This window comes from Typha angustifolia, chromosome 11 (genome assembly GCF_048772165.1).
Source record: "Typha angustifolia cultivar Huaian chromosome 11, ASM4877216v1, whole genome shotgun sequence".
Lineage (NCBI taxonomy): Eukaryota > Viridiplantae > Streptophyta > Magnoliopsida > Poales > Typhaceae > Typha > Typha angustifolia.
Genome location: NC_133249.1, coordinates 10,807,357 through 10,879,445, shown reverse-complemented (window position 1 = coordinate 10,879,445; position 72,089 = coordinate 10,807,357). Strand labels below are relative to the sequence as shown.

The window sequence follows — 72,089 nt, the reverse complement described above, 5'->3', positions numbered from 1 at the left end:
CATCCACCATGGACGGATCAACAACTTCGCAGCACCTTCATCTCCGGGCTGCGGGGTGACATACAAGCCGATGTGAGGGCTTTAAGGCCTAGAACCTTAAAGAAGGCCTTCGAAGATGCGATGCTTATGGAAGACAAACATAGGGTCATGAAGTTACATCTGAAACAGAGTTGGACGAGCCAAGGAAGCTGCAATCAATCTCAACCAACCATAGTGGCAGGAAACATCATCGGAGCACCAAGAGTTGCTACTGCAGTGGTTCCTCCTCGAGCACCCTTGAAGCCATCCCAAGATGTGAAGTACGCACCTAGAGGTCCAAGATGAGCACTCACACTTGCCCAAGTGGAGGAATGAAGGGCTAAGGGCCTATGCTTCCATTGTGATGAGAAGTTTGTACCCAGGCATCGCTGCGCTAAACCGATGGGATCAGTGATGCTAATCGATGGATTGGAGGAAGCTAAGAATGAGTTTGCAGCTGAAAATGAAGGTGTGGCTGGACATCAAGGAGAAGAAGATGAGGAGCAACCCATGGAGGACCTGATAGCCGAAATCTCCCTCCACGCCTACTCGGGGATAGCTGTGCCTAAGACTTTGCGGGTGAACAGTGTAGTCAAGAAAACCACAGTGAGAATCTTGATTGACACTGGGTCCACCCACAACTTCATTGACAAGAGGCTCCTTAGGAAGATTGGGCTTGAGTCGGAACCCACGGAAGGGTTTGATGTGACGATTGGAGATAGCATCACATTGCGAGCAGATTTTATTTGTGGAGGTGTGGAATTCAAGGTGCAAGTCCAAGCTTTCACATTGGACCTTTATCATTTGGTCTTGCGAGGTGCCGACATTGTTTTGGGGACTCAATGGCTTCAAAGCTTGGGGCCCGTAACCTTTGATTTCTCAAACCTCACACTGACATTTCGGAGGAATGGACGAAGGGTGCTGCTGGATGGAAATCAACCGCAACAAGGGCTGACATTGCAACCACTTGTGGGCTTTCCTTATGCAGGGGACCGAGCTCTACTATTGCAAATGGCTATCGCTAAACCAGAAAATCCACCACCAAGGAAAATAGCCGCTGATATGCAAGAACTGCTGTAGGAGTTCCAGGATCTCTTCAAGGAACCCCGAGGACTGCCGCCAACCCGTCGGCACGACCATCGCATACAGATTATTCCAGGGGCTGAACCAACAAATGTTCGGCCCTATCGGTACCCGCATGTCCAGAAGGAAGAGATCAGTAAATTGGTGGTGGAAATGCTCGAGCTAGTGATTATTCAACCAAGTAGAAGTGCCTACTCATCGCCGGTGCTACTGGTTCGAAAGAAGGATGGGAGTTGGCGGTTTTGCGTCGACTACCGAGCCTTGAATACAATTACTGTCAAGGACCGGTATCCAATACCAGTGATCGAGGAGTTGCTAGATGAGCTCACAGGGTCTGCCTACTTTAGCAAACTTGACTTAAGAGCGGGGTACCATCAAATCCGAGTCGACCTTGAAGATGTGCACAAAATGGCGTTCCGAACTCACGATGGCCACTATGAGTTTCGAGTCATGTCGTTTGGGCTCACCAATGCACCGACCACCTTCCAAGGGCTGATGAATGACCTCTTTCACCCACTTTTGCGTCGGTACGTGCTCGTCTTTTTTGACGATAGTCTAGTATATAGCAGGAATTGGAGTGAGCACTTGCGGTACGTGAGGGAGTTATTAAATATCTTGCGACAAAACTAGTTAAAAGTCAAGATGAGCAAGTGTCTTTGGGGAGAGCCATGAGTGGAGTACTTGGGGCATATAATCTCTGCAAAAGGAGTGGAAGCCGACCCAAGCAAGATTCGTTGGGTTGACGGGGTATTACCGGTGATTCGTTGCCAACTATGGTAAAATTGCTACCCCCTTGACCTCCTTACTCAGAAAAGGTGGGTTTCAATGGACGAGCAAAGCAACGGAGGCCTTCTAATCCTTAAAGACATCTATGTCTACCGCTCTGATTCTAGCACTACCGGATTTCGGCAAGCCCTTTGTGGTGGAATGCGACGCTTCGGGTGAGGGCATTGGAGCAATTTTGATACAAGAGGGAAGACCCATGGCATATATGAGCAAAGCATTGTCAAATCAGTTATGACAGCTATATCCACCTACGAGCGCGAAATGCTAGCGATTCTACACGCCGTCACCAAATGGCGACCCTACTTGATTGGCCAACGGTTTACTATCCGCACGGACCAGCGTAGCTTACCCTACTTCATGGAGCAACGTGTGCACACCCCAGCCCAACAACAGTGGGTCACGAAACTCTTTGGGTATTAGTATGAATTAGTCTACAAAAAGGGGATTGAGAATCAAGCCGCCGATGCTCTTTCGCGCCAACCAGACACAAGTGAGCTTGTCTCTTTTTCAGCACCAGCATTTCCTATATCTTCATATATGTGGGGAACCAATGTAGAAGATCATACCATGGAGGAACTTGAGTCAGAGTTCAAAGATCACTTCACAAGGTTGCAGAAGCATGGTGGATTGATACGATTCGGACTTCACCGATGTCGTCTTGAGCTTGGATTCACATTAGGAGTGTTTTTGTTTCATGTTTTAGTGTTTAATTTCCATTCAAATAAGTTTTCTGTAAGTCGCGTTCGAACGCAGGTGGAGTGAGTTCGAACGCGGTTTGTGAATGGGGTTGTGAACGTGGATGAAGAGAGTGCACTGTGCGTTCGAACGCATTGTGAACGCCTGCATCGCGTTCGCAAATCCAGAGGAGCGAACTTGGTGCGTTCGAACGCGATCGGGCGAGTTTGAACGCGGTCGGCAAAAATTGTATTGTTAGGGTTAATTTTGAGTTGTGGTTAGCCTCTAAAAGGATGTGGATAGCAACCAAAGTCATTATTGATTATTGAGAATTGAGTTTTGCCTTGCCTCCTTCGTCTTCTCCGCTCCAATTCTCTCAATCCCCAGCGACGCCGCTTCTAACCTCCCTCAACCGGCCAATCACCCTAGTCCCTTACGGGTGGCCCTCTCCTCCCCTTTCTTCCAATCTATCCAACACTTACCCTAACCCTTCCATCAACCATAACCCTTCCACCACCACTTTTCATCGGTGCCACCCCATTTACGCCGGTCCACCTTCAACCACCATTACCTAGGATCACATGCCTCCATCCACGAATCCAAAACAGATCAACCTGATCTTTTTCCATTAATCAGATGATATCTCCATATCCCCACATCCGATTCGCCTGAAACTAGATTTGTTGGAAGACTATTTTCTGGGGCTACAACATATCAACATTTCACATCGATCCGACGGCGGGATATTTTGGGATCTTATTTCAAAGTTTCGTGCCAAATCTAGTTCAGATCAGGAAATTGGAAGAGATCGAACCTTAGCCTAAGGGGAGATCATATCAGATATTTTCTAGGGATACAATCTATCAAAATTTCACATCGATCCAACTACCAGATCTATGAAAACTCTCTTTAAAGTTTCGTATAAATTTCTATCCAGAAACTTATTCAAATCGGGTCAAGCCGATTGTTATCATGGATGTCTTCCTCCATGCTCTCCTCCACGATATCCTTTTGGACATCCTCTATGTATTCTTTCTCTCCAACAATGTCCTCATACTCCTCGAGACCATTGATGAGCATTATACTCCTGATCGGTTTTGTGCATCGATGACTGGGGTGAAATATTGACCGCATTACAAATATTATTGTTTCACTCTCTGCTTCTCCACTTGGGTAGGTGTGAAAGTTCGAACGAGAGGTTGTGTGCCTCCTCTAACATCTAGAGATGGTCCGAAAGGGGTCTCGGTCTAAAGGTAGCAGCTACTGCCATCGAACCTACAGTAGATCCAACTGGCACCCTCAACCCAGCACGCGCAGCACACTACAGGACGAGCGGCACCCCATCTCGTAGACATATATATACACATGTGCTTACATAATTTATCTCCAGATAAATAATGCTATCATTCAAATAAATATGTTAGCACATCCATATTCAAATCTATAATAACCATCTTCGACTAATACATAATCTGGTAAGACCCACACAATGCCACGATAAACTTTCAAGATATAATAAATATAACTAATACAATACCGTCCAACATGTACAATGTTTTCTATTACACAAAGCATAGTCTAATATAGTGGAATAAATTTTTTTTATATAAGCTACATTCTATACTATCTCATGTCTAGCATACCTCATCTTTATTCTAAAATATCTCTTCTACAACACCAACCGAAGATGTGCCCATGCCCTGCTCACTAAAAGAATAAACTAGTAAGCCATCAATAAACACCACCAAGAAATGATCTAAGAAAGGGCAAAAAACCTATTCATCAGGTCTATGAAGATGGCCGACGCATTAGTCAAATCGATGGGCATCACCAAGAACTTGAAGTGACCATGCCACGATCGAAATGTCATCTTCTACACATCATCTTCTTACATCTGGAGCTGATGATAGCCCATCCTTAGATTAATTATGGAGAATACCTAGGCCCCATGGAGCTGGTCAAAGAGGTCATGATGTGAATGAGAGGATACTTATTCTTCACAGTCACTCGATTTAGCTCCCGGTGATCAATGCATAAGGGCATGGTCTCATCCTTCTTTTCAACAAACAACACTAGAGCACCCCAAGAGGACATACTAGGGCGAATGAATCCTTTGCTAAGAAAATCATAAATCTGTTTTCGAAGCTCCACCATCTCCAAAGGCATCATCCAATAGCGTGCCTTCTAGATAGAATTTGCAACGAGGACTAAGGTAATGGCAAACTCAACTCCTCGATCAGGGGTATCCCTTTGATGTCGATTGGGGTAGTCGGCATGCTTTAGGCTCTACTTTCATCCAAGAAACTCACGAACAACAACAAAATCGACAAGAGAATAGGGTCCAACTGATGGAACTGGCTCCTAGGCAAAAAGGCCAGAGCAATAGCCTTGCACCAACTATTAGGTCCAAAGTGTGGAAGATATGTGAGCTAAGAAACTTGGGCACGACTTGCAAATCTAACAAACAACTTACTCGCTCAACTACAATACCAGTTTGTTGCACTTGATTTAGGTGCATAGTGAAACCACTTCAATTTGTATCAATTTTTATTTATGTTTAGGGAAAATAAAATAGTTTCTAGCATGCGCATTTAAACGTAAATGGACTGCGTTCAAACACCTAATTCGTGTTCAAACATACAGAGGATGCATTTTGGCCATTCAAACGCTTGATCTTGCGTTCGCACATACAAAGAATATGTTTTGGCCATTTGAACATGATTGGGGTGTGTTAAAATGTGCGATGGGAAAGTTGAGTTGTGAGTTGTAATAGGACTTGTTTAGGGTTAATTTAAGTTGTAATAGGATTTGTTTAGGGTTTGTATGTTTGACTAACCTTTATATATGTGGAAGAGTAGCCTCTATTCATTATTGATAATTGGAATTGGGTTTTTATTCAGGCGTGAGCCAACTTCTCTCTCCTCCTTCCTCTCTCTTGGTATCCGACCCAAGTTCTCGTCTATGGTCGAGGTTAATCCTCCGTCGCTTCTCCCTCCTCCTTCTAGTGACAGCCATACTTGGAAACTCTCTTCTTCCCCCTCATCTAGTTCCAACCACTAATCCATCCATCATACCATAATTATCTTCCATAACCCTAACCTTGTATTCCACATCTATCCTACTATTTCTTGACCTTCCGTCATTATTTCATACATAACTTTCGATTTACTCATTCGATCATTGTGATTTTAGTTACTTTGGATTTGTAACTCATAGAGGAACAACATATACAAATATCATATCAATCTAATCATTAGATCAATCCTAGTTACCTTTGCAAGTTCCATGCTAATTTCTATTCAGATTATCAAATCGAATAAAAACTCATTTTCACCAAAAGTGATTATAACAAGTTGGTATCAAAGCAGCCTTCCTTGGTGCGCATGTGTAGTGACACCAACCACTAGATCTATGGTAGCTCAAAGAAGAAAAGACAAAGAGGAGACATTCATGTGCGCGGGAGAGAGGAACTCTACACCTCCATGCATGGGCACCTAGAGGCAAGAGGACCAAGAACACACAACGCTGTCTCCTCCATCCTCCTTCATGGATCCAAACATGGAGATACTATCAAGGTCCATTGAAGCATGACATACTTAGTTAGGGTCTTTTCTTATTGCATTAGTTATTTATTTATGTAGGTTGAGTTCGAACGTGGTTAGGGGCAGATTCGAATGCATTTGTGAACACCTGCATCGGGCATGTTCGAACGCGAAATGCGCGTTCAAAGTCCTACATCGTGTTCGCATCAACAGAGAATGCCTCAGGTGCATTCGAACATGATAGGGCGCGTTCGAACGCGATCAATGGGAATCTTCTAGAATTAGGGTTAATAATTGTTATTTTGGCTTGTTGGCTAGCCTCTATAAAGGTGTGGATGACAGCTAAAATTATTATGTTATTGGATTATTGGTTTCTTACCTCCTATCTTCTCTCTATCTTCTCTACCCTAATCTCCCTCCTCCCTCTTCACTAACCTACCACCTCTACTGTGGCAAGGTCCCTCCTAACTTGTAATCTCCCTCGTCTGTTGAGTCGTCCCTCTTCTTTAGAATCTCGACCACTTCTTCCCCTTCGTCTTTATCCCTTAAACAATATCCACCATCCACCCTCATCTCCATTACCATTCATAACCCTAACATCCACTCCACTCGTCACTACCACCATCACCTGCATTAAATCATAATTTCATCCTAATTTCAGTTCAAATCTACGAAGGGTGTAAATACCGTAGATCAGGGAGCTACGGATTGATTTTCTTAGTTCTGTAATCTTCTGACTATGGAAGAATATTTGGTGAATATTTTCCCTCAATTGTGCGGACTGCTTCCTACAATAAACCCAAATCTTGAAGGAATTGTTTCGTACCCTATCATTGGTATTAGAGCCTATCTTTTGGTAACGTAGACCCTATCATTGGTATTAGAGCCAGCTTAACCTCAAACCTCTATTAATGGCTGAATCAAAGAAGATGACATCGACAAGGAGATCAATGGAGAGCACATCGATAAGGGAAGACTCAATCCACGATAACCCTAACCGTGAGGCCGATTCCTTTGGAGCGACGATGGCAGGACCAGGTCAACCAATGTCCATAGGTGTGAACATTGGTTTGACGGATGAACTTAGGGGCATATTCCAAACATTACTGCATAGGGTTGACACAATGCAAAATGATCATAATGCTTTAAAGGAACATGTCATGAACCGATCAGCTTCATCATCTCCTCGACGACGATCGATGCCTCAAGAAGGACTAGTTATGCGACCACACCGAATCGATACCCCACAGGTCTAGGTGCGACATGTTAGTGTCAATGATCCCCTTTTACCTATGCCTACACACCATCCCCCACCTCCGTTACAAAACCCAAAACTAAAGGTTGTGAAACCTGAGAGGCGTGCGACACCGATGCGCTTTGTCGATGAGAAGGATTGGCACTTTGAGGATGAGGTTGATCCCTTTGGAGATGGTGCTGGACGTGCTTGAGGATTTAGAGAAGGTGATCAACATGCACAAAGGTTTAGACTTGAACCAAGGATCTTTCACAAACCCGACAATGCTATTCGGGGGAGAACCTAATACATTTAGTTAGGATCTTTCCTTATTGCATTAATTGTTTATTTTTATTAAAATAAAATTCTTGTAGGTCGCATTCAAACGCAAGAGGGGTCGCGTTCGAACGCCCTTGCGAACGCCTGCATCAGGTTTGCAAATACAGAAGACGCGAAAAGTACGTGATTGGCGGGATTGCACTAGGATTAGGGTTAATTATTATTATTATTATGGCTTTTAGCTAGCCTCTATAAAGGTGTGGATGATAGCCAAATTCATAATGCTATTGAATTATTGATTTCTTGCCTCCTATCTTCTATCTATGCTCTCTCCTTCCTCCATCTTCACCAACCTACCACCTCTACCATTAGTAAGGTCACTCATAACTTCTAATCTCCCTCGTCTGTCGAGTCCTCCCTCTTATTTGGGATCTTGATCATTTATTCCCCTTTTTCTATATCCCTTAACCACATCGGCCATCCACCTTCATCTCCATTATTATTCATAACCCTAACATCCACTCCACCCGTCACCACCACCATCACCCACGTTCTTTCATGTTTTCGTCTAAGTTCTAGTTCGAATATACGAAGGGCATAAATACAAAAATTTTAGATCAGGGAATTAGGAATCTAATTCATTTGGTTTTGTAATTTTAGGACTACTAGAGAATATTTTGTGAATATTTTCCCATAATTGTGCGGACTAATTTCTGTAATATATCCAGATCTTGAAAGAATCATTCTATAGCCTATCTTTTGGTACCGTAACCCATCAATTTGGTATCAGAGCCAGGCGAACCTCAGACCTCTATTAATGGTGGGAACAAGGAAGATGACATCAATAAGGAGACCGATGGAGAGCACATCGACAAGGGAAGCCTCATTCCTTTGCAGCGACCACAGTAGGACCGAGTCAACCAACGTCCATAGATGTGAATATAGGCGGATGAACTTAGGGCATCTTCCAAATATTGCTGCATAGTGTTGACGTAATGCAAAAGGATCACAATGAACTTTGAGTCACCCCTTTTCTTTGGGATCTCGACCACTTCGTTCCCTTCATCTACTTCCCTTAATCACATCCACCATCCACCTTTCATCTTCATATCCATCCATAACTCTAACATCCACTCCACCTGTCACCACCACCATCACCCACGTTATTTTATGTTTTCATCCCAGTTTCAGTTCAAATCTGCGAAGGGTGTAAATATGAAAGTTATAGATCAGAAAGTTACGAATCTAAGAAAGGCTATGGAATGTCCTCTTTGCATTAGTACATCTCCTATGCCAACACCCGACGCATCACATTCCACTATGAGCTCTTTGGGGAAGTTCGGTAGCACTAGAATAGGCGCCGTCGTCATTGCTGTTTTCAGTTTTTCAAAGGCTGTAGTGGCTTCATCCATCCATCTAAAAGAGTCATTCTATAACAAAGAAGTGAGATGAGCAACGATCTTGCCATACCCAGCGATGAAGCGACGATAATATCCGGTCAACCCCAAAAATCCTCACAATACAGTGGTGGTAGTAGGAATAGGCCAAGCAATCATGCATGCTACCTTCACAGTAGAGGCTTAAAGATATCATTTATGAGGCCTTGAAAAGTAGTTGGAGCATTGGTGAGACCAAAGAGCATCACTCGGAACTCGTAATGCCCGTCTGGAGTCCAAAATACAATCTTGTGCACATCTGCCGGATGAACTCTAAATTGATGATACCCGACCCTAAAGTCAAGCTTGCTGAATATTGTCGCCCCTGCAAGCTCGTCCAGTAGCTCCTCTATAAACAAAATAGGACATCGGTTCTTGACGATAATAGCATTTAGTGCCCGATAGTCGACACAAAAATATTATGTCCTAATCTTTTTTTGCACCAATAGCATAGGGGATGAGTATGAGCTATGACTTGGTTTTATGCAGCCTTGCTCCAACATTTCAACTACCATCTTTGAGATAACTTCCTTTTGCACATGTGACCCTCAGAGGTGGCCCTCTCCTCCCCCTTCTTCCAATCTATCCACACTTGCCCTAACCCTTCCATCGACCATAACCCTTCCTCCACCACTTTTCACCGGTGCCACCCCATTAACGCCGGTCCTCCACCAACCACCGTCACCTAGGATCACGTGCCTCCATCCACGGATCCTAAACAGACCACCCTGACCTTCGTCCATTAATTAGACAATATCTCGAGATCCCTACATCCGATTCGTCTGAAACTAGATTTTTTAGAAAGATATTTTCTTGGGCTACAACATATAACAATTTCACGTCGATCTGATAGCGGCATCTTTCGAGATCTTAATTCAAAGTTTCATGCCAGATCTAGTCCAGATTTGAGAATTGGAAGAGATCGAACCTTAGCCTAAGGGGAGATCGTATCAAGCTTGGTATCAGAGCCACCGTTCCTCGGACACGCACTTCCTATGATGACAAACAGATCCATGGCTGCATGGTGAGATGATGAAGAAGATATTCTCCCAATAGAAGAGGGAGAAATGGTTGCGGGGACTTCCACCTATGGAACCACCTGATCTAATCGGAATACGGAAGAACCTAGCGTATAAGCCATGTTGGGGTCTCTTTCCAAATAGATGGCCATCAATAATCAAATGATGATAGAGATGATGCGAGAAATACAAGTGTGGCCAAAACCTTCTTCAACAAGCAGGGCAATTGCAAGGTAGCATAGGGAACCCTCCTAAGTATACCCAACATCCTCCACGGCCTCCTCGTTCCTTACAAAAGTAGGGGAGAGTTTGGCTATCCAGCAAGATCGAGCTTCTACACCTCGACCCATGTGTTACGATCCTTCCTCGGCTATAGGCTCTGATACCAGATTGATACGAACCCTCTTTTGGTGCTATGGCTCTGATTCAAGATTAATATGATCTTGCACGGAACTTTGAGATCAGATCCCGAAATATCCCGCCGTTGGATCGCTGTGAAATTTTGATATATTGTAGGCCCGGAAAAGAGCTTTCCAACGGATCTAGTTTCAGGCGAATCGGAGATGGGGATCTCGAAATATCGTTCGTTTAGTGGACGAACGTCAGGATACTCTGTTTTTGGATTCCGTGGATGAAGGCACGAAATCCTAGGTAATGGTGGATTGTGGAGGGCCGGTGTTGATGGGGTGACACCGGTGTAAAAGTGATGGTGGAAGGGTTATGGATGATGGAAAGGTTAGGGATAGCGATGGATAAATTGGAAGAAGGGGGAGAAGAGGGCCACTCCTAAGGGACTAGGGTGATTGGCCTGTCGAGGGAGATTAGAAGCGGCGTTGCCGGGGAGATTGAGGGAACGAGAGCGAAGAAGATGAAGGAGGCAAGGCAAACTCAATTCTCAATATTCAATCCTAATTTTGGTTGCCCTACACATACTTTTATAGGCTAACCAACAACTCAATCTTATCCTAAAACACAATCTTATCCTAAAACTCAATCTTATCCTAAAACTCAATCTTATCCTAAAACTCAATCTTATCCTAAAACTCAATTTTCCCCGATCGCATTCGAACTCGCCCGACCGCGTTCGAACGCGACTTACAGAAAACCTATTTTAATGAAAAATAATTACTAAAACATGAAAATAAATCTCTCCTAAGGTAAATCCAAGCTTGAGACGATGTCGGTGAAGTCCGAATCGTATCAATCCACCACGCTTCCGCAACCTTGTCCTCAAGGTTTGAAATTTGGGAAGCGATCCATGATGTCTGCCTCTAGCTCCCATGTAGACTCGTCAGTAGGTTTGCCCAACCACTCAATCAGCACTTCAGTCTCTAATCTGGATCCTTGGCGTCTTCTCCTACGACTTAGGACTCGAACCGGCTCAGTGGAGCCATCTTCCTCCATTGGTTCGGGTAAGGTCGAACCCACTACATGGTTAGGCCCGATCTGGGCCTTCAATGCCGAGACATGGAAGACGGGATGTATCCTGGTTCCTTCAGGTAGGTCCAATCGGTAAGCTACTGGACCGATTCGTTGTAGCACTCGGTACGGACCATAGTACTTGTATCCCAACTTTTGGTTCAAAATTGGCCTCAATGTGGATTGTCGATACGGTTGAGCTCGAACGAACACCAATTGATCCACCTCAAATTCTCGCTCACGTCTGCCTTTGTCATGCGTTTGCTTCATGCGGTTTTGTGCTGTGGCTAGGTGAGTCTTGAGCCGTCTCAATGTTTCATCTCGATCAGCAAGCTCCAAGTCAAGCTCAGTCCTATCCGTCACTGCGAGTCTATCGTAGGCACGCAAGACAAGGGGAGTGCGCCCATAAACCGCCTCAAATGGGGTCATGCCAATGCTTGAGTGATGAGCGGTATTGTATGACCACTCAGCCCAAGGAAGAAATTTGACCCAATCCTTTGGTCGATCCGCCACAAAGCATCGCAAGTATTGCTCTAGTCCACGATTCACCACCTCGGTTTGGCCATCCGTCTCGGGGTGATAAGCTGAACTAAGATTGATTTGAGTCCCTTGCAATCTGAAGAACTCGGACCAAAACTCACTTATGAAGATGCGATCCCGGTCTGACACGATCGTCCTAGGCATCCCATGCAAGCGTGCCACTTCCCGAACAAAAATTTCAGCAACCCTTTTTGCTGAAAACGGGTGAGACAATGTTATGAAATGTGCATACTTGCTCAGTCTATCCACCACAACAAACACCACCGATTGTCCTCGAACTTCCGGCAGCCCCTCGATGAAGTCCATGGAGATATCCTCCCAAATACGCTCTGGTATCGGTAGTGGTTGCAGTAGCCCGCTAGGCTTGAGTGCCTCCGATTTGACTCGTTGGCAGATTTGACATTCACGCACATACTTCTTCACGTCCGTCTTCATCCCAGTCCAAGTACAGTTTTGGGCCAGCCGCTTGTAAGTACGTAATACCCCTTCATGACCTGCTATAGGAGTATCATGGAAGTGTGCCATCAATAGCCTCCGTAGCTCTTCGTTTCGGGGTACCTTAATTCGTCCATGCTCTAGTACTAACCCATTGCGCTCCTCGTGCTCGGGGTTGCTTGAGGGGTTCTCTCTCAACTCCTCCATGAGTCGGACCAGATCACTATCCTCTGCACTGGCTCTTCGTAGATCTGAAAAGAAAGGAAAAGTGGGTGCCGAGAAAGAAGCGAGCTCCCTTTCTTTTGAAAGTTCAAGCAGCGGTTTACTTCCATCCAACAACACTCTCTGATCATCTCTCCAAAAGGTCAATGTGAGGCTTATAAAATCAAAGGTCACGGGCCCCAAGCTCCGAAGCCATTGGGTCCCTAAAACAATATCGGCACCTTGCAAGGCCAATGGATAAAGATCCAATGTGAAAATTTGGCCTTGCACCTTCAATTCTGCACCTCCACAAATAGAATCTGCTCGCAAGGTGGTGCCATCTCCAATCGTCACATCGAACCCTTCCGTGGGTTCCGACTCGAGCCCAATCTTCCTAAGGAGCCTCTTGTCAATGAAGTTGTGGGTGGACCCGGTGTCAATCAAGATTCTCACTGTGGTCTTCTTGACTACTCCGTTCACCCGCAATGTCTTTGGCGCAGCTGTCCCCGAATAGGCGTGGAGGGAGATTTTGACCATCGTGTCCTCCGCGTGATGTTGCTCCTCAACTTCTTCTCCTCGATGTCCAGCCACATCTGCACTTTCAGCTGCCATGGGTGGAAGATCGTGGCCTTCTCCTTTGAGTGGTAGCTTGGCAGGGAGCTGCAACGTCATCGCTGGTGATGAAGCTGTCGTGGTCGACTGTCGATTGACCGAGGAGAATGGTAGAAGATCGCTGGAGGCCATATGCGATTTCTTCTTAGTTGCCGACTCACTATGGTTGCAAAGGGAGCTAGTGAAAGGCGGCCCAAGTGTCAAAATTCGCGATTTCGGATCATCTCCTTCACCACTGATGAGGATTCCTGATGAGGGATATCCAGCGACCAGGTGTGGGGTAGCCAGCACTTCGCGGTTTGTCGACGAGGTCTCCGGTGCATGGGAAGATGTGGAGGTTCCGAGGGCTGCTACAATGGTTGAGGATCTCATTGTAGCCGGTGGCAGTTCGTTGCGGCTGACCATGGGTCGAGGTGTAGAATCTCGATCTTGCCGGATAGCCGAACTCTCCCCTATTTTTGTGATGAACGGGGAGGCCGTGGAGGATGTTGGGTATGTTGTGGAGGGTTCCCAATGCTGTCTTGTGATTGCCTTGCTTGTTGAAAAAGGTTTCGTCCATGCCCGTATTTCCTGCATCATCTCCATCATTATTTGCTTGTTGATGGCAATCTGTTTGGAAATAGACCCCAACATGGATAGAACGCTAGGTTCTTCCGTATTCCTATTAGATCGAGTGATCGTCATTGGAAGCGCTTGTCCGAGGAACGGTGGCTCTGATACCAGCTTGGTACGATCCTTCCTCGGCTATAGGCTCTGATACCAGATTGATACGAACCCTCTTTTGGTGCTATGGCTCTGATTCAAGATTAATACGATCTTGCACGGAACTTTGAGATCAGATCCCGAAATATCCCGCCGTTGGATCGCTGTGAAATTTTGATATGTTGTAGGTCCGGAAAAGAGCTTTCCAACGGATCTAGTTTCAGGCGAATCGGAGATGGGGATCTCGAAATATCGTTCGTTTAGTGGACGAACGTCAGGATACTCTGTTTTTGGATTCCGTGGATGAAGGCACGAAATCCTAGGTAATGGTGGATTGTGGAGGGCCGGTGTTGATGGGGTGGCACCGGTGTAAAAGTGATGGTGGAAGGGTTATGGATGATGGAAAGGTTAGGGATAGCGATGGATAAATTGGAAGAAGGGGGAGAAGAGGGCCACTCCTAAGGGACTAGGGTGATTGGCCTGTCGAGGGAGATTAGAAGCGGCGTTGCCGGGGAGATTGAGGGAACGAGAGCGAAGAAGATGAAGGAGGCAAGGCAAACTCAATTCTCAATATTCAATCCTAATTTTGGTTGCCCTACACATACTTTTATAGGCTAACCAACAACTCAATCTTATCCTAAAACACAATCTTATCCTAAAACTCAATCTTATCCTAAAACTCAATCTTATCCTAAAACTCAATCTTATCCTAAAACTCAATTTTCCCCGATCGCATTCGAACTCGCCCGACCGCGTTCGAACGCGACTTACAGAAAACCTATTTTAATGAAAAATAATTACTAAAACATGAAAATAAATCTCTCCTAAGGTAAATCCAAGCTTGAGACGATGTCGGTGAAGTCCGAATCGTATCACCATGGTCAGCCGCAACGAACTGCCGTCGGCTACAATGGGATCCTCAACCATTGTAGCAGCCCTTGGAACCTCCAAATCTTCCTATGCACGAGAGACCTCGCTGATAAACTGTGAAAGGCTAGCCATTCCTTTCCCAATCCCTGCAGAAACGGCAAAGAGTCTAGCTTCAAGGCAGCAATTTCCTTCGGCGATCCCGATGGTTGGAAAGATTCTTTCGACGTCAAGACAGAGTTCTTCGACGAGTCGACAACCGTGTGAACCATTGTTGAATAGAGGAAGACCACACATGGCCATTGGATATCCCTCGTCAGGAATCCTCATCAGTGGTGAGGGAGATGATCCGAAACTGCGACTTCCGACACTTGGGCCACCTTACACCACCTTCCTTTGCAACCACGGCGAGTCAGCAACTAGGAAGAAATCGCATGTGGCCTCCAGCGACCTTCCACCATTCTCCTCAGTCAATCGACCGTTGACCGCAACAGCGTCGTCACCGGCGATGACATTGCAGCTCCCCGCCAAGCTACAACTCAAAGAAGGTCGCGATCTTCCACCCATGGCAACACCGACTACTAACAGCCCCGTAAAGACCTCACCGGCTGCTGCTTTTCACAACCAGACGGTTGAAAGCTCCTTGCCATGGCTACGACAAGACAGAGAAGAAGGAGATGAAGATTTCATTTTTTGGGCCAACTTCGGCATTCCATCGCCACCGACTTCCGCCACACCGTCAGAAACCCTGCTAAAGCTACTATTGGAGGTGGTCACTACTCAGCCAAGGCTGACACGTGCCAAGGCAACTCCTGTGGCAACGGCTGGTGGAGATGAAATTATGGGAGAAATATTAGGGGTTTCAATTTTTTTTGAAAACCCTAAGTGGTTAGAATTTCAAGATGGCTACATGGTTGGGCTTGACAAAGTGGAATTGCTAGACATGAGCTGGGTTGGCCCTATGAGCCAAAGGGGTCAAGTCGAGCATGAGTCATCTCTGGACTTCGGGACTCAGTTAAGTCAAATAAGGGACATGATCAAAAACCATTTACTTGACTTAAGACGAGTTTGCTTATACCAGGATACATTTGACTTGGATCTTAATACATGGAGTGGGCAGAACGATTATGAGCACAACCAACAAACAGTTCGGCTAGTTGAACCTAACTTGAGTCACTGGGAGGACCTAATCTGGATCCGCCAACTACATCTAACTTGACCTCCCGAGTGCAATCGGATGCGCTAGATTTCTATTGCTGAACTGACATTGAGTCAATTGGTTCGACCACCTGAGACCAAGTGGACTCAATATAGATGGACCCGAGTCCCACCTTGGACCAGTAGGAGTACAAGTATCCAAGCTCGACTGAGAATGACCCCCTTTGAGGCGGTTTATGGTCGCACTTCCCCTGTCTTGCATGCCTATGATAGACTCATGGTGAAGAATAGGACCGAGCTTGACTTGGAACTTGCTGATCGAGATGAAACCTTGAGACGGCTCAAGATGCACTTAGCAACAGCCCAACAATGGTGGGCCATGAAACTCTTTGTGTATGACTACGAATTAGTCTACAAAAAGGGGATTGAGAATCGAGCGACTGATGCCCTTTCGTGCCAACCGGACACAAGTGAGCTTGCCTCTTTTTCAGTACGAACATTTTCTCTATTTTTAGATATGTGGGTAACCAGTGCAGAAGATCATACCATGGAGGAGCTGGAGTCAGAGATCAAAGATCGCTTAATTTCAAACCTTGAGGACAAGGTTGCGGAAGCGTGGTGGATTGATATGATTCGAACTTCACCGATGTCATCTCGAGCATGGATTCACTTTAGGAGTATCTTTGTCTCTTATTTTAGTGTTTAATTTCTATGAAAATAAGTTTTCTATAATTCGCGTTCGAACACGGGTGGAGTGAGTTCGAACGTGGTAGTGAACGTGGGTGAAGAGTGTGTGTTATGCGTTTGAATGCCCTGTTCAAACGCATTGTGAATGCCTGCATCGCGTTCGCAAATCCAGAGAAGTGGGAAACAGGCACGTTCGATCACGCGTTCGAATGCCTGCATCGCATTCGCAATTCCAAATAAGAGCGAAATCGGTGCGATCGAACGCGGTCGGCGAAATTGTAGTATTTAGGGTTCATTTTGAGTTGTTTAGTTAGCCTCTAAACGGATGTGGATGGCAACCAGAGGTCATTATTGATTATTGAAGAATTGAGTTTTGTCTTGCCTCCCTCGCCTTCTTCACTCTCGTTCCTTCAATCCCCGGTGACACTGCTTCTAACTCCCCTCGACCGGCCAATCACCGTAGACCCTTAAGGGTGGCCCTCTCCTCCCCCTTCTTCCAATCTATCCAACACTTGCCCTAACCCTTCCATCGACCATAACCCTTCCTCCACCACTTTTCATCGGTACTACCCCATTAACACCGGTGCTCCACCAACCACCATCACCTAGGATCATGTGCCTCTATCCACGGATCCTAAATAGACCACCCTAACCTTTGTTCACTAATCGGATGATATCTTGAGATCCTCACATCCGATTTGCTTGAAACTAGATGTATTGGAAAGAACTCTTTTGGAGCTACAACATAACCAAATTTCACATTGATCCGACGGTGGCATCTTTCAGGATCTTAATTTAAAGTTTCATGCCAAATCTAGTCCAGATCAGAGAATTGAAAGAGATCGAACCTTAGCCTAAGGGAAGATCGTATCATGGTAGGCTGACATCAATAAGAGAAGGAGAGAAAGAGAGAGAGAGAGGGAGAGAGTGAGAGAGAGGTGGTTGAGAAAAAGAGGAGGGTAAGAGAGAGCGAGAGAGAGAGCTATAGAGAAAGAGAGGCGATGAGGGCGTTGCGGCGGCGACGACAGGCATCGGTGAGAGAGAGAGAGAGTGAGTGAGAGAGTGAGTAAGATCGAAAGAGAGAGAGTGGTGATTGAGAGAGAGAGAGAGAGAGGGGGTAAGAGAGAGAGTGAGAGAGAGAGTTAGAGAGAGTTGGAGAGAGAGCTATAAAGAGGGAGAGAGAGAGAAAGAGGCGATGAGGTGGGTGTGGCGGTGGTGGCAGCAACGACGGCGGTAGGTTGACGTTGACGAGAGAGAGAGAGAATCAGAGAGAGAGAGAGAGAGACCAAAAGAAAGGGAGAGAGGTTTAGAAGGAGAGAGAGAGGCGATGAAGGAGGGGAAGGGCGGCAGCAGCGGCGGGCCTGGCCCGGTTGGCCGAGCCAGTCGTTGTGGGCGTACGTGGCACCCTCAACGTGCACCCATATTCTGCATGGCACAAGCTCATGCCATGCAACACCAAATTTTTTTTTAATTTTTAATTTTTTATTTCTTTCATTTTGTCTCTTTTTTATTTATTTAATTTATATATTATTATTATTATTGTTATTAATATTAATATTTTATTTTATTTTTATTTATCTATTTATTTATTTATTTATTTTTATCTATGTTATTACAATCATAACTTTCTTTCAAATATGACACATAATGTATGCCGACCATGACCATGCTAGTGTACCAAATGCAACTATATATGATGTATATTGACCACTCGATAATCCGGTAATCAGATGATGATGGGTTCTTGTACCAAAGATAGGCTACGCAATAATTCCTTCAAGATCTAGATGTGTTATACGAATCATTCCGCGCAATCATGGAAAAATATTCATCAAATATTCTCCAATAGTTAGAAAATTATAAAACTAATTAGGTTAGATCCGTAACTTCCTGGTCTACAACTTGAGTATTCAAGCACTTCGCAAATTCAAACTGTCACTAGATCAAAAACACAGAATAACGTGGGCGATGGTGGTGGTGAAGAGTGGAGTAGATGTTAGGGTTATGGATGGGTATAGAGATGAAGGTGGATGGTGGAAGTGATTAAGGGATATAGACGAAGGGAACGAAGTGGTTGAGATCCCAAAGAAGAGGGGTGGCTCGACAGTCGAGAGAGATTAGAAGTTAGGAGAAACCTTGCCAACCTTAAGAGTGGAAACATGGTGAAAAAGGAGGAGGGAGAGAGTCTAGAGAGAAGATAGAAGGCAAGAAATTAATAATCCAATAGCATAATGAAGTTGGCTGCCATCCACATATTTATAAATGCTAGCCAACAAGTCCTAAAATAATAAGTAACCCTAATTCTAGAGGATTCTTGCTGATCGCGTTCGAATGCGCTCAATCGCGTTCGAACGCACTAAAAGCTCCATCTTTGTATGTGCGAACACGATGTAGGTGTTCGAACTCGCCCGACTGTGACCGAACGCATAATATGTGTTCTCTGTATTTGTGAACCAGATGTAGGCGTTTGCAAGGGCATTCGAACAAGACCCCTCCTACGTTCGAACGCGACCTACATGAATTTTATTTTAATAAAAATAAATAACTAATATAATAAGAAAAAATCATAACTAAGTGTATCAGCCCACCACGCTTCCCCCACCTTGCCATCAAGGTGAAAAGTCAGGGAAACGCCCCAAAATGTCAGTCTCCAACTCCCATGTCGCCTCATCGGATGGCTTGCCAAGCCACTCACTTAAAATCTCCATCTCCAATCTGGTACCATATTGTCGTTGATGTTTAGCAAGTATACGAACTAGCTCTACAATCTCTATTTCCTCCAATGGTTCCGGTAGAACTGATCCAACGACCTTATGATCTTCAATCCGCTCCCTCAGTAATGAAACATAGAAGACGGTTTGCACTCTCGACTCCCCCGAAAGCTCCAAACGATATGCAACTGGACCAATACACTCCAACACCCGAAATGGACCAAAGTAGCGATGTGCTAACTTTTGGTTTCGCATCGAACGTAAGGTCACCTATCGATACGATTGCACCCTCACAAACACCCAACTACCGATATTGAACTCCAGCTCTCTATAGCTATGATCATAAACTTGCTTCATACAGTTTTGAGCAAGTTTAAGATGAGCACATAACCTCCTCAATGTGGCGTCTTTATCCATTAACGCCAAGTCCATTCCGTCCGATCTACAGATGCCACTAGATCATAAGTGCATAACGTCGGAGCCGAGCGTCCATACACCACCTCAATTGGAGTCATGCTAGTGCTGCTATGGGAGGCAGTGTTATAAGACCACTCCGCCCATGATAAGAACTTCAACCATCGTCTTGGCATCTCTCCAACAAAGAACCTTAAGTACTGCTCAATGCCTCAATTAACCACCTCAGTTTAGCCATCCGTCTATGGATGGTAGATGGAACTGAAGTTCAATTGCATCCCCTGCAATCTAAAAAACTCCATCCAAAAGTCGCTCATAAATACACGATCACGATCCAAGACAATATTCTTCAGATATACTCCGGTAGTCATAAAATTATAAAACTAGTTAGGTTAGATTTGTAACTTCCTGATCTATAACTTTTGTATTTATGCCCTTCGCATATTCGAACTATAGCAGGGACAAAAACACAGAATAACGTGGGTGATGGTGATGGTGATGGGTGAAGTGAATGTTAGGGTGATGGATGGGTATGGAGGTGAAGGTGGATTGTAAATGTGATTAAGGGAAGTAGACGAAGGGAACGAAGTAGTCGAGATCCCAAAAAAAAGGGGTGGCTCGAAAGTCGAGGGAGATTAGAAGTTAGGATAGAAGTTAGGAGATACCTTGCCAACGGTAGAGGTGGAAGGATGGTAAAGAGGGAGGAGGGAGAGAGTCTAGAGAGAAGATAGGAGGCAAGAAATCAGTAATCCAATTGCATATTGAAGTTGGCTGCCATCCACATATTTATAGAGGCTAGCCAATAAGTCCTAAAATAATATAAAACACTAATTCTAGAGGATTCTTGTCGATCGCTTTCGAACGCGCACGATCATGTTCGAACGCAACCAAAAGCTCCATCTATGTCTGTGCAAACGCGATGCAAGCGTTCGTACATGGGCATTCGAACTCGCCTAACTACGATCAAACGCATAATATGCGTTCTCTGTATGTGCGAACCTAATGCAGGCATTCGCAAGGGCATTTGAACGCGACCCCTCCTGCGTTCGAACATGACTAAAATGAATTTTATTTTAATGAAAATAAACAACTAATGTAATAAGAAAAGATTCTAACTAAGTGTATCAGTCTCTTTGTTGATATCATCTTCCTTGTTTCATTCATTAATGGAGATCTGAAGTTCACCTGCTCTGATACCAGATTAATGGGTTCTTGTACCAAAGATAGGCTACGCAATGATTCCTTCAAGATCTGAATATATTATAGGAATCAGTCCACGCAACCATAAGAAAATATTCATCAGATATTCTTCGGTTGTCAAAAAATTATGAAGCCAATCAGGTTAGATTCATAACTTCCTGATCTATAACTTTCATAGTTACACCCTTTGCAAATTCGAACTATAGTAGGGATAAAAATACGGAATAACGTGGATGATGGTGGTGGTGACGGGTGGAGTGGATGTTAGGGTTATGGATGGTTATGGAGGTGAAGGTGCATGTGATTAAGGGATATAGAATTAGGGAACAAAGTGGTGGAGATCCCAAAGAAGAGGGTGACTCGACAATCGAGGGAGATTAGAAGTTAAGAGAAACCTTGCCAACGGTAAAGATGGAAAGATGGTGTAGAGGAAGGAGGGAGAAAATCTAGAGAGAAGATAGGAGGTAAGAAATCAATAATCCAAAAGCATAATGAAGTTGGCTGCCATCCACATATGTATGGAGGCTAGTCAACAAGTCGTAAAATAATATGTAACCCTAATTCTTGAGGATTCCCGCCTATCGTGTTCGAACGCGCCAAATCTCATTTGAACGCACCAAAAGCTTAATTTCTATATGTGCAAACGCGATGCAGGCGTTCGAATGCGAGCATTCGAACTCGCCTGACCGCGTTCGAATGCACAATATACGTTCTCTATATTTGCAACCTTATGTAGGTGTTCGCAAGGGCATTCGAACACGACCCCTCCTGCGTTCGAACTTGATCTACAGAAATTTTATTTTAATGAAAATAAACAACTAATGCAATAAGAAAAGATTCTAAGTGTATTACCCACCACGCTTCCCCCACCTTGCCCTCAAGGTGAAAAGTCAGGAAAATGCTCCAAAATGTCAGTCTCCAACTCCCATGTCGTCTCATCGGATGGCTTGCCAAGCCACTGAACTAAAATCTCCACCTCCAATCTGGTACCATGTTGTCGTCGGCACCTAGTAAGTACACGAACTGGCTCTACGATCTCTATCTCCTCTCATGGCTCCGGTAGAACCATTCCGACAACCTCATAATGTCCAATCCACTTCCTTAGCAATGAAACATGCAAGAAAGGATGCAATCTAGATCCCTCTGGGAGCTCCAAATGATATGCAACCGAACCAATATGCTCTAACACCCGAAACGGACCAAAGTAGCGATGTGCTAACTTTTGGTTACGCATCGGACGCAAAATCACCTATCGATACGGTTGCACCCTCACAAACACCCAACTGCCAATGTCGAACTCCTATTCCCTATGTCTATGATCATAAACTTTCTTTATGTGGTTTTGAGCAAGTTTAAGATGAGAAAGCAACCTCCTCAATGTGGCATCTCTATCCATTAACGTTAAGTCTACCTCCGTCCTATCTATCGATGCCACTGGATCATAAGTGCGAATGTCAGAGCCATGCGATAATACACCACCTCAAATGGTGTCATGCCAATGCTGCTATGGTAGGCGGTGTTGTAAGACCACTCCGTCCACGGTAAGAATTCCAACCATCGTCTCGGTATCTCTCCAACAAATCACCTCAAATACTGCTCTATATCTTAATTGGCCACCTCAGTTTGGCCGTCCATCTGTGGATGGTAGGCTGAACTGAAGTTTAATTGAGTCCCCTACAATATGAAAAACTCCATCCAAAAGTCACTCATAAATACATGATCACGATCCGAGACAATCGTGCGTGGTGTGCTATGTAACCGAGCAACATCTCTAACAAAAATTTCAGCCACTGACTTGGCTGAAAACGGATATGATAATACTGATGGATGATCATTTGAGCATGTTTAGGTATTAGAGTATACATTCAGTAATTAGAGATAATTTACTTAAATAGGTTGTATTGTATTGTCATAGGTGATCATGGCATTACGTTGTTATATGGTGGTAGTAAGCAGAATAAGTGATAGATTTGGACAGATTTAGGTACCTTCGAGTATAACATGATGCAATTAATTGATGTCAACACTTTCCATACTTTAGTATTAGTGTATGCGATTAGTTAGCATTAACAATTTTTGTTAAGGGTGAGTATTATTATAAATATTTCTCTAGAACTAATGTTTGCATAATGATAGTACAATTACCGGATTGGCTTAGATTTAGAAAATTGATTCTTATATTGAGATTATCTTTCATCCTATAAAGTTAGGACCTCCTCTAGATACTCTCCATCCTCAACAACCTCATCATCTTCCTCAAGACCGTCGATAAGCATCACACTCCCGATCGAGGGTGAAATGCTCATCACATCAAAAGCAAAGGCCCTTCGCTCTTCGCTCCTCCACCTGGGCAGGTGTGAGAGTTCGAACGAGGGGTCTTGTGCCTCCTCTAACATCGGAAGAAGGTCTCAAAGGTGGTCGTGGTCTAGTACTAGCAGTCGCTATTTTTGAACCTGTAGAATTTCCAATCGGCGTTCTAGGTGCAAACCACACATCTCGGTTGCCCCAATTGATTTTCGTTGCCATCTTTAGAGCCTTATGCTTTTGCTCCATCCTCACGGCCTTCTCAAAGGCCTCCTCAAGAGTAGTAGGACAAAGAGCACAAACATCCGCATGTATCTCATCCCGCAGCCCTGAGATAAATGTGCTCATCAATGTCTGTTCGGGCCAAGGTGGCTCCCAACAACTACTAACTCTTTCAAACTCAACTTGATACTCTAATACGGTCGTCCTCTAAACTATCTTGCTTAATGTGGCAGCAAAATCTTCATATGCTGCTATCCCAAATCTGCATGTAATCCTCTTACAAAAACCATCCCATCTGGTAAATCCACCACCACGAATAACCGATCTATACCAATGCAACGCCGTTCCTTGGAGATGAAAGCTTACCATCTGGACCTTTGTATCTTCTGCTGTACCTTAACAATCAAAATATTGTTCAACTTAAAACACCCAATCCGTTGGATCATCGCCTTGAAATTTTGGAAAGCCCAAGCGTGCGGTTCTCCCCCGAATAGTGTTGTCAGGTTCACAAAAGATCCTTGGTTCAGGTCTAAACCTTTGGGCATGTTGATCACCTTCTCTTAATCCTCGAGCATGTCCATCACCATCTCCAAAGGGATTAACCTCGTCCTCAAAGTACCAATCCTCCTCATCGATGAAGCGCACCAGTGCCGCACGTCTCTCGGGTTCCACCACCACCGGTCTTGGGTTTTGTAACAGAGGTGGGGAATGATGTGTAGGGTTTTGTAAAAGGGGATCATTGACATTCACATGACGCACCTGGACCTGTGGGGTATCTGTTCGATGAGGTCCCACCACTGTTCTTTCTTGAAACTCCGATCGTCATCGAGGAGATGACGAACCCAATCTGTTCACGGCATATTTCTTGAATTCATTATGATCCTTTTGAATTCTGTCAACTCTATGCAGCAACGTTTGGAACATACCCCTAAGTTTATTTATATTCGCACCCATGGACGTTGGTTGACTCGAACCTGCCGTGGTCACTCCAAAGGAATCGACCTCACGGTTAGGGTCATCGTGGATTGAGTCTTCCCTTGTCAGTGTGCTCTCCATAGGACTCCTTATTAATGTCATCTTCCTTATTTCAACCATTAATGGAGGTCAGAGGTACGCCTAGCTTTGATACCAATTTGATGGGTTCTTGTACCAAAGATAGGCTACGCAACGATTCCTTCAAGATCTGAATGTATTAGAGGAATCAGTCCAAGCAATCGTGGACAAATATTCGTCAGATATCTTTTAGTAGTCATAAAATTCCGAAACTAATTAGGTTGATTCGTAACTTCCTGATCTACAACTTTGATATTTACTCCCTTTGTAGATTCGAATTGTATCAGGGACGAAAACAAAGAATAGCGTGGGTGATAACGGTGGTGACGGGTGAAGTGGATGTTAGGGTTATAGATGGGTATGGAGATGAAGGTGGATGGTGGATGTGATTAAGAGATATAGATGAAGGGAACGAAGTGGTCCATATCCCAAAGAAGAGGGGTAACTTGACAGTCGAGAGAGATTAGAAGTTAGGAGAAACCTTGCCAACGGTAAAGGTGGAAGGATGGTGAAGAGGGAGGAGGGAGAGAATCTAGTGAGAAAATAGGAGGCAAAAATCAATAATTCAATAGCATAATGAAGTTAGCTGCCATCCACATATTTATAGAGGCTAGCCAATAACTTCTAAAATAATATGTAACTGTAATTCTAGAGGATTCCCGTCGATCGCGTTCAAACGTGCCCGATCACGTTCGAACGCACCAAAAACTCCATCTCTTTATGTGCGAACATGATGCAGGCGTTCGAACTCGCTCGACTGTGTTCGAGCGAACAATATGCGTTCTCTGTATTTGCGAACCTAATGCAGGCGTTCCCAAGGGCATTCGAACACGACCTACAGGAATTTTATATTAATAAAAATAAATAACTAATACAATAAGAAAAAATCCTAACTAAGTGTATCAGATGATAATAAAAATTATATGCATTTCTCAACATCTCAGTCATCATTCAACTTTATATATCATCATCATACTAGACCAAAATGCATAGTCAACACCCAATACACGATCTCAACATTATGTCCGAGGGCTCAGAGCATAATCTGCCACCCGCAAAGAGTATCTCAAATATAACCACACCCCGCTACCCGTTAGGGTATCAACATCAATTCAGACTGGGCACCCTTCTAGATGATAGAAATCTCGTGAGGATAACTCGCCACATATGCCCTAGCGAATGGCATATGTTCAAATGTCTGCTGTGCACACAGATTAACGACCTCAGACGTAAGGCCAATAGGATCGCGACTATGTCAAGCGATCAATCATCTCCAAGCACACCCTAACCCTCGTGCCCACTCAAGTATCTTTACGCTTTCAATCAACTATCCTATCAATCACATTTTATGTTTTTCTTCTAAATGACAGATCATATGCATATATCCAGTACGATAATAAGCGAATGCATAATAGGAATTTAGGTAGAATAGGAATCAAGAGAAGAATGATGCAATGTAGTCTCCAACCATGTGGTCAACACATGCATACCCATGCTAATTTATTACATGCATACTGATACACTTAGTTAGGATCTTTTCTTATTGTATTAGGTGTTTATTTTTATTAAAATAAAATTCATGTATGTCGTGTTTGAATGCAGGTGGAGTCGCGTTCGAATGCCCTTGTGAACGCCCACGTTTGTGAATGCCTTGTGAACACCCGTGTTCGAACGCTTTGTAAACGCCTATGTCGTGTTCGCAAATCCAGATAAAGGGCTTTTTGAGTGCCTTCGAACGCAATCGGGCGTGCTGGAACGCGATCGACAGGAATCCTCTAGAATTAGGATTTCACATTGTTTTAGGACTTGTTGGCTAGCCTCTATAAATATGTGGATGGCAACCAACTTCATAATGATATTGGATTCTTGATTTCTTACCTCCTATTTTCTCTCTAGACTTCTCTCTCCTCCCTCTTCACCATCCTTCCACCTCTAACATTGGTAAGGTTTCTCCTCGCTTCTAATCTCCCTCGTCTGTCAAGTCACCCCTCTTCTTTGGGATCTCGACCACTTTGTTCCCTTCATCTACTTTCCTTAATCACTTCCATAATCCACCCTCATCTCCATACCCATCAATAACCCTAACATCCACTCCACCCGTCATAACCATCATCACCTACGTTATTCCGTGTTTTTGTCCCTACTACAGATCGAATCTACGAAGGGTGTAAATACGAAAGTTATAGATTTGGAAGTTACGGATCCAACCAAAGTGGTTTCGAGGATGAGGTTGATCCCTATCGAGATGGTGATGGACGTGATCAAGGATTTAGAGAAGGTGATCAACATGCATAAAGGTTTAGACCTGAACCAAGGATCTTTCGCAAACCTGACAATGCTATTCGGGGGAAAACCACACGTTAGGACTTTCCAAAATTCCAAGGCGGTGATCCAACGGATTGGGTATTTCAAGTTGAACAATATTTTGATTATCAAGATACAGTGAAAGATGCAAAAGTTCAGATGGCAAGCTTTCACCTCCAAGGAACGGCATTGCATTAGTATAGATCGATAATTCATGGTGGTTGATTTATCGGATGGGCTGATTTTTGAAGAAGGATTACACGTAGATTTGGGACAGCGGCATATGAAGATTTTGCTATCACATTGAGCAAGATGGTTCAAAGGACTACCGTATTAGAATACCAAGCTGAGTTCGAAAGAGTTAGTAGTCGTTGTGAGCCATCATGGCCCGAACAGATATTGATGAGTACATTTATTTTGAGGCTGCGAGAGGAGATACAAGCGGATATACGTGCTCTATGTCCTACTACTCTTGAGGAGGCCTTTGAGAAGGCCGTGAGGATGGAACAAAAATATAGGGCTCTAAAGGTGGCAGCGAAAACCAATTGGGGCAACCAAGATGGGCAGTAGGCACGTAGAACGCCGGCTAGAAGTTCTGCGGTTTCAAAAATAGCGGTTGTGATTACTAGACCACGATCACCTTTGAGATCTTCCGATGTTAGAGGAGGCACTAGACCCCCCATTCGAACTCTCATACCTGCCCAGGTGGAAGAGCGAAAAGCGAAGGGCCTTTGCTTTCGATGTGATGAGCGTTTCACCCCTAGTCATTGGTATTCTAAACCGATCGTGAGTAGGAGACTTATCGATAGTCCTGAGGAGGATGATGAGGTTGATGATGATGGAGGGTGTCCAGAGGAGACCCATGAGGAGATCGTTGAGGAGGGCATGGAGGAAGATATTCAAGCTGAAATATCGATGCAAGCATATCCGGGTACTTCCACGCCAAGGACGTTACGGGTTGACGGACTCGTTAGAAAGCATTGTGTGCACATCCTCATCGATTCGGGGAGGTACACATAATTTTCTAGACGAGAGGGTAGTGAGGAGATTGGGTTTGGATGCCAAACCGACTACGGGATTTGACGTTGCTATTGGAGACAGCACGAAGCTTAGGATGGAGAGCTTGTGTCGCCAAGTTGGTATACGAGTGCAAGGACACGATATCATTGTGGACTCGTATCCATTGGCGCTGCGAGGAGCGGACATTGTTCTTACTGCTCAGTGGTTACAGAGTTTGGGACCATCATATTTAATTTTTGGAGTATGTGGATAAAATATAAACAAGGAAACAAAGATGTGCGGCTTGATGGTGTTCAAACTTCGCCGATTCCTACGATGCAGCCTATGGTGAGGCTACTTGGTGCGTATGATTTGGCCTATCTTTTTCAGTTAGGACTAGCAAGAGATGAACCTCAAACGAGTTCAGGTACTACCATTGAATTGTCTAATTTATTAGACAACTTTTCTGGACTGTTTGAGGAGCCGCAGGAGTTGCCACCGAGGAGAGTGGCGAACCATCGTATAGAGATTGTACCCAGGGCTGCACCGATTAACGTGAGACCATATCGGTATCCACATGTGCAAAAAGAAGTTATCTCAAAGATGGTAGCCGAGATGTTGCAGCAAGGTCTCATACAACCAAGTCATAGCTCATACTCATCCCCTGTGCTTTTGGTGCGAAAAAGGATGGGACATAGCATTTTTGTGTCGATTACCTAGCACTAAATGCTATTACTGTCAAGGACCGGTATCCCATTCCGGTTATCGAGGAGTTGCTGGATGAGCTTGCAGAGGCGACTATATTTAGTAAACTTGACTTGATGACCGGGAATTATCAAATTAGAGTTCACCCGACGGATGTACACAAAACTGCATTTCGAACTCCGAACGGGCATTACGAGTTCCGAGTGATGCCTTTTGGTCTCACAAATGCTCCAGCTACCTTTCAAGGCCTCATGAATGATATATTTTAGCCTCTATTGCGAAGGTATGTCTTGGTATTTTTTCACAATATTTTAGTATATGGCAGAACTGAATTGGAGCATTGGTAGTATTTGGAGGACATGCTGAATTTGTTGGAGCAAAACCAATTGAAAATCAAGAAGTCCAAGTGCCTATGGGGAGTACCAAAGATGAAGTATTTAGGCCACATTATTTCAGTGGATAGTGTAGCAACGGATCCTCAAAAGGTTGCATGTATGACTGCTTAGCCTATTTCTACTACTACCACCGGATTGAGAGGATTTTAGGGGCTGACTAGTTATTATCGTCGATTCATCACCGGATATGGCAAGATCGCTACCCCTCTTACTTCTTTGTTGAAGAAGGAATCTTTTAGATGAACGGATGAAGCCACTTTAGCATTTAAAAAATTGAAAACAGCAATGACGACCGCACTCGTTCTAGCGCTACCGGACTTCACCAAAGAATTTATTATTGAATGTGATGCGTCGGGTGTTGGCATAGGAGATGTACTAATTCAAGAAGGACGTCCCATTACCTATCTTGGTAAGGATTTATAGCAAAAATCTTAGCAATTATCGACTTATGAGAGAGAGATGCTAGCAATTCTACATGCGGTGTCAAAGTGGAGGCCTTATTTGATCGGTAGACGATTTATTATCCGAACCGATCAAAGGAGCCTTCTATACTTTATGGGATAGCGCATACACACTCCAGCACAGCAGCGATGGGTCCAAAATTACTGAGGTATGATTATGAAATTCAATACAAGAAGGGAATGGAAAATAGAGCGGCGGATACACTATCGCGCCAACCCGATACCGCCAAACTTGCAACCTATTCATCTCCTACCTTTCCCTTCCTTGAAAAGCTGATGTATGCATGTACATCTGACCCAGATATTTTGAGATTGTTGCAGGAGGTGATGGATGCTCCGGAGCACCATCCCGAGTTGGAGAATTAAGACGGTTTGTTGTTGGACCACGGATGCATTCAGGTTTTAGAGCGTATTGGTCCGGTTGCATACCGTTTGGAGCTACTGGAGAAGTCGAGAGTGTACTCTATCTTTCATATTTTATTGTTAAGAGAGCGTATTGGAGGTCATGAGATTGTTAGATCGGTTCTACCGGAGCCATTGGAGGAGATAGAGATCGTAGAGCCAGTTTGAGTACTTGCTAGACGCCAACGACGACATAGTACCAGATTGGAGATGGAGATTCTAGTTGAGTGGCTTGACAAGCCATCTGATGAGGCGACATGGGAATTGAAAACTGATATCTTGGAGCATTTCCCTGACTTTTCAACTTGAGGGCAAGGTGGGGGAAGCATTGTGGGCTGATACACTTAGTTAGGATCTTTTCTTATTACATTAGGTGTTTATTTTCATTAAAATAAAATTCTTGTAGGTCGTGTTCGAACGCAGGTGGAGTCACTTTCGAACACCCTTGTGAATGCTTGTGAACACCTTGTAAACGCCCGCATTTGTGAATGCCTTGTGAACGCCCACACTCAAACGCCTATGTCACATTCACAAATCTAGAGAAGGGGCTTTTTGAGTGCCTTCGAACGCGATCGACGAGAATCCTCTAGAATTAGGATTTCATATTATTTTAGGACATATTGGCTAGCCTCTATAAATATGTGGATGGCAACCAACTTCATAATGCTATTGGATTCTTGATTTCTTGCATCCTATCTTCTCTCTAGACTTCTCCCTCCTCCCTCTTCACCATCCTTCCACCTCTACCATTAGCAAGGTTTTCCCTCGCTTCTAATCTCTTTTGTCTGTCGAGTCACCCATCTTCTTTGGGATCTCAACCACTTCGTTCCCTTCATCTACTTTCTTTAATCACCTCCACAATCCACCCTCATCTCCATACCTATCCATAACCCTAACATCCACTCCACCCATCACCACCACCATCACCCACGTTATTCCGTATTTTCGTTCCTACTACACTTTGAATCTGTGAAGGGCGTAAATACTAAAATTGTACATTCGGAAATTATGGATCCAACACAATTGGTTTCGTAATTTTTTGACTATCGAAGAATATCTACGAATATTTTCCCACGATTGCACAGACTGCTTCCTGCAATAAATTCAGATATTAAAGAATTGTTCCATAGCCGATCTTTTGGTTCTAGATCCTATCAATTTGGTATCAGAGCCTATCAAGTGGTATCAGAGCCTAACAAAGTGGTATCAGAGCTTATCATTTGGTATCAGAGCAGGTGAACCTCAAACCTCCAATAATGGTTGAAACAAGGAAGATGACATCAACAAAAAGACTTATGGAGAGCACACCGACAAGGGAGAACTCAATGCACGATGATCCTAACCGTGAAGCCAATCCCTTTGGAGCAGCCACGGTAGGACCGAGTCAACCAACATCCATGGGTTTGAATATGGATAAACTAAGGGGCATGTTTCAAACATTATTGCATAGAGTTGATAACATACAAAAGGATCATAATGAATTTAAGGGATATGTCATGAATTGATTGGGTTCGTTATCTCCTCGACGATGAATGGATTGGATATTTCAAGTTCAATAATATTTTGATTGTCAAGGTATAGTGGAAGATGCAAAAGTCTAGATGGCAAGCTTTCACCTCCAAGGAACGGCATTGCATTGGTATAGATTGATAATTCGTGGTGGTGGATTTATCAGATGTGCTAATTTTTGTAGGAGGATTACATGCAAATTTGGGATAGCGGCATATGAAGATTTTGCTACCACATTAAGCAAGATGGTTCAAAGGACTACCGTATTGGAGTACCAAACTGAGTTCGAAAGAGTTAGTAGTTATTGTGAGCCATCGTGATCCGAACGGATATTGATGAGTACATTTATTTCGGGGCTGTGAAAGGAGATACAAGTGAATGTACGTGCGCTATGTCCTACTACTCTTGAGGAGGCCTTTAAAAAGGCCGTGAGGATGGAACAAAAACATAGGACTCTAAAGATGGCAGAGAAAACCAATTAGGGTAATCGAGATGGGCTGTTGGCACCTAGAACGTCGAGTCGAAATTCTGTGAAAGGCATAAATATGAAAGTTGTAGATTAGTAAGTTATGGATCCAACCCAATTGGTTTCATAATTTTCTGACTACAGGAGAATATCTGACGAATATTTTTTCACAATTGTGCGAACTGCTTCTTGCAATAAATTCAGATCTTAAGGAATTATTCTGTAGCCGATCTTTTCGTTCTAAATCCTATCAATTTGGTATCAGAGCTTATCAAGTGGTATCAGAGCCTAACAAATTGGTATCAGAGCTTATCACATACTCATGCTAGAGATCATCTTAGTATAAAATCATAATAGTATAATCATCTCTCATCATCTCTATTTATCATCATCATACTCATATCTAAAATCAGCCTAATTATATGCATGATAAAATATGCTCGACTGTAATCAACTCTAGATAAAGTCATATAATTATGCTAGAGACCAAAACATGCATGTACATAATAAATAATATAACCTAACTTGAGAAGGGCATCTAAGGGATAAGACTATTCACAGTCCGATGAGAAGACACAAACCACGTAATTCTCGCATCTGTCAATTAAACGTCAACTCATCAACAGAGTCTACGGGGTCTCACATAAGGGGGTTCGGGATCTGAAAATATTCAAGTAGCAAGAAGTTAGTCGTTCATTTAATTAAAATCCATTCACGTAAAATATGATGATTTATTAGATTTTAGAATTTCTACTTACCTTAATAACTAGCTAAATTTTTTTTATTTATATATAAAAATATAAATATAGATAAAATCTAATTATAATTAAATTGTGGTTCTCACTCTATCTTGATTCATTAGGGACTATGTAGTCATTACCTTATAAATAAATAAGCCTAGTATTTTATTTGTTACAAAAGAATAATAATATATAATAAATTATTAGAAATTCTTAAAATGTATCTCATAAGAATATTAGTATATAAATCTAATAATTATGATTTACAAATCTATCTATTAATCTAATAGAGATATAAATAAATACTAAATATAAGTATTACCTATATATATACCTAATTAATCATTAACTAACAAATTATAATTAATAATAATTACATTGAAGAATATATATATATATATATATATATATATATATATATATATATATATATTACTATAAAAATAATTAATGTCTAAATACTCTATTAGCATTAATTAAGAAAGAAATACCTAAATAAATAATATAAATAAAATAAAACAAAATAAATAAAATAAAATAGAACACTGGTGGTGTCACCAGTGCTGGGCTCGGCCCAGCACTGCCTGCTATAGCGTTGGGCCGAGCACTATGCAGAAAGAGAAGGAGAAGAAGCTAAGGAAGAAGAAGAAGAAAGGAAGAAGAAAGAAGAAGAGGAGAAGGAGAAGGAAGGAGGGCGCAGACCTTGGCCGGTGGGGAGGGCGCTGGTCGCTATTGGCCAGCCAGCAGCTGGTCTTTTACCGACGGCTCGGCTCTGGCAAACCCAAGCTAAGGAGGAAGAAAGAGAGAGAGAAAAGAAGAGAGAAGAAGAGAGAGAAGAGAGAGCTCACTAGTGTCAGCTGTTCCAGGGGATGTGGCGGCAGGCCAATGTTAGCAATGAGGAGAGAAAGAGAGTCTGAGAGAGAGTAGAGTAAGAGGGTGACCGAGAGAGAGAGAGAGAGAGTAGAGTGAGAGGGTGACCGAGAGAGAGAGAGAGAGAGAAGGCGGGTGGGGACGTCGGTGTTGTGGCTATAGCGTCGGCAGGCCCACCGGAGCTAGCTAGCCCGGCCTGGTTAGCCGGGCCGGCTACTAGGGGTGCATGGCACCATTAGCTCGTGCCACCTAGCATGGCACAAGGATGGCCACAATGTGGCCAGCCATGTTGTGCCATGCAATATTTTATTTTTATTATTTTTATTTATTTTATTTTTTGTAAGAATAGGTTGTTACACCTAATGTTCCATGTTTCATTGCTGAAGGCGAGGATTGGGCCAAATCAAGTGGCGGTGTCGGTTCTACCCGAACCTGAGGAGGATTTGCATTAGGTGGAGCCGATACAGGTACTAGCATGATGTCGAGGCTACAGATGGAGATCTTGGTTGAATGGTTGGGCAAACCATCCGATGAGGCGTCATAGAAGCTTGAGTCCAGGATCATCGATCAATTCCTCGACTTCACACCTTGAGGGCAAGATGGGGGAAGCATGGTGGATTATTAGGATTCAGCTAGTTATAACTTTTGTTTACTTTTATTTTAGAAATAACTTTTATTTTGGAAGAATAAGATTTCTAGCGGTCACGTTCAAATGCTAGGAAGTCGCGTATGAACGCGACTGTCGAATACCTGGACACATTCGCAAAAACAAAGAATATGTTTAGTATGTTCGAATGCATTCGAACACGCCATTCGAACACCTACACACGTTTGCAACGACAAATAATACAATTGGCGAACTGCATGGTCCTAGGGTTATCTTTTAATTATTTTGTTTGATAAGTTAGCCTCTAAATATGTGAAAGGCAACCTAATTGAGAATTATTGATGAAATATAAAAGTTTTCCTTTCCAACCCTCTCTATTTCTTTCAACTGCATCTAATCTTGGACGTCGTCTCCTTCCTCCCTCAATTTGACCGTGCCCTCTTGCCTCTAAAGGATCGGTCCACTCTCATCTTCTTTCGTTTAGCTTAATGCTCTACCCCACCACCGCTGCTATCATCTTTCCCAAAACCTAACTATTATTTTCCTATTCTATTACTCAAATCCTCCACGCCACCACCTAATCAATGGTCAGTATTTTTCCTATAACTTTTGATCTACAAATCCGATTGACGTGATCTCAGTTGTGTTGGATTCTTCACTTCAAGAGAAACAACCTACCAAAGTTACAGATCTATAGGTTGGCTAGATCTCCCGCAGATCTTCTCGAAAGTTTCATCTTAAGAATAATTAGGCTGATCTTCATATTTTTGCAACATCATTATTCCAAATCGTATCATTTACGTATGAATAAGAAATATGTCTTATCATTTCTATATTTTATTAAACGAAAATAGAGTTGTCAAAAACTTTTAAAAGGTAAAGTAAAGGCAAATTGATCAGAAAATAGTGAAATAGGAAGAATTTGCAATGAAAATATAAAATAAAGAGAAAGTGTAACCTAAAATATATCTTGATTTTTTAATGCAAAACTCTTTTAAAAAATAAAAACAAACTTATAAGAAAAAAAAAATCAAAACAAACTTAAATAATAAAAATAAAATCCAAGTCGTTTTTCTTGCAAATTTTCCCAAACCAAACTAGGCCTTAGCCTTTATTGAACCAAAAACAATTGCTCCACTCTAGCAGCAACAAGATGCTAGAGTGGAGCAATAACTCCCCCAATACTCTCTCCCTTATACTCTCCCAACGGAGCAGATGGAAGCCTCGGTGGGGTGGTGTTGGTGTTTGCGCGTCCTCTCCTCTCACGTGAACTACCACAAGAAAAACTCCGCGTGACTCGACTAGTGGAAGACAGCCTTCAACCCCCCTTTCTCTCCAACAAGACACCCAGTTGAACTTGAATATCCCCAGAATATAATTGATGACTAGGAATTCATAAACTTATAGCCTCTATTTAACAAAAGTAAGGGGGGAATTATTCGGGTTCCCAAACGAATAACTTGTTAGTTTAACTATTATAAAAAATAAAAAAACAGTCCCCGCCCTCGTGACGACTCGCCGGATCTACCTATCTCCCTACCTCAATCAATAATACACCCTGGAAATCACCGAAATAAATATGACTAACAGAGGATTAATGCTTTGTTAAACACCGACAGCAACTCTCTCTCTCTCTCTCTCTTATCCTTAATCCCTGTACCAGGAAAATAGTAAAAACTGAGACAACGAAAACGACAACGATCTCACTCACTCACTCACTCTCTCTCTCTCTCTCTCTCTCTCTCTCTCTCTCAAATCTCGCTCACTCCCAACGACAGTGGTCACGAGTCGTCAATCCGAAGCCGGAGATCTCGGGATTCCCTCGCCGACTTCGCTCCTCCATGGGCTCCGTTTCTCTCAAAATCGGCGACGGCACCGCCCGGTTCCGGCGCGCCACGCTCTGCTCTTCCGCCCTCCACCTCCTCATGCTCGCCTCCGTCGTCTCCACCAACCTCTTCGCCCTCTACGCCTTCACTTCCTCGCCGACTTCACCCTCCGGTTCCCGCTCCCCCAAGAACCTGTCGGCGATCTCTGACCACGTGTCCCTTATCCTCCGCGAGATCGAGCAGTCCCAGAAGCGGCTCCGCGAGATCGAGCGCGATCTCGCCGGTTTCGAGAGCCTCGACGCCTCCCGGCCTGGCCTCCCCCCGGAACTCGCACTCTTCCTCACTCCCCACCCACTTCCCCTCGGCCGCGACTCCCGCTCCGGTCTCACCCACATGGTCTCTTCCGTCTCCCACTACTGCGGCAAATCCACCTCCGCCCTCGACCTCCTCTCCCGTTTCATGTCCTACAAGCCCTACTCTGCTTGCCCTAACGACGACCCTTCTCTCCCTCACAAGCTGATCTCCAAGGCCTGCGAGCCCCTCCCCCGCCGTAGATGCCTCTCCCGCCCCGTTTCCTCGCAGTCCACATCGGCTCCCCGTCTCCCGTTTCCCCTCTCCCTCTGGGACCCCTCGCCGCTCCCGCCCACCGGCGCCAACGGCGTCGACAGGCGCAGCTGGATGAAGGTCAAATGGAAAAATGACTTCTTGCTCGACGACGTGTTGAATCTCGCCGGCGGCGGGGTTCGGATCGGGTTCGACATCGCCGGCGGTGCCGCGAACTTCGCCGCCAGGATGGCGGAGAGGAATGTGACTGTTGTTACCTCTGTTCTTGACGCTGGGGGCAAGCAGATGAATGATCTCGTCGCCGCCCGTGGGCTGTTCCCGCTGCTGCTATCACCGGCTCAGCGGTTCCCGTTCTACGACGGGGTGTTCGATCTGGTTCATCTCGGGGCCGCGCTCGACGACGGTGGCGCCCCAGCGATGGGGCAGACAGGGCGGCCCGATGCGCTTGAGTTCTTGATGTTTGATATTGATCGGGTGATCAGGGTAGGGGGTTTACTTTGGATCGACAATTATCTCTGCGCGGACGACGAGAGGAAGCAGGCGGTGACGAGGCTCATTGAGAGGTTTGGATACAAGAAGCTGAAGTGGGTAGTAGGGGAGAAGGTTGAAGCCGGAAAGACTCAGGTGTACCTCTCGGCGGTGCTGCAGAAGCCGGCTCGACGGTGATGGATTGTTGATTGACTGCACTACTACTTGAGGGGAAGATGAACTCAAAGGTAAGAAACACGCTTCATTCTTTTAATGATAGATCGACTTACTGGTTAGGCAATTCTTGGCTCGGAATTCCTTTTGTTGTTCAAATGTATGGGAAATAAGTGTAAAATGGGTTCACATCTTTCCTTTGGCAGCAAATGGGCTGCTCCTAGAGGGGGAATATTTATGTTCATAGGATTTCTTATTCACGTGGGTATCCAATCCAGATGCAGTTGCTCCTTTTTGTACTTTTAAAACGAGGAAGGAAAAGAAAATTTCGCATGCTTATGCTTGCTCTTCTTTTCAGCATCCATTGTGTTTTCTTTCTGGACAGGTGCATCTATAATTTACTATGCAAATCTTAGCATTGCCTCATGTATCTGTGTATACGATGTGGCTAATAGCCTACCCACCCTTTGCCTTGCTATTGAAGTTTATTGATATGTAACTACTAGGAACATTGCAAAACTACCCATTCTTCTTTTTCATCTTCTTTCGTGTTATAGGAGAGTGATAAATAAAGGTGCTTGGTAGCGTTTATGCCTATTGCTTAAGGTTCTAAATGCCTGATGCTATTAAAGTGCACTATTGAATTACTGAACATTGATAACACATAGTAAGGATGATGAACAAATTGATTTACTGAAAGGATTGTGAGCGGCAACTGCTTCCTTTGCTCTTTATCTTCACATGCAGGAGGAAGTACTTACGTTTGGTTACTGCAATACATTTCTGTGTTGTTATTCTCTTTCTGTCATTGCTATGGAACCTTAGAGGACGAAAGTGTTAGTAATTGAAGAAAAATGTACCTTTTGTTGGTATCTGTAGAATGTCCGCATGTTCTCTAGTTTAAATTTTTTTTAGACAAGTAACATAGAAGTAAGGTGAAGAGAGACTGGCAGCTTATATTGAGCGGAGACACTGCCCCATAACTTTACTGTTCTATTTTAATGCAAGAGATAGAAAACCACTAGTTTCTGACACATGACCATGTCGATGGATGCCTATGATGTAAATCATGTAGTGTTTGATCTGTACATTGAATCAGATGTCTTGTTACACCATCTAATGTAGTGCTATAAAGTTTGGGGGTACAAAAATTTCAATATGGTTTTTTGATGAGTTTTAAAGCAAAGGATTCATGTAAAATTTATTGAAACTGTAATATAGGTTTTCAGCCCTCTTGTAATCCCTAACTCTAATAATGTATTCCTAAAATCTATCTGATGCTCAACTTCAAAAAAGAATGATTGAGATGTTTGAAAGCACAACTGTATACAAGCACTAATAAGCAGTATTAGCTCCCTAGTTCATCTTTATTTCTTTTCTTCTTTAGTTTTATTCTTTATGCTACATAATAGTAGAGCAATCATAAAATTTCAGGTGCTTCTCACACCTTGCTGGCAAAAATATCTCAATGGAGGCTACTCTTATGAGCAATTGAAGTCATCGGTCTTGAGTTCATTTAATTAAAAATAAAGAAAAATTAACCACATTGTGAATTATATATGGTATTCTTAACTTTTTTATGTGCACGGTCATGGGCAGTAAGACATCCTCTTTTTTTTTTTTTTTTACAATTATCGCTTCCAATCACTTTTATTGTACGTGATGTGAGTACAGTGAATCAGCCAGTCAATCCCCATATAGTGCAAGTAAAAAATTTTGTTTGTACTTCATCATCTTATTCACAAAATAGGATTTCCTTTTATAGATGAAGTGTTGCTTTTTAAGACAACCTCTTCATTGTAGTATTGTCCTGTTGAAAAGTGTACCAAGTTAATTTTCTATTGATTGGCTGTGATATTCCTTTCTTCCATCTTCAAGATAACTTTCTATACATTTTCAATGCTCTCTTTTATTCTTAATGTTTTATATGCACATGCATCATGCACTTGCTCTTGTTACTTTCTACTTCAGTAATCAACTTGCGTTCTTTTTCCAGAGAATTGCTTTGAAAACATTGATCTTTCAACCTGAACTTTTATCATTGGAACTTTATTTTCATCTCTGTAATTTGGTAAATACTACACTTTTTATCTTCTTCCATCCAGACCCACTCGCTTAGAAGCATTGCTTATTGTGACAAAGATTAATTTTCTTAATAGAAGGATCTCTTCAATTAAGGATAGTTGTAAAACTTGATCGCTTCTTTTCTATTATCTCTTTCTAGCTCTTCTTTATTTTTTTAAATATTACTACTATTTTTTAGCTATAGTTCCATGTCTTCTTTTGCCTGGTTGTGTTATGCATCCATCCAGTCATGTATATATTCCTGCAAGAAGCTGTGACATCTAGAAACTAATAAATCATTCTATTCATATCATTCCCTGTTTCTAAATAAAGAACTTCTTTTGTATGCAACAATAATACAATCTTTGACTAAGCTTGTGAATTTGGACAAGGAAATGTTGAAAGAAAATGGTAAGAAATTTTGGTCTTTTTAGTCCAGAAGTTTATTACAGTTTTCTAGATCAACTTTACCTTGTAGTTCCACTACAGCAAGCTGAAGTTTTCTTTACATAGTTTGTACTTTTAGCCTGAATTACATGTGGTTGATATTACCATGTGGTATTAGCTTGATGAGGAATTGTCTGGTTTCTCTATAGTCAAAAGAGATACGAATAGATATTTTTTACCAGCATAATTATCCTATTGTCCAACACTTTCTGTCATTTAATTCAGATGGCATTGAGGGTGGAGTTTAAAACCATGGCATCATATTTCCATTCTGTTAGCCTCATATTGAAACACATTTTTCGTCCTCTAATCCATATTCCAGCAAAACTATTGTTTTCTTCATGATGATTGTCCCATGAACATGAGGTTGACTTTATTCACAGTTCATCCTCAAGTTAAAACTAAATGTTGTCAAATAGCTTCTATAGTTGACTGGAGACCACCTTGATGATGTCAAAACTATTGTTTTCTTCATGATGATTGTCCCATGAACATGAGGTTGACCTTATTCAGTCTGTTCCACTGTCTTTTGATCTGTTCCACTGTCTTTTGATTTATTTTTGTTCATCCTAAAGTTAAAACTAAATGTTGTCGAATAGCTTCTATAGTTGACTGGAGACCACCTTGATGATGTTTTAGCACAGGTACTATGTCGCTATTGTAGTTCTTGCAGGGATCATTTTGATTTATAAACTGTGCTTAACCTTTAATGAGCTATTTTATTATTTGTAGACATGTTTAATTTCTCAGTGGTATAATATACAGTGGCAACTGGATGTGTTATTTGTAGACATGTTTATTATTTGTGCTGGTCACTATATGTGTTATTTTCAATAGTTGATCTTGGTTGTTCACATGCATATTTTCTTGTTAATTCTCTAAGAGAGACATACTAGATTTCTGGAAGGGAGCTGAGCTAATAGTGGTGCCTTGTTGTTTCATTCAAGCTTGTTAGGGAAAATTAGAAACATGAAACAAGGAGCTGTTCTAGTGAGATCACAGCCTTCCTTGGAAGTCCTCAACTTAAATTTACTCAACAAGGAGATAAACACATTGGAATAAGATTTGCAGTTTTTACTTGTTCAAATATAAAGATGTACGTCTCTTGGATGCTATGTATGTTTCTCTGTAGCTCTGCAGGTGAAGCAAGTTTTATGTAAAATTTTGGGATAATTATATTTAAACTCTCTAAACTATCATCCCTTTTTTAAATAACCTCTGTATAATTTTTTTTTTTGTATCACATAAACTCCTTGAATATTAAAAATGTCTCACTTTTGATGTTGTAGAAAATAAAAATGAAAAGACTAAAATACCTCTCTACTTGTAACTGCGGTGAAAATTCTCTTCTTCTCTCCAAATAGTGAGGGTAAATATGTTATATAGTTGCTCACATAATTTGCATTTGTAATTTACACATAATTTGCATTTGATAATTTATAGATGAAAAAAGTAATGAAAATTTAACGAAAGGGATGAGATATTCAATAATTCAGAAGGTTTATATTTAAAATAAAAAAAAGTTAATGAAAGTTATGTTGATAGGTTATGACCCGATCGAACCCTATCAAATAGTACCACTAACATTGATAGAGAAAAGAGATCACAGACCCTAGTCTCCTTAGCTAGACTTAAGAGAAAAGAGAAATAGAAGGGAATACTTGTTATTGCTTGTCAACTCAAGTAACTTATAAATACTCTTTCAATCAAACTAACCACGTAAGAAAAGAAAATAAATTAGAACAAGTTCCAACTCAATATGAATTTGCAAAAATAGATTATTAATCTATCTTCACACCGTCAAGCATTCGAATGCTCGCCTAAGGGGAACCGGACGATCATTTTGCCATTTCCTCCATTTAGTAAGCTGCAATGGAATGGTTAAACCTTAATTTCTATCGCTTCCCTATTTCCTCCATTTAGTAAGCTGCAATGGAATGGCTAAACCTTAATTTCTATCACTTCCCTTTTCTTAAAAACGAATCTTGTCCTCAAAATTGAGATGCAAGAATTGTTGCTTCAAATCTTCAAAATCCTCTCACATGGCATTCTATATTGGCAATCCCTCCTAAAGGACCAACGCGTCCTATACCAGGACACCTTGATGTTTGACCTAGTGAAAACCCTATATTTTCTTTGGCACCAAAATAATCTCTCAATATGGTATGTTGGGTTTATCCTTGCCTATCTGCTTATTCAATTGGGATTTATGAAATATTGAGTACCAGATAGTACAATACCAATCCTATTTTTTCAACGATTACAAATGGCCCATAAAAAATAAGCGACTAGCTTCTTGTTTGCTTATACACGTATAAAGATTCATACTCGTAATGGTGTATTATCGGTGGTGGTTTGTCATATACAACCTCAAATGGTGTCATTTGTGATTACTAAAACTCAGCTCAAGATAGCCACTTCGCTCATTGCTTCGAACACATTCTTGTAATTTTTTTTTCATTAAATAGGGCGCAGCCTATGTTTCCTTGAAACATTAGAAAGCTGATAATCCATAGGACTAACCACACCATCCCAAAAGTTACAGATAGACCTGTTATAGTAAATGGACCTTGCCGCCGGTCCTAATCTCTAAACATAGTTATAGATCATTCACAGCTGACCAGCATACAATACATTCACAAAATTGACAACAAACACCGGATTAATCTTCAAAGACAAAACAAAGTTCTAGTCCCAAAAACAAAATATAGCCAAAGACAAAATAAGGGATCTACTCCATTAGCGTCCTTCTTCTTGTAAGTCAGCAATCTCCTGAGTCATCTGAATCCGCTATTGAGCTTTTTTGTAGCCTCCTCTACTTGAATCCATACAACAAAGAAATAAGGCAGTTATCTTGTGAGCAAAAGCCTCTCTAGATCTCAAACTATTATTGAAAATCCAATTGTTTCATTTGAGCCATAAACTCCACAAAAAATCACTAAGCTAAATCAACCATTATCTTTTCGTCTCTTTTTCCATTCTAAGGTTTAAACTAAACCAGTCTTTCACATGTTTGATATGTTTTCTAATACCACAGCTTTTCTTCATCTGCCTCAGTATTTGGTGTTCATACTTACACCTCAAGAATAGATGATCTATCGATTCCTCCCTACCACAAAAGACACAGGAGGGACTGCCAGTCCAACCCTTTCTTATAAGATTATCTCTGGTAAAAATTTGATTATTGCAAATCAGCCAAAGAAAAGCTCTAATTTTGGGAGGAATTTTAATCTTCCAAATTTTAGCTAAGTTCTTAGTAATCCTTCCCCCATTGTTAAGAAATCTATACAAGGATCTCACAATAAAAATATATCCTTTCTCAAACCTCTAAACCAACTTATTAGTCCCCTCATGATTTTGAATGCAGTTTTCATAAATATAATTAACCATTTGTTATTCTTTCAGTATCATATTTTCAGTTAAAGCCCTTTTGTATTTTAAGTTCCACCTTCTTTTATCAAGCCAAACACTATCAACAGTAGCCTCTTCATCCCAAACCACATAGAATAATTGAAGAAATCTAGTAGCCAAAGAACAGTCACCAGCCCAGATATCCTTCTAAAATTTAACTTTCTTTCTAGTATGAACCTCCCAATTTACTCCAGTCTTGAACACTGTTCTAGTTTGAAGCATACCTCTCCAGAAAGGAGAGATTCTACCTGAGCTTGTCAGCTCATGCGCTTTTAACTTCCGATAATACCTTTGAATAACAATATCAGTCCATATATTCTTTCTAAGTTCAGTAGCCTTCACCACCATTTGGCTTTAAATCTTTTAGATTTTCGATTCCCATCCCACCAAATTCTTTCTTTTGGCAAACTTTATCCTAGTGAATTAGAGCATAACCTTTTTTAGCCTCAGCTATGCCATGCCACAAGAGTTTATCAGTGTGATGCGACCACTCAGAGAAAGCATCTTTTCTTTCCAACGAGATAATCTCTTTTAACTTTCTTTATTATTGGTGTCCAGTCCTTCTTTCTCAGCTTATTATTATGAAGAGGGAGTCCTAAATACTCTATAGGAAGCTCCACTTTACAATTTAATAAGGCCGCCAACTCTTGACCTTTTTCTTTATTTTTGCCTAGATAGACTAAGGCACTCTTATCAAAGTTTATTTTTAATATAGATCCAACTTCAAAACCATACAATAAAAACTTCAAAACCATCGCCTCCTTATTGTTAGCTTTTAGAAAAAGCAAAGTATCATCAGCACACTGAAGATTAATGATACCTTTTCCATAAACATATGTTCCTAGATCAGTAATCAACCCAAACTACTTAGCTTTAGTTAGCATTTAAACCATCCGCAATTAGCACAAAAAGGTAAGGAGATAGTGGGTCTCTTTGTCTCAACTCTTTTTTACATTTAAAGTATTTTCCTAATTCCCCTTTCAGATTTATAGCAAAAAAACCTGTTGTGACTGACTGCATCACCCATCCAGTCCATTTTTCAAGAATCTTCTACATTTCAAAACATTAGCCAAAAATCTCATCTAATCTTATATATGCCTTTTCAAAATTCATCTTCAATATTATGCCTTTAGTTTTTTGTTTTTTAATCCCATAAATTATTTCATGAGCACTGACCATACTATTAAGGATCTATCTGCCTTTAATAAAAGCACTCTAATAATCAATGATTAACTCATTAATCACCTAACATAATCTATTAGTTAATACTTTGTGATTATTTTGTAACTACAGTTCAGCAAACTTATTTGCCTGAAGTCTTCCACCCTGTCAACTGTAGTCTTTAGGAATTAGGCAAATCATAACATAATTCAACCTATGCAAGTAGCAATCTCCCTCATAAAAAGTATTGAACAGATCAATAATCTCCTTTTTAATATTATCCCAAAAGTGACGAAAAAGTTTCATTCCGAAACCATCAAGACTAGGGGTTTTATTTTCTGCTATATGAAACACTGCCTGATAAATCTCATCCTCACTAAAAGGAGCCACTAAAGCCTTATCCAATTTGTCCAGAGATCAGATCTCCTTGGTCATTGTTAGCCTTCAGGTGTTTACAATTCCAAACAACTTTTAATAGTTAGTAATATGTTTTTTAATAGCCTTTTGATTCATGGACTGTTCATCGTTAATCTAAATTGATAATATATTATTTCTTCTTTTCCTTTAATTAGCCACCTTATGAAAAAAAGCAGCATTGAGATCCTCCGCAATTAACTATAACTGTCTAGATCTTTGTTGCCATCTCATCTCCTCTTCTTTATATAACTGATATAATTGAACCATAGCCTCTTCCTATCCTGAGCTTCTTTCTTTGACAACTTTCTATTCTCCTCCAAAATATCTAACACTTTGTCTCAACTTTTTAATCTTTTCAGCCCAAACATTAATAGCCGAAACACCTATAGTCTATAAAGATTACCGTTTCTTTACAAGCTCATCAAACTTTGCTTTTGAGAACAAAAAATGTTCCAATTTGAAAGAGTAAGCTTGATATCCACCATCTTCAGTATCTACTAGTAAAGAAACCTGATCAAAGTATAGTTTTGGTAAAGCCTTAACCATAGTTAAACAGTAACGACTTTCCCACTCAGTAGAAGCAAAAACTCTATCCAAAAGAGCAAACGCAGGATCTTATCTCATGTTTGACTAGGAGAATCTTCTGCTAGACTATTTTATCTTTATAATATCTAGATCATTGATAATATTGTTGAAAATTCTTCTCTCTTTATTACAAGACTTTTTATCTTTTCTATCTCTTTCAAATCTAGTAGCACTAAAATCACCCCCTACCAGCCAGTACTTTCCTTTCCAATTTTTTATCTCTTTGAGTTCATCCTAGAGTACCTCTTTATCTTTCCACTCTTGAGGGTCATAACATTAGTCAAGACCCAATTAACCTGGTTATTTCTATTGCAGATATTAGCAGAAATAGTATGAGTCCCAATTTTGTAGTCAAGCACAGCCAGCTTCTCATCATTCACACCAATGAGAATACCTCCAGAAGCACCTATAGAAGGTATGTAAGACCAACAATTGATCCTACTCCCTCCCATAGCCATCAGCATTCTATCATTGCAATTTTTCATGATACGATTTGGACTTTACCGATGTCGTCTCGAGCATGGGTATACTTTGGGAGTGTCTTTGTTTCTTATTTTGATGTTTAATTTATAATAAAAAAATAAGTTTTCTGTATGTCGCATTCGAACACAGGTGGAGTGCGTTCGAACGCGCTTGTGAACACCTAAATCAGGTTCGTACATCTAGAGAGTGCGAAATGTGTGTTTGAACACCTGTATCACGTTTGCACATCCAGAGAGTGCAAAATATGTGAGTTCGAACGCGATTAGGCGTGTTCGAACGCAGTCGGCGAAAATCTACTGTTTTAGGGTTAATAATTGCAATTTTGAATTATTTGGTTAGCCTCTAAAAGTGTATGGCAACCATGGAATGATTATTGAATGAATTGAGTTTTGCCTTGCCTCCTTCGTCTTCTTCTCTCCTGTTCTCTCGTTCCTCGGCGTCGCCGCTTCTAGCCTCCCTCGACCGGCTAATCAACCTGGTCCCTTAGAGGCAGCCCACTCTTCCCCCTTCTTCCAATCTATCCATCACTTTGCCCTAACCCTTCCATCACCTTGCCTTAACCCTTCCATCACCCATAACCCTTCCACCACCACTTATTCATCAGTGCCATCTCATTAACACCGGTCCACCAACCTCCACTATCACCAAGGATTTCGTGTCTCCATCCACGGATCCTAAGACAGACCCCCCAACGTTCGTTCACTAATCAAATGATATGTCAACATCCCAACATCCGATTCGCTTGAAACTTCATTTGTTGGAAAGATCTTTTTCAAGGCTACAACATATCAAAATCTCACTTCGATCCGATAGTGGAATCTTTTGGGATCTATTTTCAAAGTTACATGTTAGATCTTGTCTATATCTGAATCGAAATAAATCGAGCTTTGGCTAAAAGGGAAGATCGTATCAAGCTGGTATCAGAGCTACCATTCCTTGGACACGCACTTCCTATGACGACAACCAGAGCCATGGCTGCACAGCTAGATGAGGAAGAAGAGATTCTCCCAATAGATGAAGGGGAAACGGTTGCGGAGATTTCCACCCGCGGAACCGCCTGACCAAATCGGAATACGGAAGAGCCTAGCGTTCAAGCCATGTTAGGGTCTCTTTCCAAATAAATGGCCATCAACAACCAAATGATGGAAGTGATGCAAGAATTACGGGTGACAAGGGAAGCCATGGCGAACGAAAATGCACCATCGACCCTACGACGCGAGTCCACCCCCATGAACCTGCCACCACTAGTTCAGAATTTGCAACCACAAGAGCTGCTGCTGCAACCACCTTATGGGCAGAGACAAGCAAGGATGGTTCCACCAGGCCCAGTTGTAGGTGAGCCCATCCGATAAGCGAACCACTATGGAGATCGTCTTGGAGATCTAGATCTGTGAGCGAGGCAATACGAATCGGAACCGCATCGAGTTAATCAAAATCGAAGGAGGGATCAACAATCATTCACAGTGCATCCTCCTCCGGTTAGACAAAGACTTGGATATAATCCGGATCAAGACAACGACATTCATGGGCAAATCGTGCATCTCAAATTTCCCAAGTTCAAAAGTGGCGATCCGATCGATCGATTGTATAGGGCAGAGCAATTCTTCGCATACCAAAGTACAGCGGAAGAATATAAGGTGACGCTTGCGTGCTTCCACCTTGAAGATGTGGCGCTTCATTGGTTTCGAGTAGCCAATGCCCATGAGGCTATTGAATCTTGGGTTGACTTTTGTGCCGATATCACGCGGCGATTTGGAACATTAGGGTATGAAGACTTCGATGCTCTCCTCTCAAAGACGGTGCAAAGGATTACGGTTGGGGCATACCAAGAAGAATTTGAGAGGATAAGTAGCCGATGCCAACCCCCATGGACGGATCAGCAACTTCGTAGCACCTTCATCTCCGGGCTACTAAGAGACATACAAGTCGACGTGAGGGCTTTAAGACCTAGAACCTTAAAGGAGGCCTTCGAAGATGCGGTGCTCATTGAAGATAAACATCGAGCTATGAAGTTATATCTGAAATAGAACTGGACGAGCCAAGGAAGCCGCAATCAAGCTCAACCAACCATAGCGACAGAAAATGTTACCGGCGTACCAAGAACCGCTACTGCAACGGTGCCTCCTTGAGCACCCCTGAAGCCATCCCGAGATGTGAAGTACTCACTTAGAGGTTCAGGACGAGCACTCACACCTGCTCAAGTGGAGGAATGAAGAACAAAAAGCCTATGCTTTCGTTGTGATGAGAAGTTTGTACCCAGGTATCGCTACGCTAAACCGATGGGATTAGTGATGCTAATTAATGGATTGGAGGAGGCTGAGGATGAGATTACAAATGAAGATGAGGGTGTGGCTGGACAGCAAGGAGGAGTAGCTAAGGAGCGCTGTGGAGGACATGATGGCTAAGATCTCCCTCCACGCCTATTCCGAGATAGCCGCACCAAGGACTTTGTGGGTAAACGGTGTAATCAAGACAACCATAGTGAGAATCTTGATCGACACCAGGTCCACCCACAACTTCATTGACAAGAGGCTTCTTCAGAAAATTGGGCTTGAGTCGGAACCCACGGAAGGGTTTGATGTGACGATTGGAGACAGCACTACATTGTGGGCAGATTTCATTTGTGGAGGTGTGGAGTTGAAGGTGCAAAGCCAATTTTTCACATTGGATCTTTATCCATTGGTCTTGCGAGGTGCCGACGTTATTTTGGGAACTCAATTGCTTCGAAGCTTGGGGTCGATAACATTTGATTTTACAAACCTCACATTGACATTTTAGAGAAATGACCAAAGAGTGCTGCTAGATGAAAGTCAACTGCTGTTTGAACTTCCAAACGTAGGGGACGCAAGGGAGCTCACTTCTTTCTCAGCACCCACCTTTCCTTTCTTCTCAGATTTGCGAAGAGCTAGCGCAGAGGATAGTGATTTGGTCAGACTCATGGAGGAGCTGAGAGAGAACCCATCAAGCCACCCCGAGCACGAGGAGCGCGATGGGTTAGTACTAGAGCGTGGGCGGATTAAGGTACCCGGGGACGAAGAACTACAAAGACTATTGATAGGACACTTCCATGATACTCCTATAGCAGGTCATGAAGGGGTCTTACATACCTACAAGCCGTTGGCCCAAAACTATACATGGACAACGATGAAGTCGGACGTGAAGAAGTATATGCATGAATGCCAAATTTGCGAACGAGTCAAATCGGAGACACTCAAGCCCAGCAGGTTGTTGCAACCACTACCTATACCGGAGCATATTTGGGAGGACATCTCCACGGACTTCATCGAGGGGCTGCCAGAGGTTCAACGACAATCGGTGGTGTTCGTTGTGGTGGATAGACTGAGTAAATATGCTCATTTCATAGCATTGATGCACCCATTTTCAGTGAAAAAGGTTGCTGAAATTTTTGTTCGAGAAGTGGCGCGCTTGCATGGGATGCTTAGGACGATCGTGTCAGACCGGGATCGCATCTTCATCAGCGAGTTTTGGTCTGAGTTCTTCATATTGCAAGGGACTCGAGTCAACCTTAGTTCAGCTTATCACCCCGAGACGGATGGCCAAACCGAGGTGGTGAATCGCGGACTAGAGCAATACTTGCGATGCTTTGTGGCGGACCGACTAAAGGATTGGGTCAAATTCCTTCCATGGGCCGAGTGGTCATACAATACTACTCATCACTCTAGCATCGGCATGACCCCCTTTGAGGCGGTTTATGGGCACACTCCCCCTATCTTACGTGCCTACGATAGACTTGCGATGGCGGATAGAACCGAGCTCGACTTAGAACTTGCTGATCAGATGAAATCTTGAGACAGCTCAAGATTCACCTAGCAACAGCCCAAAACTGCATGAAGCAGACTCATGACAAAGGCCGGCGTGAGCAAGAATTTGAGATGGATCAATTGGTGTTCGTTCGAGCTCAACCGTACCGGCAATCCACATTGAGGCCAATTTTGAACCAGAAGTTGGGTCACAAGTACTATAGTCCGTACTGAGTGCTACAACGACTCTTCCAGTAGCTTACCTGTTGGACCTACCTAAGGGGACCAAGATCCATCCAGTTTTTCATGTATCGGCATTGAAGGCCCAGATCGGGCCTAACCATGTGGCGGGTTCGGCCTTGCCCGAACCAATGGAGGAAGATGGCCCAACTGAACTGGTCCAAGTCTTAGGTCGCAAGAGAAGACGCCACGGATCTAGATTGGAGACCGAAGTGCTGATCGAGTGGCTAGTCAAGCCCACTAACAAGTCTACTTAGGAGCTAGAGTCAGATATCATGGATCACTTTCCCAATTTCAAACCTTGAGGATAAGGTTACGGAAGCGTGGTGGATTGATACGATTTGGACTTCACCGATGTCGTCTCGAGCATGGGTACACTTTGGGGGTATCTTTGTTTCTTGTTTTAGTGTTTAATTCTTAAAAAAATAAGTTTTTTGTATGTCGCGTTCAAACGCAGGTAAAGTGCGTTCAAACGCAGGTAAAGTGCGTTCGAACGCATTTGTGAACGCCTGCATCAGGTTCGCACATTCAGAGAGTACGAAATGTGCGTTCGAACGTGCCTACGAACGTTTGTATTGCGTTCGCTCATCCAGAGAGTACGAAATGTGTGTTTAATTCTTAAAAAAATAAGTTTTTTGTATGTCGCGTTCAAACGCAAGTAAAGTGCGTTCGAACGTGTTTGTGAACGCCTGCATTAGGTTCGCACATTCAGAGAGTACGAAATGTGCGTTCGAACGTGCCTACGAACGCTTGTATTGCGTTCGCTCATCCAGAGAGTGCGAAACATGTGCATTCGAACGCGATCGGGCACGTTCGAACGCAGTCGGCAAAAATCTACTGTTTTAGGGTTAATAATTGCCATTTTTGAATTATTTGGTTAGCCTCTAAAGGTGTGGATAGCAACCATGGAACGATTATTAAATAAATTGAGTTTTGCCTTGCCTCCTTCGTCTTCTTCTCTCCCGTTCTCTCATTCCCCAGCGTCACCACTTCTAGCCTCCCTCGACTGGCCAATTACTGTAGTCCCTTAGGGGCGGCCCACTCCTCCCCCTTCTTCCAATCTATCCATAACTTTGCCCTAACCCTTCCATCACCCATAACCCTTCCACCACTACTTATTCACCGGTGCCACCTCATTAACGCTGGTCCACCAGCCTCCATCATCACCAAGAATTTCGTGCCTCCATCCACGGATCCTAAGACAGACCCCCGATGTTCGTCCACTAATCAAACGATATCTCGAGATCCCAATATCCGATTTGCATGAAACTTAATTTTTTGGTAAGCTCTTTTCGGGGCTACAACATATCAATATCTCACATTGATCCAACGACAGCATATTTCGGGATCTATTTTTAAAGTTCTATGTCATATCTTATCCAGATCTGAAAATCGGAATATATCGAGCCTTGACCAAAAGGGGAGATTGTATCATTCAATCTTTGTCTCTTGAATACAAACAAAATCAAGACCTTCCTTCACAATCAGCTCCTTTATCCTCTTCCATTTTCTTCTATTCCCATACCTCTAATATTCCAAAAAATTCCTTTCATTTATCATTTTGCTAGGCCTCTTCTGTCTCTTTGGCATTACCCAAAGATTCTACATAAATTTTTACTCCTTTCCTCTCAAAGCCTTTTAAAATGTTCAAGTTCGTTATCTTTTTATAATTTATAGTCCCCAAATTTATACCACAAGTATAAGCAACAGATAACAACTCTTCATCTGAGAATTTTGAAAAATACAGACAATGTAAGAAAAAAAATTTGTCTGTTTGTGTCCTTTTTCAGCCCACCACCTCTAGAGTTTTTGCCTTTCCCACCTCTTCTATATGTTACTGAATTGACTTCTCTTGACCTCTTTGTTTGATAATATTCTTGATACTTCTTCTGGTTGGTATTTGTGGTTACTTGATTTCTTTCTAGTATATTTTTTTATTTCTAGAGATCCAATCGATTGTAATAGCTCCACATCCAATATACTTCTCTCAGAATACACTGTTAGTTGCCAGTCCTCATGCTCTTCCTCATCCACTTGCATTTGCTGGAATTCTATGTCCTCATTCTCCTCTTCAATGGCCTCACCCCTTTCCACCATCTTCAACCAAGTTTGTTTTTCTATGAGAATTCTTACCCATCCAAACTTTCCCTACTAGTTCAAATTTCTCATCTTCTTTAATATCTTTTTCAATTTCTGCTGAGTTAACAAACTATTTATTTAGGCATGTGAGGACAAGAGACTTGATATACTATACCATTTTGATGAAGGTGTGAGGTGAATTTAGTGTTAGAGAATTCCCCACCACTATCAGTTTGTAAAACTTTGTTCTTTTTATCAAAATGACGATTTACAAATTTCTCAAAGCAATGAAAAGTGTGATAAAATTCTGATTTGTATCGTAATAGTATTAGCCATGTATAACGTGTATAATCATCAATAATTGAAGCATAAAAATAAAATTTATGAATAGAAATAATTGGGGCAGGCTCCCATAAGTCATACTATAATTTTTCAAGTATAGTGCTAGTCCTATGAGTGGATAATTGAAAAGAAAAATGACTAAGTTTGTCCGGTTGGCAGCTTACACAAAGAGACATATTTATAGTTGATTTAGACATTCTAACAAGCCCCTAAGAGTGCAACTCTTTTATTGTAGAATCTTGTGGGTGGCCTAAGCGCTATTGCCATACTTCAAGAGGGACAAATCAAAAACGAACCGAGAAATGAGCTTGAATAAGTGAGGAGAAAATATAAAAATTACCCTTCCTTCTTCCCATCAATAGTATTATCTAATTAGTGGCTCCATCCTTAATTGCAAAACCAACACTATAAAACTCACAGTTATGGAGATAATTAAGAGTAAGTTGACTAATAGAAAATAAGTTTTTTACTAAATCGGGGACCAAGAGAACATCTATAAGTTTAATTTTTTTTTTTTTTTTTTTTTTTTTGCCAGAACTAATATATGTGTCTTCTAGGTATGTAATATCTAATTTAGCACCATTACCTAGAATTATAGAATCACGATCAAGATATTGACGTAAGTTATGTAATATACCTAAGTTATCTGTCATGTGAGCAGAGGAACCAATGTTCGTGGTCCATTCAGTGTCATGGGTAAGAGACTCAAGTTGTAGCCAAGCCATAAAGAATATCATTAGGCTGGCAAGCATGATTAAATCACTTCCCAACAACAAATAGTAGTATGCCCTTTTTTTGAAACAAATTTGATACTTCATAACCTTATCATTGTGATGTTTAGAAGTAGTAGGCTATGGTTGGCGAGTGAAGAATGAGGGCTTAGTTTGAGCAAGTCGAGGAGCGTGGTTGGCAGGATTGAAGCCACATCTAGTTAAAGGAGCTCTTATTATAATAGGATATGTTATTTTTAGAACCTAAGGCATTCTGCTTTTGCCAAACTAATATGTGCCAAGAACAGACTCATTAAAGCTAACAAGAGTCTTGCAACTTCGTAGCAGGGAAACAATTTTAGCATAAGAGGGAAGGGGTGGGCGCAACATAGAAGTAGTAAGTGACTCATATTTAGGCCCAAGACTATTAAGCAATGAGAATACCTTAGTCTTATAATTAACAGGATAGCCAATAGCAGCAAGATTATCACATATAGATTTAAACTTGTGAAGATAATTAGTAAGAGTTTGAGGATCCTTATGCATGTAATTAAGTTGCCGACGAAGTTGATACTCATGTTCCTGTGAAGCTTGCGCAAAAGATTCTTTAAGAGTAGTACAAACTTCTAAAGAAGTTTCAAGGCTTACAATAAGGCCCAATGTCTCTTCAGACAGAGTGCCAATAATATATCCACGCAAAAACCGGTTTAATTGCTTCCATTTGAGAAATTCAAGATTAGCCTATGTTGTGGTGGGGACGAGGTTCACTCAACAATAGGTAGATGAACAGAAGACTCTCACCCGTGAGAAACCCAACGAGGTCTTGACTCTCAGCCAAGGCCAAAACCTGCTCACACCATAAAGTGTAGTTGTCGGCCTTGAACTTTAATGTGATGAAGTTGCCGACATTAAGAGAGAAAGAAGTCATAGTATGTATGTGAAAGATAGACTCAACTCTCACAAAAAGCTCTGATACCATATAGAAATATTTAGACAAAGGAAGTTTTTGAAATTTACTCAATAACGAGAGTGTAGGAGTCTTGCATTATGCATAGAAGTGTTTATACATATATGGCATGATTACAATGATAATAAAAAAAGGATAGAGATTTGTTATACAAGGAATGTAAGTTAACTAGGAAATAAGAGATTTGCTATACAAGGAGTATAATAAAAGAGAAATATAATTATGTAAGTGCATCTTCCTTATTAGTCTGTGATGAGCATATTTCCTCAATCATATCCATTATCAATGGGAAACTCTCCTTATTAACACCTAGAGAATATGTAATTGGGCAATTATATAGGTGCAACTTCCTTATTAGCATCTGGAGTATCTGTGGTGAGTATCTTTGTCCTATCATATTATTTATCAATAGAATTGTGATCTTTAATAAGATGTTGAACTATTCACCGTTTTCTGAAAGAATTCTTCAGTGTTTCCAAAAGTAAAATGCTAATAAGTTCAGGATTTTACTAATAGCTACAGTAAAACAATTCTCTTTTGGTATTAAGCTTGAGATATAGTCTATTTCTATAAACAAAATTTAGGAGAGAACTAATTTGGTCTAAAACTAAAGTCAACTCATTAGTCCAAAAGATGGAGGCACAAGTGCAAATGAAATTATTCTCCTTAGTAGGACAAGTTATATATTGTGCAGAGGCTACTTGATAAGGACCAAAATAACTTCCACCAAAAAGAATACTCTTTAGGGGCATCTTAATTTGATTTAGAGAACAAGAGTGTCCAAGGTCACCACTGTATCCGGTTTGTTCCATGACAAAATTTATGGGTTCAATCCTCTCCATGAACACGTTGAGGTTGCTATTTAGTGAATTTTTAGTTACCATGTGATTTGGGTTTGTTATGACCTTTTTCTTGAGAGTTATCCAAGCTATATATCATAGAGATTTAGCTCTTTGGACTGCCTATAAGCTTACGAGCTCATGATATATCAAAAAAAAAAAAAAAAAAGGAACAAAAGAAGAAGAAAACAAGAGGGGCCATATCCTGGTAAAAGATCCTATAAGGGGTTCATATGTCAGACAGATCATGATCTCCAAAAGGGGAAGTAATATATGGAATATTTACATGCTCATGCTCTAGATTTTTACGTAGGGTCAATACCATCAATCCCTCCCTCCACGGTAGATTATGAGATATTTGAATTTTCTCTTCGTTTTATTGTTACAAGGGACCTCTTGCAAATGATTATAATCCTTCTACTCACTCGACACTGTTGAGAGAGACAAAATTGTTTATATGTTTTAACAACTTCTTTGCAACTTGTTTTTCTCGATGGAAGTTAAATAAATGAAAAATTTTGAGTATAAAGACTGGATCTTTGCAGATGTAGAGGGCCATAATTATAGAGAAGTGCAAAGAACCACTTGCATTCTTCTACATAGAGAGAAATGGTGATAAATCCTGCTATCACCTGTCCAGCACCTTGAAATGACAGAAATTTACCTAGACTCGCATCAAAATCATACTCACATCTTTCTTCCCCATCCTCAGCAGATGCATCCAAAACGAATTAGCAAGCCTTGATTCATGAAAATATTCGGGTCTTAACAAACCTAGAATTGCAACCAACTTTACTTTACAAAATACCAAATGCAACCAGTCCACGTCATGTAACTGAAGATTCCCAATACCTCACTTATCTACAGTAAGCTTGAACACAATGAAAATTACTTTAGCAGAACCCAATTATAGCCTACAATATGCCTCCGTGTTATATGAATAATCTACAACTACACGGTAAGACCCTTGCCACCACCAAAATAAATGATATTATTAGTCTTGCAGTCACCGTGCTAATCATTAGACGGGTTTACCCTGCCCCTTCTTTGTCCATTAGTCAAAGTCCGCACACGAACACGAGGAGAACGAGCTGGCTCATATGCGTGGCTCCCAATTAAAGGGATGTCTTCTTCCTCATTAAAGTTGCGGCTTACAATTATCTTCCTCTGCTCCAGCCTCACTCTCCTTTCACTGTGTTGCCTACTATCTTCCATGCTATGACTTCCTTCTTCTACCTGTCTTCCCTTTGCAGACCGCTCATTGAGCTCTTGTGCGTCGTTTTCAAGCAACTGGGTGCCTTCTCTGTCTTGTTTGGGTTGTGATTCTATTGACCTCTCCACTGACTCCTTTCCTCTCTCCACACTATCACTAGTTGTTGCAGGCTGGCCATCAATATTTCTGAATGGTAATCTCTCTGTGGGAATGATTAGATCATCTAGAAGAGGTTGGCTACCCTGTAAAATCTGTTCGGGCCTTGCAGCAATTGTCCTTCCCTTGGATCTCTTCCCTTTAAAGCTTTTATTCTCTCTTTTACCCTGTGCAGGATGTTGTTTTCCTTTGTCCCTGTGTGCTGCTCCATTTATTCCAGAATCATATGAAAGAGGAAGGATATTTTGCAAATCAGGTTCAGGTTTGAACACCATCGGATGCTTATTTTCATCCATTTTTCTGAAGGTAATGGATATCCTGCAGTTTTTAGTTTTTACAAAACCTTTTATGAGAATTTAAAACTAAACCAAGAATAAAATAACAAGATTTAATGAGTTGCCAAAAGTGCACCTTTTACTTGGGACTGCTGGCACACAATGCTTCGCCACGTCAGCTGCATTGCCATTCAGGACGAGTACAGACCTTAACACATGAGCATTTTCATATTTAGTCATGAACAATAACCACTAAGTGCACTATTATCCAATAAATTATAAGCAACAACGGAATTGACTAGGATTTTGCAGAATGGAAGGAAATGTTTCTATCGAACCTAAACAGAACATGCTGGAATATAGTCAAGGTATAAAAGAAATATATTAGCGAAGCTATAAAGGAAGGCTACTGAACATCAGACACCTTTCCCATCTAAAATTTAAATAGTAGTGTAGGAAGTGGTTTTTGTTGTTCACAAACTGAGTTTCATTAATTTCCAAATGAGAGAGCATCAGAAGTACTGCCACAGTTACTCTACCGGTCTACACTACTTTAATTCACAATTCTTGAAAGGAAATGGATAATACACATTGATTCCTAATAATAGTATTGTGATATCAACAAACAAATAGACATACCCAACAGGCAAAGATATTGCAATCTGCCCAGAAAAGTCACCAGCCCCAGCAATCCTTAGGTTGGAGCCGAAGAGGATATTGCACTCGCTAAGGAATGAAACAGTACAAAATGGCCGGACGAAATCATGGCTGTCAATATGAGGTGGAATACAATCTCCTGGCTCATAAATGTTGACTATACAACTATCTGGTACGCATGTAGTTGGCAGCACATGCCACCGGATCAGCCTCCGTATGATCACTTTGAAAAGATGAGGTATTGGATCAGCTACAACATTTTGAAGGATGCCTGGTGGGTTTCCATCCTTATCCTGTGATCAAACATTCAAGTTCTTATTTATTATCTTCCTTTTTTCAGTTACAAAATTTGAAACATCAAATTATTCAATGAGGTACCATCGCATAATTATAACAGCATCCAAACTGAATGGTCACCCGTCCTTTACCCCGCATCCATTTCTGGGGTTCTGAATATGTACGCTCTGAATGTAGAAAGAAAATGTAATCATATCCAGAGATCTTAGAGAAAATAAGTTAGATGAATTAAGGCATCAAATAAACTTGTTCAGCATCATGTTAAAAACTCAATTTAGATAAGGGAACAGCACATCTAGTTAATAAAAACAACATGAAATTATTACAAAGCTCCATATAACTAGGCCAATTGAATTAGACAACTATAAACAGTCAAAATACCCATTCTTGCTTTTTATATGCCATATAAAAGAACACAGAAACAATAATGTCAACATCCAGAAAAGACAGTAGTCATTGAAGGCATCAAGTTGGATCAGGTAGCAGACTAAATCAAGGACAAGGATCATGGAATTTTATCTATTTTTTCCATAATAGTTAGATGGGCAAATTACATTAAACCTCCAGTGGTTCGACACCATTCCAACTTTCAACTTACCCTCATGTATTTTAAAGTATAAACTCAAACATTTAACTCCATGTAGTTTAAACCATGCTGCAACTAACAAAAAATATGAAAAGATTTAACGATGTGGGCATCATCTTCAATTTGACCAACATAAAATTGTTTGAGTCCAATTTTGGTCTAATTGAGCTAATTAGGCTCAACTTATTTTCACATTTAATTTGTTGAGTTAATTTTAAGTTCAAATGATTAATTGAATTAGTCAATTAATAAATATAGTAGACCTATATGCGGGGGGATGTCCGTATTGAGTTATTACCTAAATTGGGTTAGTCAATTTGGGTAAGACCTAATCAATTACGATCATATTAGAAAATGAATTTCTATTAGAATCTCAATTGATAGTTATGGTAAGCTTATATGTGGGGAGTGTTCACATTGATTTATTATCTAAATTGGGTTAGTCAATTTAGATAAGATGATTAGTTAGTGTCCTATTAGGGAATAATTTTTCTATTAGAATCAGCTAAAATCAAAATTGTTAACCTATTTAGGAGTTATTGCATAAGAAGTAAGAAAGGATTGAATAAGATTTATTTGAATCTCTCGTTTTCTCTCCTACGGTCTTCTTTTCCCTCCCTCTCTCTCCCTCCCTTTCTCCTACTCCATCTTAAGATTTTTCTCTAATCTCTTCTACATCCTCTCTAAACCTCTCTCCTTCAATCTCTACGTTTCATTAGTTACTGTTGCTATCCAGAAGATTCCAATAGTGAAAGAGAATCTTTGAGTGCTCGGAAATGAAGAGGAAGACATGGTTTCAAATTAAAAGCACTACTATTCCATTTATTGGTAAACCTAAACTCTAAAATCTTTCTTTACACTATATTTTAGGTATTTCTACTGTCAACATACCTATTTGAGAGTTGAGAAAATTACAACCTTATCTGAGTAGTTTTCTCTCCTTCCATCTAGTAGTGATCATTTTAATCGAGTAACTTACTATAAGTTATTGCTTACTATATTTTATTTTAGTTACTTGTTTGGATCGATTATTCTCTAAAACATTGCATTCATACTAGATTTGCATTACTTAATTAGCTCTATAAAAGTAGGGTTTGATTTGGATATGGAAGGGGTAGTTTGGTCATATAGCAATTTGCTTATAGCAAAAGATATTGGCACCAATGATGGTAAGATAGTTTGGTCATTGTTACTATTAATTTCGATGCAAAATCTACCATTGCAATTTGGTCTAAACTAAATAAGAGTTAAGTGCTTAAGTTTAAAGTATAGAAGTGTAAGTTGAAATTGGACCAAACCATAGGGGATAAATTGTAATTTTTCCTACTTAAATAATTAAAAATTGTAACAAACAATAGAAAAGTCAATGTTGTTTGTAAATGATTTAAGGAAATCTTTTCATGTAAGCATTAGAGAGAAATGTCATATCAGTTATTTGATAAAGTAAAAAATTGTGTATAATTTAATAATTTAAGGAAGATGATAGATACCGGTAGACACATCATAAGGTAAACAATTAACATTCTTCCATCAAACACAACTTTAACAAATACCAGAATATCCTATAGTTGGTTTTTGCATGTACATTTTCCCATCTTAACTAAATACAACAAGATAATAGATAAGGGCAAAAACACATTAAGGTAAACTTAAACACTTCCATCAAAGATATATTTGACAAACACTAGAATATCATGTAATTGATTCTTACATCTACTTATTACGATATACATTTAACTGGACTTTGTGATTGAAAATTAATACTATAATTACAGCTTGTATTTGGAAATAACAATATTAGGCAAGGTTTGAAAAATCAGGATCGGGATAGGCCCAGATCAGCCAATCCCACTTAATCTCAGTCAATTGATTGGGATCGAGTTTGAATCAGGATCAGCCAATTCTTCAAACCATGATTTTAGATAATTTTAATATCCAAGAGCGCATAATTCAGAAGTTTTGCCTTAGAACTTAGGTGTTTGTTCTTTTGAACATCCTTAGGATGGCCTAGGGGTTTAGACAACATTACAATCAGTGAAAAATCTACAAGAGCTTCATGGCCAAGGGTCAAGATGTCAGAGATGAAAAGTAAAAGAACAGTAAAAATCGGATTCAACTATCCACTAATCCTATTGGAATAGGAAGTAGAAATATGAATTTTTAAATAAAATATATTTTTTTATTTTACTTTTTAACTTTGTTGTTGGATTTGAAATCACTACTTTTATACCTAGTATTGGCCATAATTTACAGGAACATTCTGTTCCACTTTAGTCCCTGAACTTAGAACATCTCATTTCCATAGAAGACAATACACGTCAAATTTCTAAAGAAATGAATAGTTCTATAGTGTGAACTATCTTTCAAACCACAACAAACCAATGAATATCTAGTTATGGGCATGTCCTACTCAAATATGGTCTACAGAGGATCAATCGTACCCACTTACCTACTGAAAATTGTGGCCGGTTCTAGAATTTCTTCGAAACCAGCTTTACTGGTATTGGAATATGATTGTAGTTGATGGTAGCTTTGACCATTTTTTCACTTTTAGAAAAATGTCAAAAGCAAAATATTAAAGTTTAAGATGAAGCAGAAAGAATTATTAACCTATATATATGTGAGGTTCCAAAGCTGCCATCAAAAGGATAATAATATAATAATAGAATATAGAACCTTTCAACAAATAATTACTTGTAGATATGGAAGATCAAGACAATGAATGATTTGAGAAAGCACTAGTCTTACTGCTTGTTAGATCATTCAAAGACTGCTAATTATATATTTCCAGATTCAGCCACTAGCTAAGAAAATATATTGATTTCCAACCTTCAAGTTCCCTACAGTTTCAACCAAAACCTGTTGAACTCAATAGTGATGTAAATTAGGTAACAAATAAATATATAATAATAAATTTTGTGAACTCTGTTTTGAAATTCATTAATCAAAACACACAAGATTTTCTTAAGCCTAATGAGACAACTGAATTGTTATGATAGAAAGTCTGGAGTCAAATCCAAAATCTAACTTCAAGCTGCAGAGTCAAACTTTTCATAAATTAACAAATATAGTAACTGAACTTCCTGAAACCAGGGGCAAAACAATTGATCAACTCACACAACATTGCTCAAACCAATTGCAACAACTGAAAATTATTTACATATTATGACAAAATGTGCAAGTCAAAAGAAAAATAAAGGAACTAGAAGTCCGGTGCCAATTTATCTTATGTATTAATATATACTGAAACAAAAACTCCCAAAACCAAGAAGAGCATGATTGAGAGAGCAAACCATTTTGTTTCCCCATAGATCAAAACTGAAACCAAAACCAGAACTTTGAAATCCATAGGTTTTTTTTTCCAGAATTTCTGGCCATATGTTCTAATGCACAATGGTAAACCAACCAATGGTGGCCCCTTTTCATGCTTTCTTTTTTTCCAAACCAACATAAATCACTAGCTTATGTCTTCTAATTTCACCTATAACATTTGCTCTGTTGTCTCTCCTTAACTGGTCAACAGACTATAATTAGTAACACTCTGAAATACCATTACTAAATTAACAAAAATCATAGTTTGCCCACCCAATTAATGCCTTTTTACAGCAAGATCATCGTCACCAGATCTAACAGTCTAATCATCAAAGAAAGAAAACCAAAAGTTCATACACGCACCTCCTAGCTGACCGCTCCGCCCCTTCTCCTGGAGCTCATACACGAAATCCACGATCCTCTTCTGCTCCACCACGCTAAAAACTCCGGTGTGCAGCTCGAGCCCAGCAAGTATATTGACAATCTTTCCGTGCACCCTCTCCAAGCATATGAAATCCTTATTCCTGATTACATTCCCGAACCGAATCCTCTCCCTTTGCTCCCTCGACAGCTCTGGCTTCTTCTTCCCTGAGTCTTCTTCCTCCTCCGGCTTCTTCTTCCCCGCTTCCTCCGCCTCCGCCTCCGCCTCCTCCAGCTCGTCCTCCTGCGCCATGTCCGCCCAAGACATCCGCACCTTGGGCGACTCCGGTGCCGGATCTGTGTCCCATCCGGAGGGCTCGATGCGATCGGACGGCTCCGCATCGCCGGCGGGGGATGAAGAGACTGAGAAAAAGAAAAAGGTTACGAGGATTAGGGCAGAGAAACAAGAGAAGGACAAAATCCAAGGAGAAGTGAAGACCTGGGCGGAGGGAGAGGATACGGCGGCGGAGAGCGGCGGCGCAAGGGTCGCAGAGGTCGCGAGAGAGAAAGGGGAGCCACGTGGTAAGGAATTCTGCAGAGATCTCTAACTCGGAGGGATCGTAGTCTCGGACGAAGGGGTCGTCCATAGCAGCGGGTGTGAGAATTCTGAGAGTCGGAGAAGAAAGAAAAAAAGGAGTCGATTAAAGGGGGGATGGTTGGTAAATGAGAAGTCCGTCCACTCGGGGTAAGCGAGAAAAGGGAGAGTCGTGCGGCCGAAAGCAGTTTTTACCGATATTATTAGTGAGTTTTCGACCAAATTTGGCCTCAGTGCTCACGAGAGTATTTACTTGGTATTCTTTATTTCCCATAGTTAATTACGTCTCAAAGACAATTTTAGATTAAGTTCGTTTTTATTTATTATCAACAATGCAATTATTTCAACAAAGTAATAAGTATGCTGAATGAATAAACCGGATTACCTGTTATGTTACTTACTAATTAAGTGAATTTGAATTGCACTAATTTACGGGACTTAAATGCACGAGCTCAAATTAGGTTATCTCCAATTCAGGAGATTAATAATTTATCAGTTTATTCCTTAATTAGTGTAACGCTCTCGCTCGGCTCAGGCACGTACTCGCCCACGCGCTCACACGGAACGTACGGCACACGCGGTAGGACAGGCGGATCCTGTTAGATACACCCTTGAGTCCACATAATTCATCACAAAATAAATCATGACATCATCAAGTTAAATCTGATAACAAATCTATATCTAAATCCACAACAATCATACTAAACAGCTACATAATCTGATAGGACTTACACAGAATATAACAAACCATCAACATATAACTAAAACCGTTGATATATGAGTACAATATAATCCAACATGTATTATACAAATCATCATCTAATATAATGGAATACAAATATCAAATAATGGTACAACTTAATTTCTATATAAACTATCGTTTATATCGTCTCGCATCTATAGCTCACATCATTATTGCTCTAAATATCTTCTCAGAATATCTCAAGTCGTCATCACGTAATATCTGAGGGGGTTTAGAAAAGAAATAAAGAGAATTATGAGCTAAAGGCTCAGTGAATAGACCTTACCTCGAATTAGTAATGTCGGAACAAATCATGATATCATGTATGAGCATATATATATATATATATCCTCGATAACATATATATATATATATAATCAATATTATCTCATGAATGGGCATATTATATCCTCAACCAAAATATATCTCATAATGAAATTATAATATAATATCACCGAATATAACAACATATAATGTATAATAATCATGATCCAGTAATACTAGTCACATTAATAATGATGTATGATGCATGCCAACCATTAGATAATCATATATGTCGGAGTTAGATATAATCCACATATCTCTCACTATCATAATCATCCGTCTCAACAATGAATATCAACCACCATACTAGACCATGGTACCCAATCTCAAACTCGATACAAATCATGCCACAAGCTTAGAGCATACCCTGTCATACGCTAAGGGTATCTCTAAAAATAATTATACCCTACCATACACTAAGGGTATCTCAAAAAATAATCATATATTACTATATGCTAAGGGTATCTCAGTAAATAATTATACCCTACCATATACTAAGGGTATATCAATGATAGTTGTACTCTACCATACGCTAAGAATACAACTATCAGCTATCACCATATTATCATACGCAAAGAGTATGTCTAGTACCAATCCGGATTAGATACCGTTTCAGCCATCACATCATATACACATATATTTTCATGATTTTCTAATACATGATAGATCATATACATATATTCAATACTACAACAAATCATGCAACTCAAGAATTAGGTGGTAAAAAAGTCAAGAGAAAAATGATGCAATGCAATCTCCAACTATATATCTAACACATACATATACCTGGTAGTCTATCACATGCACACTCATGCTAGAGATCATCTTGACATAAAGTCCCAACAGTATAGTCATCTCCAATCATCTCTATATGTCATCAGCATACTCATATCCCAGATCTGTCTAATTAAATATATGATAAAATATGCTTAACTGAAAATTATCTCTAGATAAGATCATATAGTCATGTTGGAGGCCAAAACTTGCATATACGTAATTATATAATATATCCTCATTTGATAAAGGCGTCTAGGGGATAAGACTACTCACTTCTGATCAAAAGATATGAATCACGTATACTTCACATCCATCAACTAAGTGTCAACTCATCGTTAGCAAGGTCCACGAGGTCTCAAATAAGGGGTTCAGGATCTTGGCGCGACGATGGTGACGACGAGGGTAGGCCAGCGTCAACAAGCGAGAGAGAGAGACCTAGAGAGAGAAAAAAGAAGAGAGAGAAAGGTGATGGGGAGGGGAAAGGTGGCGGCAAGGCCCGCCGCAGCCAGCTGGCCTGGCCTGATTGGTCGAGCCGACAATTGTGGGCACACGTGGTGCCCTCAGCGCGTGCCCAAAGCTTGTATGGCACGAGCTCATGCCATGGAACATGATTTCTTTTCTTTCTTTCCTTCTTTCTTTCTTTTTTGTCTCTTTTTTATTTAATTTATATTTATTATTATTATTATTATTATTATTATTATTATTATTATTATTATTATTGTAGTTTTAGATCTTGGTTATTACCATTAGATATTACAATACGTTAGATCATATTTGATTAGGAACTTTCATGAGTTATTCTCCGAATTGAGAAATATAAGTTATTGATTTTAAGATGGCAACTCAATGTAAAGTGGATGACAAGTAATCGTATGAATGAGAATTTTTATTAATTAAGATACAAAGTATGTTCTTGTGAAAATACAAGAGTTTAATTTGGTCGGCTAAAACAAACAAAACTCCAAGCCCAGCGGTGTCAAGATGAAAAGATAGTCAAAATAAGTAGCGACAATTGGCTACTGATTGAAATCAACAATATAATGTAGCAATCCGAGATTGCTAGGAGTGGGAAATAGAGCTAGACGAGTGAATCGCACTCGATTTAGCAGTCAGAACTCTAATGAAAAAGCAATTAGGGACTTGCTTCTTCTCCAAGCTGAGAAGAGCAGCTAATCTTCATTAATATCAGAATTGAAGGGAGAAAAATAGGCTAGTTGGAAGAGATATTCACTTTAGATGGAATTGAGGATTCTTTGGGATTTTAGGTATATGTCCATTCACATGTCAGAGTTTGCATATGACAGGCTAAAATTCTTTCAACCTGAAAAGGAGACTCACCTGCTGCATCAATCGAGGGTAAGTTGTCACTGGCCATGCCCCCCAATCCCAAGTGGCGCTTGAGCTGAGAATATGGAAGACAGGGTGGATCTTAGTGTTACAAACTAGATCTAAACTGATCTAGACGTAAAAAATTATAAAAATTTAGGTGGTGATATCCTCGTGAGTCAGGGTTCTAATAGCTCTAGTTTCACCTAAATCGGAGGTTAGTATGAAAAGATATAAATAAAAGAGTGGAGCAAGATCAAAACAATAAATATCTGATATTGGGCGATCGTCGGAGGGTGGTAGACGGTCAAGGGTGGTGGTGGACAGCCCTATGAGTGGGTAGCTCGTGGAGGTAGATGGTGACTAGGATTTGAAGGTGGATATAGTTTTTTTTAACTTAGATCTACTTCTATAAAAAATAGACAGCTATGATTGAAAGTAATGCAACGTAAATGAACTTAAGCTTAACTCAATATTCATTCCAAGCATAAACAATTATGGCTGCACTCCACATATTTATAAAGGCTAATCCTAGACCAACTTTCATTAGGATTTGCCTTATTAGCTTTCATTATTCAAATAGGACTTTGCTTTAAGGCAACTAAGACTCTTGCCTTAAGGACTTTCCTAATTTAATTGGACTTGCCTTAGTGGCTTATATAAACATGAATCAATTAAAAGATTAATGGACTTAACTTAACCCACTCAACTAACTTAACCTATGTGGTCAAATCAAAACAATCCACCACACTTCTGATACCTTGTTCTCAAGGTGACTAGTATGCAAGCTGGACCTTCTGGCTCAAGCCATGCTCATGGGCCCATGGGTGTGCATGCAGATACGGCTCAATTAGCTAACATGAGTCCACCAAGTTGTCTCACCAGTCATCCTTGGGCTCATACTCGAACCCTAAGTTGCGCTCATGGATTCCCAACTAGTTCACACGAGTTGGTCGGTGTGAGCTCGAGTTTAAAGACTTAATAGTCTGGATGATGCATGGTAGGTTATCGATTGCTAATGCATCTGCGTCATTATGGTTATGGTAAATATAGAGGCACAAAAGAAGCTAAAAGGTAATGTCTTTAAAACCAAGAGAGTGTTGATGGAGAGCATTCACCAATCCAAAGTTGAGAATGTAAGAGAAAAAACATTGTCTGACCAATTGGAAGCTAAGCGTGCTAAGAGCAAGGAAAGTGATAGGCTACGGAATGATTCCTTCAAGATCTAGATTTATTGCTGAAAACAGTCCGTGCAATCGAGAGAAAATATTTACCGAATATTCTTCCGTAGTCAAAAAATTACGAACCCAAGTGGGATCAATTTGTAACTCCCTGATCTACGTTTTTTGTATTTACAGCCTTCACATATTCGAACTATAACTGGGACGAAAATATGACATAGTGCGGATAATGGTGGTGGTGATGGGTAGAATGAATGTTAGGGTTATGGATAATAAAGGAGATAAGGGTGGATAGTTGATATAGTTAAGGGATAAAGACGAAGGGGAATAAGTGGTTGAGGTCCCAAAGAAGCGGGAGGACTCGACAGACGAGGGAGATTAAAAGTTAGGAGAGACATTGCCAATGATAGAGGTGGTAGGTTGGTGAAAAGGGAAGAGGAAGATTAGGGTAAAGAGACTAGAGAGATGATAGAAAGGTAAGAAACCAATATTTTAATAGCATAATAATTTTGGCTGCCATCCACATCTTTATAGAGGCTAGCCAACAAGCCAAAATAACAATTATTAACCCTAATTCTAGTGAACTCCCATCGATTGCGCTCGAACACGCCCGATCGCATTCGAATGCACAAAAGGCGTTCACTGTCGATGCGAACCTGATGTAAACGTTCGAACACACATTTCGCGTTCTCTATATGTATGAACCTAATGTAGGCATTCGCAAAGGCGTTCGAATGCGCCCCCTTCCGCGTTTGAACGCGCCCCCTTCCGCATTTGAACGCCCTTCCACGTTCGAACACGCCTCCTTCCGCATTCTAACGCGACCTATAAAAAATTTATTTTAATGAAAATAAATAACTAATGCAATAAGAAAAGACTCTAACAATGTGTATCAGCCCACTACACTTCTCCAACCTTGCTCTCAAGGTGTAAAGTCGAGGAAACGCTCTAAGATGTCCGTCTCCAACTCCCATGTCGCCTCATCGGATGGCCTACGAAGTCACTTAACTAGAATCTCTATCTCTAATCTGGTACCATGACGTTGGTGGTGCCTAGCAAATACACGAACTGGCTCTATGATCTCTGTCTCCTCCAATGGCTCTGGTAGAACTGATCCAACGACCTGATGATCTCCAATCTGCTCTCTCAGCAATGAAACATGGAAGACAGGATGTACTCTCGACCCCTCCGGTAGCTCCAAACAATATGCAACCGGACCGATACGCTTTAACACCTGAAATAGACCAAAGTAGCGATGCGCTAACTTTTGGTTACGCATTGGATGCAAGATCATCTGTTGATACGGTTATACCCTCACAAACACCCAACTACCGATGTCGAACTCCTACTCCTGATGGTTGCGATCATAAACTTGCTTCATGCGATTTTGAGCAAGTTTAAGATGGGCACACAACCTCCTCAACGTGGCGTCTCTATCTATCAATGCGAAGTCCACCTCCGTTCGATCTATAGATGCCACTAGATCATAGGCGCGTAATGTCGGAGCTGTGCGCTCATACACTACCTCAAATGGAGTCATGCCAATACTACTGTGGTAGGCAGTGTTGTAAGATCACTCCGTCCACGGTAAGAACTCCAACCATTGTCTCGACATCTCTCCAACAAAGCACTGCAAGTATTGCTCAATGCCTCAATTGACCACCTCGGTTTGGCCATCCGTCTGTGAATGGTAGGCCGAACTGAAGTTCAATCGAGTCTCCAACAGAAGACCTTCTATGAAATCCATAGAAATGTCTTCCCAAACACAGTCCGGTATTGGTAGAGGCTGAAGTAATCCGGCCAGTTTCAAAGTGGTTGCCTTAGCCCTTTGACAAATTTCGTAAGCATAGACAAAACTCCTCACATCCCACCTCAGTCCTAGCCATGTGCAACTCTGTGATATCCTCTTATAAGTCCTCATGACCAGCCTCTAGAGTTTGGTGGAAGTGCTCCAAGAATTTCTACTACAATCCATCATTTACGGGCACCCGAATGCACCCGCAGTCCAGCAACAAACTGTCTCGGTTCTCCAACCCTAGATGGCGCTTCGAATCATCCAATACCTCCTGTAACAATCTCAAAACATCTGGGTCAAACGTACATGCATACTTCAGCTCGTCAAGGAAGGAAAAAGTAGGAGAAGAATATGCTACGAGCTCGACGGTATCGAGTTGGCGCGATAGTGCATCCACCACTCTATTTTCTGTTCCCTTCTTGTATTAGATTTTATAATTATACCCCAGCAATTTTGTGACCATCTCTCTATGCCGGAGTGTCAATACATTGTCCCATAAAATATGGAAGGCTTCTTTGATCAGTTCGGATACTAAATTGCCTACCGATTAAATAAGGCATCTACTTTGTCACCGCATGCAGAATTGTCAACATCTCTCTCTCGTAGGTCGATAATTGCTGGGATTTTTATGATAAAGCCTTGCTAAGAAAGGCTATGAGACGTCCTCCTTGCATTAGTACAGCTCCTATGTCAACTCTCGACACATCACATTCCACAACGAACTCTTTGGTGAAGTCCGGTAGAGCTAGAACGGGTGTCGTTGTCATTGCTATTTTTAGTTTTCAAAAGCTGTAGTGCCTTCATCTGTTTATCTAAAAGAGTCATTCCTTAGCAAAGAAGTGAGAGAAGCAGCGATCTTGCCATACCCGACGATGAAACAGTGATAATACCCCGTCAGCCCCAAGAATCCTCGCAATCCTATGGTGGAAGTAGGGATCGGCCAAGCGGTCATGCATTCTATCTTTTGAGGATTTGTTGCCACTCCTTCCGTTGTGATGATGTGGCCTAAATACTCCACTTGTGGTACTCCCCGTAGGCATTTGGACTTCTTAATCTTTAATTAGTTTTGCTTTAACAAATTTAGCACATCCTCCAAATGTCACCAATGCTCTAATTCAGTCGTACTGTAAACTAAAATGTCATTAAAGAATACTAAGACATACATTCACAGTAGAGGCCGAAAAATATCATTTATGAGGCCTTGAAAAGTAGCTGGAGCATTGGTAAGACCAAAGGGCATCACCCAAAACTCATAGTGCTCGTCTAGAGTCCGAAATGCAGTTTTATGCACATCCACTGGGTGAACTCTAATTTGATGATACCCGGCCCTCAAGTCAAGCTTATTGAATATGGTCGCCCCTACAAGCTCGTCCAACAGCTCCTCTATGATCAGAATGGGATACCGATCCTTGATGGTGATAGCGTTTAGTGTCCAGTAGTCGACACAAAAATGCCATGTTTCGTCTTTCTTTCGCACCAATAGCACGGGCGATGATTAAGAGTTATGACTTGGTTGGATGAGGCCTTGCTCCAACATTTCGACTACCATCTTGGAGATAACTTCCTTTTGCACATGTGGATACCAATACAGCCTCACGTTCGTCAGTGCAACCCCGGGCACAATCTCTATGCAATGGTCCACCGTTCGGCTTAGTGGCAATTCCTTTGGTTTCTCAAACCGTTCAACAAATTTATCTAATAAATTAGACAATTCAATTGTAGTACTTAGACTCATTAGAGGCTTATCTCCTACTGGTCCTAACTGAAGAAGATAGGCCAAATCACTCGCACAAGGCAGCCCCACCATCGGCTGCATCGCTGAAATCGGTGAAAATCGAATGCTATCAAGCCGCACATCTTTGTTTCCTTGCTTAAATTTCATCCACATGCTCCGAAAATCAAATATGACGAGTCACAAGCTCTATAACCACTGAGTGCCAAGGACAATGTCCACTCATCGCAGCGCCAACGGATACAAGTCCATAATGATATCGTGTCCTTGCACCCGTATACCGACACAGTGACACAAGCTCTCAACCCGAAGCTTCATGCCGTCTCCAATAGCAACGTCAAACCCCACAGTCGGTTCAGTGTCCAAGCCCAATCTCCTCACTAACCTGTTATCTAGAAAGTTGTGTGTACTCCCCGAATCGATGAGAATGTGCACACAATGCTTTCTAACAAATCAATAAGAATGGTAGGATATGCTTTGAGTCTATGGACAGGATGTTGAGATTGGGTACCGGATGTTGACTGTGTATAGTAGGCTAGTATGATGATATTATACCAAGATGTCATTGATGACTGAGATGTTGAAAAATACATATAATTTCATTATCATCTGATATACCTAATTATTGAGTGGTCAATATACACCATATCTAGTTACATTTGGTATCATAGCATAGTCATGGTCGGTATATATCATATTTGAGAGAGAGTTATGATGATGGAATGACATGGAGATTGTTTATACATTATTGAGAATTATATACTTTGATCAGTTATGACATGATATTTATATTTTATTTATATATTATTATTGAGGATACATTCATGACATAATGCTCATATGTAATTCATATTATCCAATACATAATTTACTCTTTGTTTGACATCATTGATTCGATGTAAGATTTATTCACTAAGTCTTTTACTCATGACTCTCTTTATTTCTTTTTTAACCCCCCAGATATTATGGTACGTGATAGTGACTTGAGATATCCTAAGGAGATATTTTAAAGTAAAGATGAGGTGAGCTATAGACGTGATATAGTATAGAAGATAGTTTCTTTAGATATTGAGTTGTACCATTATTTGATATTTATACTACATTATATAGATGATGATTTGTATAATATAGGTCGGATTATAGTGTACTCATATATTAGTGATTTTAGTTGTATCTTGATGGTTTATCGTAGCCTGTGTGGGCCCTACCAGATTATGTAACTGTCTAGTATAGTTATTGTGGGCTTAGATATTCATATGTTAATAGGGTTATTTGGTTGATAGTATGATTGATCTCTGAAATGGATTATGTGAGCACAGGGGTGTATCTATGCATGGCAGCCTCGCCCGTCCTATCGCATACGCCGCGCGTGCCGTGTGGGCGTGCACGTGCTCATGCCGGGCGGAGGCGTTACAATTCAGGTGCTTTTTTGGGGTGTTACACTAGTAGTAAAATACAAGTCATAAGGCTCTATTTTTACAGATTAACTCAAAAGAGTTCTAAACAAAGTTAACTAAACTAGTCTTCCTTATTCTTCTCAAATATAGCTCTTTGTTTCACCGCAGATAGATTCAGATCTGAAAAATCCTTGAATAAAAAATCGTAGATCATGATGTCTCCGATCTGAGCCAAGTGGTTTCATAATATTAGGATACCTGTTGAATATCTTAGGAATATTTTCCTGAAGCTACCTAGAGTTGAATTTAGCTAATTAGCAATTTTAATCTACTAAGACTTGAATAAACCATCTAAATATAATAATTAAGATAATTATATTTAATTCATCGAGTCCAACGTCCCTTGATATGATCCGAGCTAACCCAGTTCACATCAATCTTATCTATTCTTTCCCATATTGCAAACTACTAAAAATCCAAATTTAGTGATAAGAAGCTCATATTTCCTTAAATTTAAACCCTCATTTCTTCTCTACAATCTCAATCAGCTCCTCTCTCGTAATAAGAAGATTAAGCATGCCCAACTAGGAACTCGCAAGACTCATCTTCTCCATCGTTGCCCATCTCCCCTCTCCTTCATGTGGATGACTTGCTTCTATTAAAATAATAGTTATTTGATAAATTGTACATGGCAAGGTAAACCTTTGAGGCAAATTAAATATCTTCCCTTCTCTCCTTTCTTACTCTATTAACTGTTTTTTTAGTATGAAC

The 72,089-nt window shown here is 41.0% G+C and overlaps 2 protein-coding genes across 2 annotated transcripts; one reads left to right on the top strand and one right to left on the bottom strand.

Moving 5' to 3' along the window:
* Positions 1 to 35,757: 35,757 nt before the first annotated feature.
* On the top strand, positions 35,758 to 38,791 carry LOC140771308 (probable methyltransferase At1g29790). The gene is made up of 2 exons (XM_073112790.1): positions 35,758 to 37,161; positions 38,522 to 38,791. Exon 1 carries the CDS (start codon positions 35,897 to 35,899, stop codon positions 37,109 to 37,111), a length of 1,215 nt encoding a protein of 404 aa, XP_072968891.1. The 5' UTR covers positions 35,758 to 35,896; the 3' UTR covers positions 37,112 to 37,161; positions 38,522 to 38,791.
* A 16,518-nt stretch (positions 38,792 to 55,309) lies between these two features.
* LOC140770591 (RNA demethylase ALKBH9B-like) lies at positions 55,310 to 62,205 on the bottom strand. The gene is made up of 6 exons (XM_073111847.1): positions 61,949 to 62,205; positions 61,453 to 61,872; positions 57,273 to 57,358; positions 56,877 to 57,187; positions 56,374 to 56,445; positions 55,310 to 56,280 (listed from the first exon to the last, which is right to left on the bottom strand). Exons 1-6 carry the CDS (start codon positions 62,094 to 62,096, stop codon positions 55,608 to 55,610), a joined length of 1,710 nt encoding a protein of 569 aa, XP_072967948.1. The 5' UTR covers positions 62,097 to 62,205; the 3' UTR covers positions 55,310 to 55,607.
* Between the last annotated feature and the right edge of the window lie 9,884 nt (positions 62,206 to 72,089).

Bases quoted from the DNA above. Each gene is read 5' to 3' on its own strand.
- LOC140770591 (XM_073111847.1), bottom strand. From the start codon at position 62,096: ATGGACGACCCCTTCGTCCGAGACTACGATCCCTCCGAGTTAGAGATC. The intron at 57,359-61,452 runs GTGCGTGTATGA...TTCTACATTCAG, and splicing joins GCGGAGCGGTCAGCTAGGAG to AGCGTACATATTCAGAACCC. The intron at 56,281-56,373 runs GTGCACTTTTGG...TAAAAACTGCAG, and splicing joins CCAGCAGTCCCAAGTAAAAG to GATATCCATTACCTTCAGAA.
- LOC140771308 (XM_073112790.1), top strand. From the start codon at position 35,897: ATGGGCTCCGTTTCTCTCAAAATCGGCGACGGCACCGCCCGGTTCCGG.